Source organism: Protobothrops mucrosquamatus, unplaced genomic scaffold (genome assembly GCF_001527695.2).
Source record: "Protobothrops mucrosquamatus isolate PMUCROS unplaced genomic scaffold, P.Mucros_1.0 scaffold1133, whole genome shotgun sequence".
Classification (NCBI taxonomy): Eukaryota; Metazoa; Chordata; class Lepidosauria; order Squamata; family Viperidae; genus Protobothrops; species Protobothrops mucrosquamatus.
The window spans coordinates 949,846-1,021,934 of NW_015387351.1; the positions used below are offsets into that span (position 1 = coordinate 949,846).

The following is a 72,089-nucleotide window of genomic DNA, read 5'->3' on the forward strand; positions in this document are numbered from 1 at the left end:
ATTCAGCTCACGCTCAGTCTGTTTGTGGGTCTCTGATGCTGCAGAAAGCATGTTATTTAATGGCTGTAATTTATGAGTGTTTCTGCTATATCTGGGCTCCTGTCCAATTTGAGGGGAGCAATGGTACTAGAGAGAGAGGGAACGGGGTTGATTTAATGTCATACAGCAGTGTGATTCAGAAGGTAAACAGACATACCATATTAAAGGAACATCTTTTACAGTCTACTTCAAACCCAAGGGCACTTGCAAGGGTGTTTCTAGAATCCAGAAATTTCTTTCTAGGACATAAAATGTACGCAGGAGAAAACACTTTTATAACTTAGCCAGTACAAAACTGTATTCTAAGATTGACTTGTCTAAGACTATCTGAGGATAGCAAAGTCTGCTCAGTCCATATATTGGGCTGTACAGAGTGCACCAATACCTCTCCTTGAGACTAAAAATGAAGCGACTATACTAATAATTAGCAGACTAACTGATATAGATGATTTATTCATGATTAATATAACTATTAATTAGCATTACTAATAATTTGCAACTACCATATCTGACAATTTTGCATAATGCCTCTCTAAGAATATATGTGGGAGAAGATGCTAGATATTTTTATAACAGTCTGTTCTCCTTTTTCCCCAGGGCACCCCACAGTAGCTTTTCCAAGTTCATTTTTTTATCCTTTACCATAACAGAAAATATTTAGAACTGAGGGAAGGCCAAAACCACACTAAAAACAGGTGTGCAGAATGAACTTAAATTTGAATTTAAATCTTAAATAAACAAAGAAGGAAAGAAGGAAGGAGGACAAAAAAAAAAAGACTGCTCCTAAACAGATATGTTGAGATTATGATGAATTTTTTTTAAGTGCAAGGGCACTTAAAATGTAATGAGAAATCATCTAAGGCAGCAATGCCAGACTAATAGAAGAAATTAGGTAGAGCAAATAGAACTTGTTTGGAAAAGCAGATTGGGTATAATAAATTTGCTTCTTTGCTCAGACTTTGCTCCTTAATAGCAGTAACTGTGAGAGGCATCTTGGAGTCTTAGTGGAGAATCAATTAAATATGAGCCAACAGTGTGCGGCGGCAGCCAAAAAAGCCAATGCAATCCTAAGTTGTATTAACAGAGGAATTCAAATCAAGATCATGTGAGATACTAATACCGCTCTATAAAGCCTTGGTAAGACCACACTTAGAGTACTACATCCAGTTTTGGACTCCACACTATAAAACAGGTGTTGAGACTGTAGAAAGAGTGCAGAGAAGAGCAACAAAGACGATTAGGGGACTGGAGGCTAAAACATATGAAGAACAGTTACAGGAACTGGGCGTGGCTAGTCAAGTGAAGAGAAGGGCCAGGGGAGACCTGATAGCAGTGTTCCAATATTTGAGGGGCTGTCACAGAGAGGAGGGGGTCAACCTATTTTCCAAAGCATCTGAAGGCCAGACTAGGAATAATGGATGGAAACTGATCAAGGAGAGATTCAACCTAGAAATAAAGAGATTTTTTCTGACAGTGAGAACAATCAACTAATGGAACAGTTAGTCTTCAGAAGTTGTGGGAGCTTCATCACTGGAAGCTTTCAGGAAGAGACTGGACTGCCATCGGTCAGAAATGGTGTAGGGCAGTGTTTCTCAACCTTGGCAACTTTACGATGTGTGGACTTCAACTCCCAAAATTCTCCAGCTAGCAACAATAGATGGAGAATTCTGGGAGTTGAAGTCCACACATCGTAAAGTTGCCAAGGTTGAGAAACACTGGTGTAGGGCAGGGGTAGGCAACCTTGGCTCTTTTATGACTCGTGGACTTCAACTCCCAGAATCACTGAGCCAGCCATGCTGGCTCAGGAATTCTGGGAGTTGAAGTCCACGAGTCATAAAAGAGCCAAGGTTGCCTACCCCTGATGTAGGGTCTGCTGCTTGGGCGGGGGGTTGGACTAGATAACCTACAGGGTCCCTTCCAACTCTGTTATTCTATTTTTATTTCTTTCCCTTCAGAAAGAAAGAAAATGTTGCAGTTAGGAAATGCCCAGACTTCAATCGGCTCTTTTGTACCAACGAATTATGAGAAAAGCGGCGTGTTTTTGCCTCGGGTGGGAGCGTAGTTCACAGCATCCGTTCAGAGATCACAGAGAAGCACCACTTCTACTTTTACTTTTAGGTTTAGGGGGTCGCCCCATTCCAGAGACTACTTAACCTGCGCACTCTCGTCGCGTCTCTTCCCCCCTGCCTCCCTCCGTCTGCACTTTCGTATTAAAGAAGGGAGGCGACGAGGAAGAGTGTTCCTCTTCGGCTGCCGTTCTTGGTTGCTCGGGAAACCGGCAGTTACTTCCGTGTATTGTTTCCCTAGCAACGCCGGCGTCTCGTGTTTTCCAGCTTCTTTGATCTTGTGTTTCTGTTCCGAAGCAATTATTTTCCTGAGCTGGGCGAAGGTACAGCTCCGGTAAGATCTTCCAGAACCCACGATCAGCACCTACTAAAGGTTTACGGGGCTGGGGTAGATGCGATAACACAATATGTGTGCATATGTATATGCGTGCATATACTGTATACATAACGTAAGGCATGCATACAGCTGTCTATATATAAGGCAAACGAGGTACTAGCCAATGGATAGAAACTGAGTGATGGGGCCTCGGAATTGCTTTAGCTAGATTTAAACAGTGTTTCTCAACCTTGACAATTTTAAAGCATGTGGACTTCAACTCCCAGAATTCCACAGCCAGCATTGCTGGCTGTGGAATTCTGGGAGTTGAAGTCCACATGCTTTAAAATTGTCAAGGTTGAGAAACACTGAGCTAGAATTACTATATCTGGTTGCAGACATCTGGAGAAACACTAGATGGCAGCAAAGAATTCTCCGAATTCCTGCAGTTTGGAGCTGGTAGCCTGCCTTCCCAAAGTAGTTCTTGCCCAGGCACTGTTTATCCATCTCTTCCTGACCTTCATATTACAACCGTTACAATTTGTATAGGGGTGTTATCAAATGGCCAATGCAGGATGTTCTTTTTGCCTTAATGCTACGCTGTATATCCTTAACCCACCAACAACCTTTTGCTTTAGGCTCTACTTAATATTTGACAGTTCATATGGAAGTATTTTACCCTATACAATTATTCTGGATCTCTCAGGCAGAGGCAGGATCATGGTGAACTTCAGAAAAACATCCACTGCTAGTTTCCTCTTTTGATTTGTGTAAAGTCGGGGTGGGGATGGGGTGGTTCATAAAACTAGAAAGGATTTGGAAATGAATAATAGTGGCCTTGAATATTTTGTGTATAACAATTGGATCCTTAAATTGACTGAGTTTAATAGGAGTTACTTTCAAGTAAACAAGAGTAAGATTGGAGCTGTGCTATGATGATCACTATGATGAGAGATTATATTATAAAATTATCAAAGACTCCTGTTTTTTGAAGCTTATTTGAGACTATGATATTTGAATTCAGAAACATATGAATAGAATCAATTTTGAACTTCTTAGGTTTTACTTCTTCTGAGTAAACAATGGCTGTTGTCTGACATTAAAAACGTTTCTGTAGTTTTAAAAAATATTTTCTGGAAAAAAACAATTAGGGCCATAATTTCAATAAGATCATATTACCTTCTGTAGAAAGTAGCCCTGAATTTAAGACAACCCATTTACAAGGAAGTTTAGACAGAAGAAACCAGTCTGCCTTTATTTCTAAATTCTGAGCCAGTCTAAGATACTCCCTCCCTAATTGTAAAATTACATTAATAAGTCTGTTGAGGATTTGGCCTTCTTTGGGTAAATATAGTAGATGGCGTCTTGTCACTAGCATGTTTAATGCTCTGTAGTGTTCTATAATTTGATTTTGGTTTTGATTTTCTCAGAGGCAAAAATGCTCACTCATCTGCATGGATGTACAGCCAAAAAAGATTCCTTTCAAAGACTCTGTCGCAATGGTACCAAGCAGGTGTGTAGATTTTCTAATTTAGTTAGTATTAGATTTGCCATTTGGTTGAAATCCAGTTTCACTCATATTGTCTAAACTATCCCAGGTTAGCTTCTGGGAAAACATTAAGGGGAGGGTATAGTTCCTTGTGTTAAGTGGTTGAATAAAATTGGTTATCAGCCTTCAGATGAGATAATAAGCTAAGCCATAACTTGGTTTTTCCACTTCTTCAGAAACTGATGGGGATTTCCCAGACATCTATAGATTCCTCTGTGAAAAAACCTAAGAAGAATATTTTCTGGGGTATTGAAGTAGCTGAGACGCTCAACTGGCAAGGATGGTCCCTAGGAAGGGAATTCACTAAACACCTAATATTAAGAAATGTATGTCTGAAACCCCAGAAGCTGAAGTTCAGGTTTGTAGACCATGCAATGGTAAAAGGAGCTTTCATTTGCTTTTCCTACTTTTTACCATTTGTATTCTTTTGGCTGTTCCTCACTTAACCCAAATTATATTTAGGAAAACACTCTTGAAATCGGATATTGATCTCTTGAAACTCAGCAGGTTTTTAAAATGTCATAAACCTAAGTTTCTGTTTTGTGCAAAGCCACATTATGACTTGCTTGGTTTTGGCTTTGCTTCCTTTCTAGACATTTTGGTTTATAGACTATATTCTCTGGTTTTATACAAGGCACATATCCAGGCAACTGCTGATTATTCAACCAATCAGGATTAAACAATGGGTATGATAGCCCAATGTGTAAATCCAGATAATTTGTCATATTGCTTAGTTCAGATCTTATTGTTTAACTCTTGTCCCAGCCTGATCTTATGTAGAATTCCTTGGAAGTAATTCCTTGAGATATCAATGGGATTTTTCCTAAGTATTAAGCCTAGAAGTCTAGAATTATTATCTTACCCCTTCTAAAACAAACCTGGCTATGTTGGGGCTTATCTGCCTGCTTTGCATATAGCATGAGGATAGTCCATTAACTGATTCTTGAGGACAGGGATTCATGATCTCACACTTAACCTAACCCAGCCTACTGCCACAGCAACCTCTGCCCATGTTTTTTTTTCTCCATATCAAAAATAGCATTTTCTGCAAGTAGGGCTATATGGTCTGCCTGTTGTGCTTCGTTTCAATGTAGAACAATGCCTCCACTCCACTTGGCAGCTTGCACAGTAATGGTGACAACCCTTCCCCTCTGGTCATTGTCCTCCATGGCTTTCATGGTGCAGTGGTAGAATACTTGACTTTTTTTTTCTTAACAAGTTCACCAGTTGAATGACGAAATTGACAGGAGTTCTGACAAGAGTGAAATGGACAAGAGTTCTGACAAATTCCTCTTCTAGCTCAAGTGACAGGAAGAAGGTAAAACTGGTGTTCCACCTTCATGAATCACTGGCAGACATGCTGAAAAAAATGTTAAGTATGAGGAGGAATCAGTGAAAGGGGGTTCATAAAATGTGATGCATGGAATTAGTGGCTGTGATGATTGCCATCAGGCAAAAAAACTGGTTGACATTATTGTCAGAGCTGAAGTAGGACAGCAGCTCCTTAAGCCAGCTTCATTTCTAGCTGGTTTCTGCCCAAGAGACAAGCAACTTAAAGCATCCATGCAGAAGAGCCTCTGGGGTAAATTGCTGACAGGGCAGGAGAGTGGTTCAAAGCTAATGGGGCTATGAGGCCAGTGATGGGAAAACACATATTCTCCAAACCCACCCATGCAGGGGAAAGCAGTTAGCATTAGCTTCCCTAGTCCTAGTGGGAAGGGTGCATAGGCAGGGCAACCCACCAGTGAAGACACACCGTTGTCTGGAACACATGGACAGCATCGTTGCTATGTTGGAGGATCAGATTGAAATCCAGGATGGAATTCTTAAGCTGGCTTCATTTCCAGCTGGGCCCAGGACAGGACACTCACAGCTTAAAGCTGCCGTGCAGAATAGCTCTTTCTTTTTCTTTTTCTTTTTTGCTACTATCTTTTGACTGTATTTCTATATTTTTCAGCTCAGTGTCAACTATAGTTTCCATTTTAACAGTTTTGGAAATACTATTGTTACCTTTCTGTCTCTGACATTGAAATAGTTCAGTTTCTTAAAATGTCGTCTGCTTGTTTTTGTATGCTCCATATAATGTTATTTATTAGATACTTTTTTGCTTTGTTTACACAGAATCTCTTCAGCATCACTTCATTTATGCTATTTTGTGCTCCTTTTGTTCCAGACCTCCCACTACACGTTTCTTCATCACCATTTTCCCACAGCCAATTATTCTGACTCCTGGAATGTCCTTAACTTTGCCAATTATTTTCCGCCCTTTGGAAAAGGTAAGTCACGCTTATACTTATTTCAGAGTCATAACTATTTAAAATAACAGCAGCAATTCCTCTTATCTCTTTCCCCAACTTGGCAGACAATGAGATTTGGGGTACTGAAATAAATAGTTCTACATCAGGATTGGAATAACACAATGCTTAATAATACAGTGCTACACATTAATGCTTGCATCAAAACAAATAAACAAACAAAAAAGCAGACCAGGAATAAGCCAGGAAATCAAAGTCAAATCTTGCGACTTTGTTGCCATACTAAACTGAGCCAGAACTGCAGAAAAAAATCCATTGAAAAATATATATTTTGTTCTGGGGTTTACTGCTCTAAAGGAAGCTATGGCTAATTCACCAATTCAATTTACACATTATACTAAGCAAAAAAGAAACAAACCTCATTTTGGTTTTGCACAAACAGCTGGTTTGTTTGTTCATAGATATAAGTAAAGAGTCTTAAAGATATTACTATCTTGTCATATCGATTCCATAGGACAGTGATGGCGAACCTTTTAGAGACCGAGTGCCCAAACTGCAACCCAAAACCCATTTATTTATCGCCGGGTGCCAGGTGGGTGTGGCCCACTGGGTGGGCATGGCTGTGGTGCTCATGGCAGACTGGGTGGGTGTGGCCAAGGTGGGCATGATCACCTCGATGTTGCTCATGGGGAAGGACGCCTGTGGGGGCCGGGCAGAGTTGGGGGAAATCCAGGGGGTCTTGGCAGGTGGGGCAGTGGGCAGGAGGCTCGTCCTGTGGGGTGAGGCAAGGCAAGGCGAGGCAGGGCAGGGGAGCCATTGTTGCAGGGCAAGGCAAGGCAGGGGCCGGGGTGGCTGCTGCCTGACACCATCAGCCCCTGCACACACAGGCCAGCGAGCGCATGGGTGCTGGGATGCATCCAGCCACATGGACCTCGGCGAGTTAGCGGGCAGCTGGTTGAAGAGGGACGGTTGCCATCTCCGGGGCATGGCGCACATGCCCACAGAGAAGGCTCTGAGTGCCGCCTCTGGCACGCGTGCCATAGGTTCGCCACCACTGCCATAGGAAGTCCAAAGTGCTCTCTTCTCATTTTGGGCTAATAGTTGAAAGAGGTATTTAAATGAAAGATATTTTAATACTGAATCTGCTTCTTATTTGTTAGTTTGGTTCATTTTATGTTTCATCATGCTTTTAGTTTTAATATTTCTACACAGCAACATTGTTATATAAGCATTTCAAATCTTATATAAAAAAATCCACGAAGAAATAATTTACGTAGCCATTCATTAGCTACGTTCATCTGTCTGTCCACTGATCAGTTATGCATAACAAGGGGAATGTCCATCCTAACTCCATTTGAAATGGGACACATATTTGAACTGATTATCTTCTTTTCTTCTTATTCAGAGGGAATATGAAGACAGCATCCTCTTTGAAAAGCCAGAAGGAGAATTTTCTGTTGCACTGCTAGCTAAGCTACCACGCCTTGAACTGCTTTTCCCACCTATCATCCAACTTCCTGCCTGTGCTGTCTATCATTTTGTGGAATCCTCCTTTGCTTTGTACAATAATGGGTAGGTGCCGTTTTTTATACCCTTCAAAGTTGCCTACTTTTGGGTTGCCACCAGATCTTTTGAGATACAGAAATGCTATTTCTGCTCTAGATAGTGTAAAATGACCTTCCCCAGCATGGTATCCTTCAGATGTTTTAGAGTAAAATTCTCACCTGACCTGTGAGGAATAGGAACCAATAGGCAAATTAAACTCTTTGCTTGACTATATGAAGTCCATAATACTTCAGTTCCCAGACTTATTAAGGTGGGAGACATGTTCAGAGTTTTGAGAGCGTGTCATAGATAGAGTTGCCATTGGATTATAAAATGGCTATCTTTTACTGTAAGGAAAATTGATAAGATTCTTTCTCAACAAGTAATCTAGCCGGTACCCACAGAATTCTGTATCAGCCCAGTTTATTTTTGTCTTGAACATAAATCACTGGGACCTGATGGATTACATCCCAGAGTTCTGAAGGAGCTGGCAGATGTCATCTCAGAACCACTGTATCATATCTTTAAAAAAATCCTGGAGCACCAGGGAACTACCAGAGAATTGGAAAAGAGCTGATGTGGTTCCCATCTTCAAAAAAAGGGGGGAAAAAACAGATCCAGGAAACTACAGATCAGTCAGCCTAACATCAATACCTGGAAAGATACTGGAAAAGATAATAAAAAAATAGATCTACAAACATCTAGAAACAAATAAAGTTATAACCAGAAGCCAGCATGGGTTTGTTAAAAGAGATCATGCCAAACCAATCCCCTCTTGAAGAGGCACTGTCTCAATCCAGAGATTTTAGGCAACTTCTATCCATTCTCTAAACGTTGGGCCAAGATCTAGGGGTTTGCCTTGATTCATAGTTCTTGCTAGAATAGCAGATGAAGCTGTAGTCAGAAGAATCTTTGCCTACTTACAGCTAGTGCAACAGATGTAGTCATATTTGGAACAGGATGCTCTAAGTGATTGAAACTCATTCCTTCCTCTCCTGGTTGGGTTACTGGTCCATATGAAATGGCCTGACTCCTGATAGGACAGACCCAGTCTAACAAAATCATACCCTTTTTTGTGGGAGCTGCATTCGCTTGGGAATATAATTCATAACACTAATTATGACCTATGAAGCCTTTTATGGTTCAGGTTCACAATTTTTATGGCATTGCATTCTCCAAGTAGAATCTTTCTGTCTTGTATGCTTGATTCAAGAAGATATGCTGGTTGTTCCCTCTCCCCAAATGTCAACATGGGATCAGGTTTTCTCCACAGGTGCTCTGACCTTATTTGAATCCTCTTCCTGAAATTAGAATGGCTCCTTTCTTCTTTCCCTGAAGATCGTTCTCTTTTCTTAGGGTTTTGGAGGATGGGCTGATAGAAATGCTGACAACTGGACAGTCGTTGGTGTTTATAGTTTGACTATTAGTTAAGTAGTAATGTATAGTTAATTATATTTAAGTATTTTAGTGGGACCTTTTTAATGAGATTTTACTACTCTGATTTGTCCAGAATCTTGCAAAGTAGATGGCATGCAGCTATTGTAAAATAAATACATATGTGCATAATACCATATTTTGAGAAACACTGTTTAGTTTTGATAAAGAACCCTTGGTTTATGGACTGTTTTTTGTAGGGATCTACTGACATGCTTTAGCTGGGAGGTGCCCGAACCTTTTTTTTTTATTCCTTCTCGTGGCATGTTGGATCCTGGTGAAGAATGCACAATGAAGGTGACTTTTCAACCGGAGATGGCTTTGGTATATGATGTTTTAGCAACATGCACCTTTGGAGACCATCAGGAGCAGAAGACTCTTAAACTGAAAGCTGTTGGTAAGAACATTTACACTCTAAAATTATCAAACACAAAGTTTGATATGTATCTTCAGCAAACTTTCAGCCTCCTGGGAGCTCCACTCATCTTTCTGACACCTGAGTCAGAAACTAACCTTCAGCTAGATATGCTGAATACCATATTTTTCTGTCTATAAGACGCACTCTTGTATAAGACGCTCTCCACGCCGATCAGCTGTTCGGTGGAGCGCCAAACAGTTGAGCAGGCAAATCTGCAAGTTTGGCCGGCCGAAGATCTTGCCCCCTCCCCCTTCCTGTTAGTGGCAAGCCCACCTGCACCAGGCGGCATGGCAACGCACACAGGCATGCCCTGGGCTGCGGAGGTTACCATTATTTTTCCGTGTATAAGACGCACTTGATTTTTGAAGAGGGTGTTTGCAGGAAAAAATAGCGTCTTATACACAGAAAAATATGGTAGCTTAGTTTGTCCATCATCCCCACCTCATTTCTTGTCAAAATTGTTCCTTTGGTAGATAGCAATTTCTCCCTACATCACTGTAAGGGGGAAGAATGAAATTATATCTTCCATTCTAAATCTATACGCGTCTGGTGTATGTATATGTCCTGTTGCATCTTCACCTACTGTACTAAGGACAAACAATGCATTAGGGGTTACATGTATAATGGGTGGCTGCCAATACATTTATTTGCAATGTTAAAAAAACACCACGAGCTTGGGAAGATGTGTTGTTCTGTCCTATTTTGCAGGTATTTTTAAAAAAACCACCTAATTTCAGCTTGGTTTTTGCAATTCATTCAATTCTTGTTTCCCTTGCAAAGTATCTAATGATAGCTATTAATCATTGTATTGCCTCTGAACTTTTATTCAGGATACATCCAAGTTGTTAAGAAATGTGTTATTTTCCTAATCACCGTGTACAGTTATTACAGCTAAAAACAGTATCATGAAATGGACAAGTCCTTCCCGTGCCTAGTTACTTTCTTGCAAGAAAAATGACAGCTCTCTTATTATTTTTTCATTTTCTTTGAATAGGAAATTTGATGTCTCTCATGTCCAGGTTTTGTAGTCAATTGCCCATCATTTAGAAGGCTTCTGAAAAACTCCTATTGGGAGAGTTTAGGAGGGAAATTATTGTTCCCAGAATCTTTTTCTTACAAACATGTTTCAGGTCAGAGCATGAATAGCTGCACACCAAATGATACAAATGTTCAAAATTGACATAAATTCAGAATGCAGCCATCTCCATCGTTGAATACAGTATTTTGTTTTTCTAGGTAAATATCCCCACCTGCTGGTCAACGTGCCAGAAGACACCAATGAAGATATCAAGCTTATAAAGTTCCGGGATGTGCTTTCCTTTGGCTCAGTTGCTGTTGACAGCACTGTGGAGAAACAAATGGAGATACTGAATGTATCTATGGTATGGAAACATGTTTCTTGAATGTGAAGAAGAGTGCGTTCTATCCAATGCGGCTTGTTCTTCTCACATAGACACGTTGCCTTTCCTTTGACTTTTGAAGCAGATGATTTTATCCGTACAGGACACACCTTTTTGGGGGGAGGGGGGTAGAGGATGTCTTCAAGCACCAAAGAAGGCATGCCAGTGATGCTGTAGCAACATTAGTGAGGAACAGGATAACATGTTTGACTTCTGACTTCTTTGGGAGTTTTTGAAGGATCAGGTTTTTGAAAAAATTAAATAAAATAAGTATAATAAAGTAAGCGGACGTTTGACAGATCCATTTACTTGCAATTTTAGGAGAGAAAAACCCAACTATAGTGCTGAGTGTTGGTGATAAAATCTGGGAGGGCTTCTGGATTCTTCAGAAAATGCGCTGGAAGTCATCCATCCTTGTTGTGAAGGGAGAAATCTGGTTAAAAGACTTTCTCCAACTATCAATTTTTTAAGGTCATCTCTGTTGCTAGGTTGACAATTTACGCGATGGACCATTTTTACAATTTTCTTGGGTGTAAGAAACTGGCCAGGCATTGCTCTAGTCTAGTTCACTGATCTGCTCAGAACTGTGATAGGAAGAGGGTAATGGCGTGTGTGGCCAAATTTCAGAATGCAGCTTTGTTTCACTTATTAGGCCTGCATTTGAGCTAAAGGACCTCTCTAATTCCTTTTCAACTCAGTGATCCTTGACTGTAAGAATGCATTAATAGACTTGAAAGACTGGCTTGCCCTATTAAGCATCTCGAGCCTTAGAGAGGAAATAATAAAACCAAGATGGAAAAGAAGCAGCATCTCAGTGGTTCTTAATGTCTAACCACATCAGCTGCCAACGATGGTGCTTCTTTCGTTCCCTTTTCCAGCTAGGTGTTTAAGGTAGAAAAATTATTCTTTCAAGCTAGAAGAGACAAGATTGTGAGAAAAATCTGTTTCAGGCTTTTTGGCATATGCAGCCAAAGGTAAATCAAACCTCTTTGCTCAGTGAGGGAGAGCTAACTGTCTGTCTCTTGACAGGTCGACGCTCCATTCAGGATTGACAGAACGAAGGAGCCGATGCTTCGTGATCGTGTCTTTTCCTGCGACATCACTCAAGCCATTGTTAAAACTGGTGGCACATCAGTCATCCCTGTTAGGTTTAACCCCCACACTGTGGGTGTGAAAAGTGTGGATTACTTCACCATTGTGCCTTTGGGAAGTAGCACACATTCTGTGTTGAAGGTGACGGGATCATGCAAAGGTACACGCAGTGGGATCCTATTTGCTTCTTTATGCTGTAGTGAAGCACATCAGTAGGGACTGGAGAGAAATGTAGTTCACATTTAAATGTAAATTTAACAAATGTGCACTTCTCGGACCAGTATGCAAACCACAGTATATTTCAGAATCCTATTTTTCCAGATTTTGCAAAGCAGTTCTTTCATCAAAAAACTCAAGCAAGGCACATATTGTGGAAAATGTGTGTAGTTTCATTACCCCAAACCACTTATCAGAAAGTCTTATCGAACATTGAGGACCGGTTGTAAGTCCCTTCCTTCATTACTGTCATAGCTTGAGGGATACTTGTATTATAAAAACAATATCTCTGAATGATTTTGTGCCAAATTACATTGGTAATTTCGCTGATTTTTGTCTTAATAGAAATTCTTTGGGAAATTTTGGAATGTATTTTAATGCCTATGACAATTTTTATGTCAATTTAAATTCCCTGTGGTGTTGGGTTATGAGTCCATGTGTAATTACCCAAAGAAAAACTACTTTTATCCAATTTTGGGTAATTCACCTAGGTGTGGGAAGCGCTGCCTAATGCTATGTATATTAGGAAATATGCAAAAAATACAGGCAGGCACAGAAATGGAATTAAATGTCCTTTTTTAAAAAAAGGAGAAACTGAGCAAAAATGAATTTCACCTATCCCCATGTCTCAGTCTTAATTTTAGTAAATATAGATACAGAAACCTGCCTGATATTGGATTCTAATCATATTATGTACAACATTTTCTAAAGTTGATTGGGAATATATTTGTAGCCAACAGAAACTGATTTGTTTAGATTCCTATCTTATTTTCAAGCCTAAAAATTTGCTGCCCTATGTACGAGGGCAATTCGGAAATAAACCTCTATTTGGTTATCAATGACAGACACCTGCAGATACAGAATTTTTATTATACACATTAGAAAACTACAACATTACATGACTTTTCAACATAATCGCTATTCAAGTTGAGCCGCTTGTCATAACGTCTTACAAGGTTTGAAATTCCTAAGTAGTAATCGCTTGGCGCCAAATCTGGGCTATGGGGGAGGGTGTGATCAAAAACATCCCAACAGAACTGCTTCAAAAGTTCTTGGGTGTGTCTAGCGGTGTGTGGGCGAGCATTATCGTGAACCAGCACCACACCGGAAGTCAGCATGCCCCAACACTTGTTATGGATGGCTCGTCTTGAGTTTTCCGTAACGTTTCACAGTAGACTTCTGAACTGATGGTTGAACCAGGGTCGATGAACTTCACTAGCAGTACTCTTTTGGCATCTTCACATTTGGCGGGATTTTCTATGGCACCCCTTCCAGTGTGATGTTGGTTTGTGATAATGCTCGCCTGCACACCACTAGACACACACAAGAACTTTTGAAGCAGTTCTGTTGGGATGTTTTTGATCACCCCCCATAGTCCAGATTTGGCGCCAGATGGCTACTACTAAGGAATTTCAAATCTTGTAAGACGTTATGACAAGTGCCTCAATTTGAATGGCAGTTATGTTGAAAAGTAATGTAATGTCGTAGTTTTCTAATGTGCATAATAAAAGTTCTGTATCTGTGTCTGTCATTGATAATCAAATGGAGGTTTGTTTCCGAATTGCCCCCATACTATCTTCTGTTATCTCAATACAACTACATCCCTTATTTGTTAGAAATATTTGAAATGATCCTTTTCTACGGAAAAGAAAATTCTGCTCACCAAAGAGGAAGAAGGTGATCCTGTGCATTTCTGTTCCATGTATGCATGAGAATGGAACTGTATATGTTTGGAAGCCTTGAAAAATAGGTGACCAGAGTAATTATTTTATTGAAAACACGCATGACATCCATACTTCAAAGTAAAACACATTATTGGGAGTTTTTTACTATACAAAAAGCCCCTTCCTTGGTGACAACGTCCATAGCAGAATGAAAATTGGATTTGTTTGTTATTCTAGGCCCTGCGGTAACTGTTCAGCATCCTTTTGTTTACTTCAATTGCATTAAACTTGGTGAATACTTAAACCAGCCACTGGACATCATTAACAACTCCGACGTTCCAGCTTACTATCAATTTGACATTGATTGTACACAGAGTGTGTTTTCCATTGACCGCCCTTATGGAGTCTTGAATGGAATGTCAACCATCACACTGAAGATGACTTTCCAGCCTACTCACCCAATTATATGCTACCGGCGTGTGGTTTGCCTTGTGCATCATCAGGTAAGCGAGTTAAGATACGTCTTGCCCTTGTCTCTGAATAGCGCAGCCCAGTCAACTACATGGTGGTCAAGTACCATTTCATTGAGCAGATAGAATAATTTCTTCTGTCCAGGCAATTCTGATTATATTGTATGAGATGTTCCTCCTGCCCATAGCTCCTATTTCATTTCTTGTATAACGTTCTTAAGTTAAATCAAAGCACTGGCTCTGATATGGGCCTAATTTTCAGGCTCTGATAGGTTTAATTCCCCCCCCCCCACTTATCATGAAAAATTCAGAAGTACTGAGCACAATACTGAGATCTTTGTTTATTGCAACAAATATCGGGTTTAGAAGAAAGATGGACCCCGAACAATGAGAAAGCAATGATTCGTATAGCAACTGAGGACTGTAAAGCAGGAAATTCTAGGGATTTGATTTGCTGGCTGGAAGTTAGGCAGGTCCTTGTCCTGGAATCTGGCAGCAGACTTGGGAAAATCCATTGTTAAGGAAATGGAATGAGATCATCAGGCTGATTGAAGATGGAAGGTTGGGATTTTGTTGCTGTGTTGGAACGCCTTTACTGGGCCTTTCTTGGGCTGCACTGTGGGATGGTTAGAGAGGCTTCTCTTTTTTGGTTTATCTGAGCTTTGTCCAGGGGCAAATTTGGGTCTGATAGGATTAGGCAAAGGGAGGAGCTGGGCTTGACCCTGGTTACCTCCAAGACACAGGTAGAAAAAAGGTGCAACCTCCATTTTGTTTGTTAGGTTTATTTTCTCCACAACACTATCTAGTTGTTTTGAGTTTTGTAAGCAGAGAATTGAAATTTTACACATTGTCCTGTACCAAATTGTATGGATGACACGTCTAGGCAAAATACAGAGTGAAGGATAGAACAAAATACCTCTTCGGGTGAAACAGACTGTTTTCTTTCTTGTGCCCTTGATGCTGGTCAGGATCCATTGTTCCTAGACTTGATTGGGACCTGCCACACAGAAACCACAAGCCCCAACCCTCTGAAAGTGAAGGATCTGAGCAGGTACCGGACACATATGGCCAGAGGACTGACCTTTTTCTCACCAGACATCCTGAGCACCATGCTGAAGGAAGGCAAGTTGCTGGTAGATGAAAATGGAGCTCTTACACTCCCACCAGAGGTAAAGTATGTTTTATGAGAAGCAAGCTTATTCAACCCTGCATCTCTTGAAAAGGAAAGCCTAGCATATGAATTGGTTACCGCTGCTTTTGCTGTTGCATCCTCATAATTCCCAGAATATACTATGAATATGGATATCCACTGTAAATTCAATCTGTTAAATTTTATAGGCCAGTGGTGGCGAACCTATGGCATGGGTGCCAGAGGCGGCATTTGGAGTCCTCAGCCTTGCCCCAGCCTTGCCTCCACCTGTGACACCCTCCTCATCAGCAGCCCTCCTGGAGAAGGGTTGCCCCCGAGTGTGGCCCACACGGAGCAGTGCAGTCAAGGACACGGCAGCCAGGCAGCGTAGACAAGACTCTGCCCTCACGCCCCATTGCGCACAGTTGATGCTGCGGGGCGTGGGCAGAGGGCATGGCTGCCATGGTGCTGCTGGGTGATCTGCAGCGGGCCCTGGAGGCGGTGAGTGGCCCTGCGGGCAGGTGGGGGCGGGGCAGAGGGTGGAGCGGGGCGGGGCCAGGATTTGGGCACTCGGTCTCTAAAAGGTTCGCCATCACTGTTATAGGCTTTTATCCCAATGTTGAATAACCCTTTCAATAAGGGTAAAATGAGCAGTTTCTCTTTGGGCTAAATGCAGGTCTTTTGTTTTTAAGATACTGCAGGACAAACCCCCTGAGGAGTACCCCGTCATTGAACCCATGGTTGAATATTTCCATGATGGTGTATGCAGTGACCTCACTATATATCCTCCCCACGTCAGCCTCAGCATCAAGGAGTTTGATTTTGGCTGCTGTGCAAGTCTTCGCGAGATAGAGCCACTTCCTTTCTCCGTGACCAACCATACCAAGGGGAAAGTCACCGTTATATGGACAAGAAAGCCAGACAGTCCTTTCCAGGTGATGCCGGAGAGTTGTGACATCCCGTCTCTAAAGAGTATGGCTTTCCGCATCACTTTCCAGCCTCCTCAGGTCAATACTTTATATGCAGCAGAACTCGAAGGCTTTGCTTTCTACAAGGTGGGTAGAAATACATATGTGGTTAGAAAAAATATTGGGTGAACAAGTGGATTTTAAACCTGAACTTTTTTTGCTAGGTATTATGCCTGAAAAGACTAATAAGCAGAAATTATATTTAATCTTACACATCACCACAGCAGCGAGAATAATTTTTGCACAATCCTGGAAGAATGAAGGATTGCCATCAGAAGAAGAAATAATCAGGAAAATATTGGAATGTGCAGAGATGGACAGATTAACTATGAGGCTGAAAGATAAAGAAGATACAGACTATTATCAAATTTGGGACCTATTTTATTGTTGGCTAGAGGAAAGAATGAAGGATTAGGAATTGAACATGTATTCGCATAGCAAACTCCAGACAACTTGTTGATTGGAAAAATTAACATATGTTTATGAAAAAAACCCCAATAAAATCTTTATAAAAAAAAAAAAAAGAAACCAAGGTCCAAAATGCCAACCTTTAGTATACGCAGCTTCTCATCCCATTACAGTGGATAATTTCTCCTGCTGCATTGGTGTGATTGGCTAGCTGATATGAAATATGCTGGTAATAAGTGGATGCTTGTGCTGATAAAGGTCATCTGCCATCTCCTCACAAAGGAGGGTAGGAAGTAACTGGTTAAAAAATTTAGTAAGCAGGAAATTTGTTGAAGGGCATGTTCTGTCCTCTTCCTGCCTTGGAATTCTGACTTGGAACCTCTTTGTTTAACCTCACTCTAAAGCACAAATTAATAGGCTTCCCTTGCTCTGTATCGTGGTTCCGACTAACGAAACACTTCAAAGAACTTCCAGGCATTGTTTATCCTAAAAAGTCTTTAATCGTGAAACAAAGTGTTGGCACAGCATGGTGGATGCCAAGATCTGAATTCCCCTTCCCTGAGCACATAATATTCCAGCATATTTCCCTCCTCTAACTTGCAGTCATAAATCACGTTCTCCAATTAGTTTGAAGGGCAAAGTTTCCCTTCCATTCTGTAGCCCACGGTTTCTTATCTTAACTAATCCCCACACATTCTTTCTCCTACCCTCCCAGCATCATCTAATTTAACTCTAAAAATACCACACAGCTTATTCAGAGAGTGGCTGCCTCTTAATATTTTGTCAAAGCAAGAACATCCAATGTTAGCAGCGTTGACACTCTGTTTCTTTTCACTGGTAGGTACTGAGACACTACAACAATGTTGAGGAGCCCATCACTATGTGCCCATCCTGGAGTTTGACCATCCGCTTGCGTGGACATACTTTTCAACCTGGGCGACAGCACTTTATCCCACAGTTCACCTCGGACTGTCACAAGGTGAAGAATGTTTGTCATCCCCGGTAAATGTCTGTGAAATACAAGCGGTTTTCTCATGGATAGTCACTTAATTGTTGGCACAGTAGTACTTTACAACCATTATTTACAGTGTCCACAGTGCAATCTTAACAGATCTGGCTCTGTTATTTCCATTTAGAAATGCTGTGTTTGTCTAAAACAGGGATCTTCAAACTTGGCCCTTTTATGACTTGTGGACTTCAACTCCCAGAATTCCTCAGCCAGCCATGCTGGCTGAGGAATTCTGGGAGTTGAAGTCCACAAGTCATAAAAGGGCCAAGACTGAAGACCCCTGGTCTAAAACATGTTGTGAGAATCCAGATGTAAAAAATTAAATTGATTCACTGGATCAAACTGATTTCCATGGTGTTAGAAATGCCAAGTTATTGTTCAACTCTTTGCCTTCTTGGAGTAGTTTAGGTACATGACAACTTATTTTTAGAAGTACTTAAAACTGAAATAAAGCATTGGATACTTGCTTGTTGAGCTTAATGTGAAATGTGTTTGAAAAAAATGAAGCTTGAAGACGATGCGTGGGTAGCTTGATACTGCATATTTATACTCAGACCAGGCGTCAGAAAGATGAATGCATGCCACAACATGGCAACTTAGCATGCTGTGTTCTAAAGGTGAATCTGACTGGAGCCTGACATTAGCTTCCAAATCACTGGCCTCTCCATTAATTAATTAATAACAATTAATCAATCATTAATTGCTATGCAGGTGATGGTTTGCAATTACTGAATGGCTGGGCACGTTTGAGACCTGTTTTTTTGGTGGTTTGCTGGTTGATACATGGGAGTCATCTTGCAAATTGAACTAGATGTTATATAAATTGCATATGGTCATTATGACTTTCCACGTTCCCTTTTAATACAAGTTCCTTTAAAGTACAGAAGCGATGGAGGAAAATCACAGGGGGGCTGTTTCTCCAATCCAAACCTCTCCTTGTCTCCCAGGTCTTTCCTCCAGTATGTCGGAATGTCACCACATATCGCAGCATGTTGGTCCGCAATGTGGGCACGACAGCCATATGTTTTAACATTGGCCGAGAAAAGTGCCCTTCTGTCTTGGTCAAGCCCAGCTGTGGATATATTATTCCAGGAGCCCATCAGATCTTTTTCCTTTCAACTTGCCCCACAGAAACAACTATACAACAGCACACTTTGCTCTTGCATCTCAATTTCTGGTCCTCTTTCACACAGGTAAGCAAGGAAATGCATTTTTTTCTTTCTATTTTTTGCCCTATTTTATTAATGCTATCATGCCCCCTTCATCTTCTTGGCACCCTTTCTCTAGTAGTTTTATTTTAATTTAATTTAATTTTGGTAAGGTCTTTAAAGCTGAAGAAACTCTTGCTATTCCATACCAAGGTAGGAGCTATTAGAGAGCTTAACAAGGACCAATAATTTAGATAACTTTTTCACTTGTGGCAATGTGTTATTTTATCATCCTTTTCCCTGCTTCCTTATCTAAAGAAAAGGGGAAGATAGTCAACGCTTAGGAATGTCTGCAAATATAATTCCCTATTTTCACCAGTTAATTAGAAAAAGGAAGGAAATGGGCTTATCCACCTTGATGACATCCAGATCACAGAGCAGAACTGAATCTGAACATTTAAATGTGGTTTACTTAAGCCAAAATCTAATGATACTTTTTTGGGGGGTGGGGTGGCAGAGGATGGTTGCTATTTACAATCCTTTGACAGTTGTAACTTCTGGACTTCTTGCTTTTAGCTCAGCATATTTATTTATTTATTTATCATATTTATATGACACTAGTCTCTCAGAAATGTGATTCTAGGTGTTGTATAAAAACCCATAAAAACCGTAATCACAAAAACACTCTACAATTATAGAGTTTCCTGCCTGAGCAGGGGGTTGGACTAGATGACCTCCAAGGTCCCTTCCAACTTTATTACTATTATTACTATTATTACTATTATTATTATGAAAAAAGGGCAAGAGAGAACATTAGATGTTACATGCAGTGTAGCCACACATTAAATCCCCATTTCCATGAGACCTCTAAGACTGTTGACATAATCATGTTTTGAAGGACTTCCAGAAAGACATCAAGGATGAAGCCAGTCTCCAGAGGGGAGGGGGTAGGAGAAGGAGGATGGTTTACAGCAGGGGTGTCAAACTTGCAATGTCATGTGATGTGTTGCAGCATATCACAACTTTTTTCCATTGCCGGCAATGGGGTGGGCGCGGTTTTGGCATGACGCATCCGGCCCATGGGCCGGCAGTTTGATACCCCTGGTCTACAGGATGAGCACTATAACAGAAAAGGACCATCTTCTGGGTTCCATTAGATGTAGATCCTTAACAGAGGGGATCTGTAGCTTGCCTCATCTGCCAGACCAGATGGGACAGGCAGAAGTAATTGGAAAAAGGTAGTCCCTCAAATTACCCAGCTCTGTGCCATGAAGAGGCTTAAATAACAAAACCAGAACCTTGAATTGGATCTAGAAGCAAACTGGGAATGAATGCAGGTTGTGGAGCAGAAGTGTAACATGTACCATTCTAGGGGCACATATACTATAGCTGCATTTTATACTAGCTGAAGCTTCCAGGTTCTCTTCAAGGGTAGCTCCATGTAGAGTAATCCATTCTGGAGGTGACCAGGAGTGAGTGATGGTAAACAGAACCTTCTGATCCAGGAATGGGTGCAACTGGTGCACAACATGAAAATGAGCAATGACCCTCCTAGCCTCGACGGCCACCTGCTCTTCAAGCAGGAGTTGCAAATCCAGGAGGACCTCCAAGTTGTACACTGGGTCTGTCTGGGGCAGCGCAACCCCATTCAGTACCAGGGATGGCATAGTTCCAGAACTGGAAAGCCCTAGAACCCTGAGCCACTCAATCTTCCCAAGGTTCAGTTGAACACTGTTGTTCCCCATCCAGATCCCACAGGCTTCAGGCACAGGGACATCAACAGCATTACTTAATTCACCAGCGGCAACTGTACATCATTGGGTATCATCTTGTCCTCCCATTCCCCACCCCAAATCTTCCACATTCTCTTCGTTGGCTTCAATCAATCTCTAGCTTTTTTTCATTGATCACTCCAAATCCATGCATGTGTTTCGGAGATTCCAGTTGTGTATGTTTAATGGCATTTCTAGAACTTCATAGTATTACAATTGATTTGGCTACCTTGCCCTAGGTATTTCCTTCGTGTATAGGTCCAGTCTTTTCATGCTTGCTCATGCCAGCTAGGACCAAAGTGAACCTCCATGGATGGTTTTTAACATTGGCTCATTATGTCTGTTGACCTTTGCTTCATCAGGAGATTTTCCTTCAGAGCAATGCTGAGCCCCTAGCACTACTCTTGGAAGGTGACGGCAATCTATACTTCAAACCCACCTGTGTGGGATCCTACTCTTCACGTACCTTCACCATCAAAAACTGTACCCGATTGCCTATGCTTTTCAGATGGAAAATTCAGAAGTCTGACCAAAAGCTTCTGTCTGTCCAACCTGCTGAAGGGACACTACTACCCAATGAAGCTTTAGTAAGTAGGACAATTAACAGATATTTTTAGCAGCTCTTCCTTGAGCTGAATATAATAATAATAACTACCAACATTGCCTTGCTAAATAATGCATTCACACCGTTACGGTTCTGCACATAAAAGTAGCAAGATACTAGAGCTACTTGCTACTAGAGTAGCAAGAGAGAAAAGGAAGCTGTCTTTGGTTCCTCTATGGCTCTTAACAACTTACTGATCCATTCCAAAAGAGAGGGATCTTTGGGTCCTTCAGCCTCCTATTCTGCATATGATTTCAGGCTCAGACATGGACCTTCACTCCTGCTGAACAGATCAAATATCTCCTGCGGAGCTGGGTGATAGTTTGGAGAGACCAAGAAATGCTGGATGACAAGACTCCCAAGAGTATTCGCTACGTTCTGCGAGTTATTGGGGAGGGATCCTTTGGCACCGTAACAGTGAGTGACAACATCTACTCTGCGAAAAATTAGTATAGCCCCATTAAAGAAGGTGGTTGCCATTTAAAGCATATCCATGTGACACTCAACCATTGCATTGCTATGGAGTGTAGTAAGTGGGTATGCTGCTACATAATGCCATGTAGCCTAAAGGAGGATGCCTGTTGGATATTTCATTGACTTGAATATATGTCCTAATAAAAACATCGACTTATCCTTTTTTCCCCCTTTAGTATCATTAATCCCAAAACTTATTTACATAGAAAATCTACCATGGATATTTTTTCATATCTTTCTCTGTTGTTTGGCTTGTAGGCAGAAGAGAAACAGATAGATGTTGGCCACATCCTGGTCGGTAGCACACAATCGTGTCACCTTGTTTTGTTTAACAATGGGTCCTGCTGCTTAAAATATGTCCTTAGTGTGGAACAAACAATCACTGGACCATGTGATCCTGAGGAAGTTGCCAGTGATCCTTTAGGTATTTAATGGGAATGTGAATCTATGGTGCTTTGTACCATTGGAAGTCTACCTTTAGTAATTACATTGTCTGCTTTCTTACTCCACAGCAATAGATCTTGATCACTACAAAGGGACAGTTTGTGCTCGGGGAAAGATCTTCTTGCAAGCAACTCTAAAACCAGCTCACCGGTTGCGCTACACATGGACAATTTATTGTGCCATTTCCACTCCCAAAGGTAAGATTCTGGGAGAAGCTACACTTTAGCTATTGCTAAGTAGCCTTGCAACAAGCAATATATATGTGTGTGTTGGGAAAGTAGGAAAATCCACAGCAGATTTTTAAAAAAGACTCCCCTTACTCTGATACGTGTTGGGTTTATAGAAAATTTGTGTGTTACGCAATTGAGTAGTAACTTAATAGAGAACTCACCTGAACTGTAAAGTTGGAAAGCTAATAGAACTTGTTAGCCTATCCCATTTCTATTCTGCCACAGTCTAATCAACTCGGGTGAAATTTTGTTTTGGGGAGTTGAGGATTAAGAGCTCTTCTTCAAGTGAAGCATGTCTTAACTACCTTCAAGAATCGGTAAAAGACATCTGAAGGCTATTCCTTATATGGTAGATTGGACAGAGAAGAAAGTGACCATGTCACTTTGCTCTTAAAAGATAAACTGGCTATTGTAGCCCCAAAATACTGCATCCAGTTTTGGTCACCGCGATGTAAAAAAGATGTTGAGACTCTAGAAAGAGTAGAGAGAAGAGCAACAAAGATGATCAGGGGACTGGAGGCCAAAGCATATAAGGAAAGGCTGCTGGAATTGGGTATGTCTAGTTTAATGAAGAGAAGGACGAGGGGGGACATGATAGCAGTGTTCCAATATCTCAGGGGCTGCCACAAAGAAGAGGGAGTCAAGCTATTTTCCAAGGCGCCTGAAGGCAGGACGAGAAGCAACGGGTGGAAACTAATCAAGGAGAGAAGCAACCTAGAACTAAGGAGAAACTTCCTGACAGTTAGAACAATTAACTGAATGCTCCAACACTGGAAGTTTTTAAGAAGAGACTGGACAGCCATTTGTCTGAAATGGTGTAGGGTTTCCTGCCTGAGCAGGGGGTTGGACTAGATGACCTTCAAGGTCAAGGTCCCTTCCAACTTTACTACTACTATTATTATTATTATTATTATTATTATTATTATTATTATTATTATTATTATTATTATTATTATTATTATTATTATTATTATTATTAAAATAGAATGATGGCCAGGAAATCAGAGAAGCCACAAGAAGAACTAATATAAGCCCTACCCCAAAAATAAACCCTAGTTTTGGGGCGAGGCACACACCTAAAAATCAAGCTAGGGCAGGGGTGGGGGATGGATCTGCCCTATGCGCCCTGCACCCACTTACCTTGCAGCCAGGCTTTTCCTTGCTGGCCCACGTCTTCTGCAACCAGGCCTGCATTTCTCAGTCACAGGCCTTTCCAGAAGGCCACTGCAGCCGAGAACCAAGCTATGGATTCAATCCATAGCTTGGTTCTGCAAGACCTCTGCAGCCCTGAGCTATGGATTGAATCCATAGCTCGGTACTCGGCTGCAGAGGCCTTCCGGAAAGGCCTGACTGCAAAATGCAGGCCGGAATGCAGCTGCAGAGTGAAGCTGCTCCTTCAGCTCCAGAAGAAGTGGACCGTCTGGGCGGGGCTGTCGATACCGGAGGTGAGTTAAGACATCCCCCAAAATTAAGACCTGGTGCCTCTTTTGGAGGCAAAAAAAAAAAAGGACCCAGTCTTATTTTTGGGGAAACACGGTATGTATATAACATCTGTATATGTGTGTTATGTGTATTATGTGTGAATGGGTAGATATATACTTTTTTTTGAGAGCAGGCAACAGAATTTCATTTTTAATGTGGGCCAGTGTGCTCATAGTAAAAAATGACAATACAGGTTATCTTATTTTATCTTACCAATAGAGAGAGCACAAACTATTGTGTGCTTATTTCTTCCATTCTTTCATACCACAAAATATCCCCCAAGAAAGGAAAAGAAAGAAGAGTTGCACAGTTTCTCCTCTATTCTGGAAACTGAGGAACTTGTAACATTTTTCACAAGAGAGCTGCAATTAATAGGAGAGGCACCTGAAGAAGTCTGTCAAGTTTTATTTTTTTTTATATGGATTAATCTGTAATGGGAGATAAAAGATTTTATTTATTTATTTACTTTACTTATATCCCGCCTTTATTATTTTTATAAATAACTCAAGGCGGCTAATACATCTACTAATCTGCCCTCCTCCTATTGTCCCTATAACAACAACTCTGTGAGGTGGGTAGGCTGGTCCAAGGTCACACCGCTGACTTTCATGGCTAAGGCGGACTAGAACTCATGGCCTCCGTTTCCAGCCTGCTGCCTCAACCAGTAGATCAAACTGTCTTTCTCATGGGTTTCAACAAGTGCCTCTGCCACTAGTTTGTATTTATTTTATAATATAAGCTCTCATTTCTTCCCCTGCAGACCAGTGCTTTCATTTAGAAGCCCATTCAGGTAATCATTCCACTTTGGATGCCCGTGATTTCTGATGTTTGATGAGTTTTTAGAGACTGTGTGTTGTTCCTGGTGTTTGCTGAAGTGCATATTTAATCCAGCGATTAATTTGTTTTATATATAATATATGGGGACTGAAGAAAAAAAAATGGAACAGGTTCCATTTTTTCCCCATTTGTACCTGGTGGGTGGAAGATGTGAAGGACTTATCAAGGGAAGTAGAGATATTGTTGGCTACTGTCTTAATTGATATCAACGGCAATTGATGTAAACCAGATCTGGACAGAAAGGAGACATAACATCGTAATTCATTACAAGCAATGACTGAAGACCAAATCCCTTCCTTACCATTTCCCGCATCCCAAATGCCATATGTGTCAAAGCAAGAACATCCGATGACAATACGTTTGTACTATTGGTAATAAGGTTGACGTACTGACTGTTTTCCTTGCTTCCCTTGCAAGCGGCAAACCCTTTGGGGGAAAAGCTGCCTGTTTGCTGTGTGGTAGCAACTGGCATCTACCCTTCCATCTGCATCGTTGATGCCTGTGGGACAGGCAGCGCCTCGGGCATCAGCAAGCTGCACCTCTGGAGGCTCTTTTCTTTGGAGAGACTGAACCAATATCTGGAGCGAGAGCCGACACCCCAGGAGCTCACTTTCCGAGTGCCTACCAGACACAGGTAAGAATCCTTTTTTTCTTAATAGTTCTTAGTCTATGGTGATGACGATGACGATGATGATAATCCATTCAGTCATGTCCAAGTCTTGGCGATTCTATGGACCAAGTTAATAATAATAATAATAATAATAATAATAATAATAATAATAGTAATAGAATTGGAAGGGACCTTGGAGGTCATCTAGTCCAACCCCCTGCTCAGGCAGGAAACCCTATACCAGGGGTAGGCAACCTTGTCTCTTTTATGACTCGTGGACTTCAACTCCCAGAATTCCTGAGCCAGCATGGCTCACCTTGGAAACCTCTCTCTTTCCCCTCAGCATGGCTGGCTCAGGAATTCTGGGAGTTGAAGTCCACGAGTCATAAAAGAGCCAAGGTTGCCTACCCCTGCCCTATACCATTTCAGACAAATGGCTGTCCAGTCTCTTCTTAAAAACCTCCAGTGTTGGAGCATTCACCGCTTCTGGAGGCAGGTTGTTCCACTGGTTAATTATTCTAACTGTCAGGAAGTTTCTCCTTAGTTCTAGGTTGCTTCTCTCCTTGGTCAGTTTCCATCCGTTGCTTCTTGTCCTGCCTTCAGGCGCCTTGGAAAATAGCTTGGCTCCCTCTTCTTTGTGGCAGCCCCTGAGATATTTGAACACTGCTATCACATTTTGCAATCTTGCACTACTTCTTTGAGTTTTTCTATCCTCTGGCTGGTGTCAGCTTTGATGGTGCCTTAGTCTTTAGTTCCTCCATACAGAAACATTCTTGATTACATCATAGTCTGCAACCAATACTTTCTTTTCTTCCTTTTCCTTTTCCTTTTTTTTTTTGCTTCAAGCAAGACACAAGAAAATACAATATGTAAGCAAGGCAGATTTTGGGACTATTGAACATAGGAACAATTCCTCCACTGTTCTTCTCACTTTTCATTTCTCTTCAAACATGCAGCACGCAGCGAATACCCCCAGTTTACACACCTGTCATGGTGGATTTCAATTTTGGAGCTGCTCCAGTTGGATGTGAGCCCTCTATGGTTGTGCTGATGATACAGAACAATGGAACGATACCTGTAAACTGGTAAGTAATGCTCAATCACTGACTTAACCAGGAACAGCTTCTGTTTAGAGTTCAGAATTTTTGCACTATCTTCCTCCTGCACTTGAATTTAGGATGAATCAGATAAGCATCTTCATGGTATGGATTTAATTTGGGGGATATTTTTCTCTGCAGTTAAGCACAAAGGGTATCCCTCGTGCCTGGTTTGTTTAACAGGCCAAGTGGTCTGATCTATAAATAATATTGAGGCATAATTCATGAATATGCAGGTAAAGAAAGATTCTATTACAATTGCATCCTCAATGGTGCTTCATTTATATTTCTGGTGCATTTCATAGAATGGCTATGAATGTAAGATTTGACAATGGAACAAGTTATTTGGGAAAATAAAAATTGGCTCTTCATTGTTTAGAGAGGTTTTGCTAGTGAGGATACTGTAGCAATGTCTTTCTTGCATTGAGAAGGAAAATAATTAGATGGCTACCATTTATGATTCTGCAGAGCACTGTACAGAGATGTTATAAAGATCCTTGAGTTCCTGGATCTGGTTAATCATAGTCTGGGTACTGGATAATCTTAATCTGGATATTAGAATGGGCCATTGATACACATCAACTGAAGGGAGAATGATCAGAGCCTGCTTAGCAGTGAGGAAATTTGTCAGCTGAGCAGTCTTCTGGCATTTAATGTTATTCTGTCTTCTAATCTAAAGATTGGATCTGTGCATTTTCTTCCTCCTTTTCTCGGCATTAACTGCTTTTGCAGGGATTTTCTTTTTCCTTCTGACCAGAAGATTGACATGGAATATTGGGCAGAAAGTACTGAGTTTGATCCCAGTGAGTTGCATCAGATGCGAATCCAGGATAATCAGCTTTTCACCATCGCTCCCAAGTCAGGAAAGCTTCCTCCAGGGCAAGAGCAAATTATACACCTGTCTTACAGGTATTCATGTACTGTGGTTCCTTACTCATGTGGGAGCTGAGCTCACCCAAATGTCAATTTCAGCTCCTATGCTAGATAGGGCACACCAACTTAACCTGCAGTTTGGGACCCTCTTATGATCACCTGAAGTATGAAATCCCAACAAAATTCTCTCAACGCTGTTCCCAAAGCAGAGGACTGCATGATTTTACCTTCTCCAGGACTCAGGTTTTGAATTCTTGAATTTATTCAGAACCTAAGGCAGCTGTAGGTTAACTTTACATGGTTCTTTCTTATCCAATGCTATCCTTGTGCCCAGGAGGCTTTTTATGCAACAGGGCAGTTCTGCAACAGGGAAAGAATTGCTCCTGATCTTTTATTTATGATATAGGATTCATCAATTAAGAGTTTGGAATGGTTTCATTTATGCATTTTTTTAATGCTTATATCTGTTTTTCCTTCAACAGACATGAGTTCATTGGCACTGACCGACTTCCAGTCCTACTAAAAATATCCCATGGTCGAGAAATTCTGGTATGATATTAAGTGCAGAGGTTCATAAACTCTCCAGGAGGAAGTGATACTATTCTTCCCTAAGGCCTCACTAAATCTTTGGCTGCTATAGCTATAGCAGGCAGTGCACTGGTGAAATGTCCTTATCTTGGACACAGAGCGTTCTTTTTATGATTCACATACTCACCATAACATATTTGAGACCTCTGGTTTTTCATCTATAAGCATCATTATAGTTACTACTCCAGGCACTGTGGGGGTTGAATAGTTCTGATAGCAGAATTTTCTTTTTAGCAGTTAATTGTTTTGAAAAAGGGTTGTCTTAAGATTTGATTCACCTTCTCTCTGTTTTAGTGACAGTCAAGAGAACGTGATTTTATCTGTGATTTGTGGATGGAGACAAAGGAGAACTAATCCCAATTTGGTATCTTTCTTGAGAAAAATAGAAATCACAGTGCTGATTTTTATTTGATATTAATTCAATTTTATACTGCTAGTGATTTCATCATCTCCTTGATCTCCAAGGTTGTACTTAAGTTGCCTTTTCCACTTTGGCCCTCCCTAATTTTTCAGTTAAAATCCAATTCCCTTATTCCCCAGTGATGCCTCCCTCCTTTCTTACTGACCTTCTATTAGATGCCCATTACACATTCAAGATTTCTAGGTATTCTTGAATGCACTCCTTTTTGTTTGTATGTTTTTCCTCTTCCAGGAATTCAGAATTTCAAAAAAGGTGAAAATCCAGATTTGTGTCCAAACCAACCCTTGGTGTGAGATTTAATGAGGAAAAACCTTGAGAATGCTGAAGGGCTTTAACTTTTAACTTTAGCTTTAATGTTTTTAAGAATGAGAGTGGGGGAAGGCACTATTTATGGTTGGTATGAATGCAGCCTGTATGGTATGGTGCAAATAACAGCCCATTATTTCACCTCTTTTCTTTTTATTCTGTGTCTGCAGCTGAATTTCATTGGTGTGACCCTGAAGCTGGGATGCCACTACATTCACTTCACTTCAGCTAAACATATGTTCACACCCATTGCTATTGGCACATATAATTCTCCTAAACAAGTGAGTCATCAAAAGCCCATCTTGTTTCTTCGACTGCTTTTGATTTGCTGGCGCTGTCTCCACTATCTTTGCAGCGAGGTAGGACTTATCCAATCATTCTGCAATGAATGGACCCGGATAATTTCAAGTGGAGTTTGGGGTTTTCCCCTGGGAATCTGGTAGACAGTTCCAGCAAGGTCTTAATTCCTGCCTGGAATGGGTGCGTGATGAGAGCCTTGGACCAAATTGTGCCTCTGCAGCCTCTCTTTGATCCCATGGTCCTCCTTGATAGTTCAAAGAAGTCCAAGAAATTAAGCAGCATCTGGCTCAGGAATTCTGGGAGTTGAAGTCCACGAGTCATAAAAGAGCCAAGGTTGCCTACCCCTGATCTATACCATGCTAGTACACTAGTTCCCAATGGGTTTCTGAGTGCAATTTAAAATCCTTCAAGGCCTATGCCCTGGCTATCAGACATGACCTCTCTCCCATTATTTCTGCCTGCCCAGACAGGGCTGGTATGCTTCATGTCCCATTCATTAAGTAATGTCATATAATGGGACCTAGGAACTATGCCTTATCTATTGTGGCACTTGCCCTTGGAATATTATTTCTCTGGAGGTTTGTACCACCCTGATGGTGCAAATTTTTAGGCAGTTTTTAAAAATGTGGTCATTTCCCCAAGTTCTGGGATAGATAAGTGATACCGTTTGCCATGTATTGTTTGGTTGTATTTTATGTTTCCTTTGCTCTGTGATGTTCTTTGTTTATTTGGCTTGCTTTTGTATGTTCCGGCCCTGGATAGATAGATAGATAGATAGATAGATATGCATATATATATAAATCCAAAGCAATAGTATTGACAAATAGCTTGGGAATCCTGCTAGGGAATATTTTTCATTCATTCATGTTACATCCATGTAAGAATATATTTTAAATTTTGCTTCATAATATCACTAATAAATATTAAATATTCATATGTGCCAAATTAATTTTCCCCTAACAATGGTTATATAATAGAGAGGCAAGAGGCTGAAGTTATACAAAACGAAGATATTTGTGCATCTTGTCAGAAAATATGTAATAATCTTTGCCAATAGACCAAATGGAATTGGTGTCTCTCTCCTGCAGATTTATGAATTGTATAATGGAGGTTCTACCAGTGCAGTCTATGAAATTCAGATGGATGCCCTCCGGCAGGTAGAGAGAGAGAATCACCATCATGCAGTTTTTACCTGCCTGAATCCAAGAGGAGAGATTGGCCCCGGATTAACAGCCCACACTGAATGGATTTTTTGCCCACTGGAAGCCAAAATGTACTCGGTAAAGCTTTCATCTTTAAGAAAAAGCACTTTCCTTTAGGAATTTATATTTCTTGCCATTCTTGATGCCATCTAGCTAGCTCACTGAAATGCATTAGGCCTTCATGAATCATGCAAAATCCAATTCAAATTGCTGATCTAATTTGAAAAATCAGTCCAGTTCTGAGTTTATGAGTGAAAGTGGGTTGATCTAGATTTCCAAATTGATTAGAAAAAAAAACTTCTGCACACACATCTAAATCATCTGAACTGCCAAATCCAATTTTAGTCAGCTTTAGAACTTACAGTACATTCTGGTGACTATTATTCAGTTAAGTTCTGATATTTAGTTCACTTCAGCAAAACTGCTTTGTGTCCAATGTTTTAGCTATTACAGCTATTTTATTAATTTATAAAATTTGTAGGCCACCCATCTTACCTCAGGATGAAGTCTGATCTATTACTGATTCCATTTTCCTAATCTCAATTCTTCATCTTGATTTGAACAATATTTTGCTTTTTTTTTACCCCCAAACACCCCAAGATCTGCTACACACATCTGTTCCCCAAAGTAAATTGATAGAAAGGTTAATTTCAATCCCTCTTTTATTATGGCCATTGTTCTTTTAGCTGCAGTTTTCTTTTCTTTTTTTCTTTGCACAGGTGGACGTACCTATCCATATCCTTGATGGAGATTCTGCTTTAATTACCTTTCAAGGAGTAGGCTTTGATCCACAAGTTATGGGAGAAACAGCACAATTTGACAAAGTTGTGTCTGCTGCAACAACACCAGTCTCTGCCAAATTAACAGTACCTGGTCTGGTAAATCTGGGAGTTTACTTGTTCCAGTATCACACAAGAGAGTGTTTAACAGAGATTTCAGATTGCCAGTAGGAGTAAGTGAGCCACTGGCGCTGGGAAAGCCATTCTTATATGATGCTGTTTTATCTCAAGTAATGTCTTTTTTTTTCTTTTTAAAATAAAAGAAATAATGGTTCTTATTTATCTGATGAGCATCTGGCAAGGCACCGAAAGGATATGCTTTTCATGCTGTATCCACTGGTAAAGCTGTACATTGTGCAGGCTGTTATGTGTTCCGAGAAGGTCCAGTATGATCTCTTTAACGAAAAGCCAGGCATGCTATGACACGCAGTCCAATTGAATGAAAGATGAAGGCATTGCTGTTGGTATTATTCTGTTGCCATCTGTAGGATGCCAGAAAATGTACCAGCAGGTATTTCTCTCACACATTGGATAACGTGACCTTGGTGACTCTTGGGCCTGATTGACTTTATTCCTTGGTATCATATTGGCTGCTCCCAACAGCAGGGAAAAACAAATTTGCCATCATTTCAATATTTGTCGATCTGTTACGCAGAATTATTGTTGCGTCCACATATAAGCAGAAAGGAGTGCTAGATTTGTAAAACTGAGAATGGTGACCTCTTCAATCAGATCCTTTTGTTACAAGCTAAGGATGTTACATTGGCAATAAAGGTATTTTTTTTTTTTCAAAAGGCAACTGGATTTTTTTTCTCCTTGAGAAAGAAGAAGAAGAAAACATTTCGCTTCTGATCGAAGAAACTTCATCAGTTATGGCTCAACGGTGGGGGTGAGGGGATGGAAAGATAGGTTCTGACAGGATGATGGGGGGAGGGGTGGAATGATTATATTTCTTTGCAGTCATCCGGTCGAAATACAGGTAGCTCTTGCCTTACAACAGCTCATTCAGTGAACATTCAAGATTACAACGGATCTGAAAAAAGTGACTTATGACCATTTTTCACATTTAACGACCGTTGCAGCATCCCCTTGGTCACATGATCAGAATTTGGATGCTTGGCAACTGGTTCGCAATTATGACTGTTGCAGCGTCCAAGGGTCATGTGATCAGCTTTTGTGACCTTCTGACAAGCAAAGTCAATGGGGAAGCCAGATTCACTTAACAACCATGTTGCTAACTTAACAACTGCAATGATTCCCTTAACAGTTGTGGCAAGAAAGGCCATAAAATAAATGGAGTAAAACTCACTTAGCAAATGTTTCACTTAGCAACATAATTTTGGGCTCGATAGTGGTTGTAAGTTGAGGACTACCTGTACAATCTTTCCATCCCTCCCCCCCCCCGCATCCTATCAGAGCCTTCTCTTTCCATCCCCCCACCATTGAGCCACAACTGATGAAGCTTCTTGGATGAGAAGCAAAATGTCTTCTTCTTCCTCAACCCCCCCCCCCCCAAAAAAAAAAAACAGTCCAGTTGCCTTTTGAAAAAGCACCTTTGAGACAACTGGATGACTGAGAATCTCCATAGACTTAAAGTTCCTGAGGTTGCTAAGATATCCTATGGGAGATTTCAAACATAAATATTACATGATTCAAATGAAAAAAAAAACATCAAGTTTGCTTTGCCTGCAAGGAATCCATGTTATGCCATGATGTTTGTGAATTGGATTAAATGGTTCTCATTGCAGAGCCAGTATCTCTGTGCTGTCGAGTCAGTCACAGAAGTACTGCTTATTATGGTTGATATTGGAAGCTTTGACAAATGGAAAGATTTTCCAGTGGTAATCTGGGTGCATTTGAATCTGGCAGTGTACTAAAAAGCCATTATGAATGAAACAGAAAGTTTGGATATATTATACATTCTTTTGAAAGTTGGAGATTCTTCTGCTCTTTCCAAAAATATCACGGATAGACCAATAATAGAGTAGCAAGTTCAGAAAACAGCAGAAGGTGCATGTACTGCCCCCATAATATTCTTCCATCATACACACACACACACACACACACACACACACACACACACACACACGTATATATATACACATGCATGTATGTGAACATACTTATCACACTAATCCTTTTTGGGTTAAGCAACATTATACAAAGCACAAAAAAGAACACCAAATAGCAGGCCAAATGAATTAAGGCATGAGATAAAAAAAAGAAAAGGAAATACAGTTAAATATGGTTTACACCAACCATTCCTTCTCCTTATTTTTCTGTTCTTCGTAACCATCCTTGCTTCCACAACATACATACATTGCTTTCTACATTGCCTTTTGTTCTTTACATTTTTCAGCTTTTGAGAATCTCCATGCGACTCTATTCTTTGACTTTTATGTATAATTTGCAGTCATTTACTCTGTTTTCCCTGCAATCATTTTGGTCTTTGGAACACTAATTTTGAGATACTTATACTTTTGTTGCATTGTGTAATCTATTTGACTCAAACATTTCTTTTTGCTCTTTTCCAAGCAATTTTCACATCCTTTTTCTATTCATTCTGTTGGAAGAGTTATCTATGTTCTAATGCATTTTCAAAGACTCATGTTTTCTCATCTTGCAGTCATTCTACTTTCTCTCTTTGTTTTTCTTCCATGTTCACTTTTCCCAAACCCATTCTTAAATAAAGGTTTGTTCCACATTTAGAACATTTCCATAGCCTTGTATTCTTCACTAATTTTCTTTCATCACAAATATTCAAATCAATCATGCTTTTTGATTCAGTCCTTTCTTTCCAAATATACTGTACCTATGGGTAGACTTATACGTTAAATGACATATTTGAAATAATCATTTATTTTTGTAATGGAAATATACCCCCAGACACAATTCTCATTATTCTTCAGTGTCTGAAGACCTAATGAATTTTTCTGTACTCTCTTGACTAATTTCTACCCATCCATTTATGTCATCTACAACAGGGGTCCCCAACCTACAGCAGGGGTCCCCAACCCCTGGGCCGCACAAACAAGTGAAGCCCCATCCATGGGATACAGGCAGCATGCGAAACCATGGCCCCTCCGGTCCACGGAAAAACCGTTCTCCACAGAACTGGTCCCTGCTGCCCAAAAGATTGGGTGCTGCTGGTCTACAGAATAATATTTTTCCCTGGATTCCATTCATTTCATTGTAGCAGGGTTTTAAGTATGAAATGCCCCATAAATGTCTGCAATTAGCTACAGGCTCTACATACCACTGTAGATCACTTAGTTTCCTTCCACTAGTTAGGCCAAGAAAACAAAGGGATCCTTACTTATTAGGCTAGCAATTCATTCTGTTTATTTTCTTTGCAGGCAGTATATTTATCTCAGCCTCGGATATGTCTTGGCAATATTCCTGTTTACAGCAAATGTAGTCGCCTTTTTTTCCTCAACAATGCTTCTGAGGATGAGGCCATCATTTTTACCTGGCACGTGGGGATCTCTCCTGCCATGGTGGTGAGTTTCATCTACATGATTGTTTTTTGGCTTCCTTGTCTTTCTCCTAGTGATTCTGTTCCTTTCAAGCTTCCTCCACTTTGATCTGGCAATGTTACAACACTTGATCAATTGGCTTCAATTTTATCAACTCAAACTTCTGAACCGGGTTACACCACAAATGGAAAAATCTCCAAAAGTTAATATAAACACTTGCTAAAGAGAACAGCATGGCTCAAATGCAGTGTTGTATTTTATGACTCCAAAACAATCTTTCTTTATCAATATTCTGCTACTGTGGTGATATTCAACTATTCCAACTCTTTTTTTAATGTAAGTAGGAAAGAGTCTATTTGCAGAGTGACAAACAAAGATATCTAGTAATTGCATGCTTTATGTACTCATTCATTTATTTCATTGTTTTATATGGCCACACAATTTACAAGAGTGACCCTGAGCAAGTTACAGTTTAAAGAAATACAAAACCTAGAATTAAAAAAAATATAATAAAATATTATAATATAATAGACTTAAGGGCATAAAAACAAAATAATGGAATAACAATAATAATTATAATAACAGAAGCAACTGAGGCCAACCTAACACATATCTCATTCAAGGTCCTTGAATTCTATGTGGGCTGATGCCACAATCTTTAGGGCCTTATGGAAGGACAGAAGGATGAGGACTGTCTGAAGCTTCATATATTATGATATAATAATCCATTGTTTTATTTCAAGGCACTGAAGATCATACCTCAAAATGGAATTGTGCAGGCCGGAGAGAGCACTCATTGTGTTCTTACACTGCATGCTGGTGAAAATCCATGTTTCTACAATGTGGATTTGATTTGTGAGGTGAGACTTAGTGAATACCTCAGATCAAAGTTTCCTTTAACACCAAAAGCCAGGGGCTTTTGGTTGCTTATATGCAATATAAGAGATCTTGGTGCCAAACAGAAAGGCTATAGTTCTAAAGAGTATGAGACTGCACTGAAGTCTGTCACTGATTAGTTCATTAAAATTAATAACAAATGTGGGATTTATATAATAAGAGTAATTAAGGCTGAATGGCTTTTGTCAAGGGAACATCTGCATAGAAGCCTCAAGAAGATAGAAATAATGTACACTTAAACACAAATTATATTTTTCCATGATGCATAGGTCAATTAGAATGCTCTTGAACATGCATGATTTCATTTTTGTCCTCTTTCCTGTAATCCAAACATGTTGGCTTAACTGTTCTGCATATAATTATCTTGTTTTCTCTTTGGTGAGATAGTTGTTTCCAGTAATTTCTATAAAGAAACTCTATAAAGTCATAACATTAAACTAAAGTGCTGCCAGAAATTAAGTCTCAGAAGGCACGTAAGGGGTGACATATCTCACCAGTACAGAAGAAGAAAAGTAGCAAAAATCCCAGTTGAATAATGTTAATCTTAGGTATTTTCCCTGTAGATTTTTACTCAAAACTCATTAGATCAATATGAGAAAGAGCTGCAGGAATGGGAAACGGAAAAAGCTCGCCAAGCTGTGGAGTTTACCATCACTGAGAAAGACCTGGATATAAAGAAGGCCCTAAAGGAACCTTTCAAGGTAAAAACTAGCTTGCTTTGAAGGGACATCTATTGTATATCTGAATTAGAATGTGTTTCTCAAGGTTTTTGTTACCACTTGATTCTGTGTTTAGTGAACCTATGTAAGAAGATGGCTAAAAAAATACCTGGCAATGTTTTCAGTTTGCAGGATAGTCTGATATAAGACTTAGCCACATCATTTAGATGCCAGAATCATTCTGCTCCTCAGAATTAGCAACTACTTATTCAGACATTACAATATAGAGATTTGCAAGTGATTGTAGATGCAATTTGCTGACAGTGAGAGCAATTAACCAATGGAACAATTTGCCTCCGGGAATTGTGGGTGCTGCATCACTGGAGGTTTTCAAGAAAAGATTGGACATTCATTTATCTGGGATGGCATAAGGACTCCTGCCTTAGACAGGGGGTTGGACTAGAAGACCTCCAAGGTATCTTCCAGTCCTGTGATTCTATATTCTATGATTCATATTTTCCTGAATATATTTTCTAAATACACCGGGGAAACATAAATCAAAATTAGTGTTCAGATTTTATCTACATATTTTTCTTAAGGTCAGCCAAGTCCTTTGAGTTGCTAAACTGGAAAATCTAAGTGGCATCTTCCTCTTACTAATTTATATGAGTTATCTAGAAAACTCCCTGTGGAAGACTTATTGGTTCTCATTCAGTTCAGTTCAGTATGTATAATTGTATGTATTATTATTTAAGTTCCATCCGTATTGTTTTATTGTTATTTGTATTGGAAGTTCTAAGTGCAATTATAAATAAATATCATAAATAACACTTGTTTTATTTATTGAATGTGTATGCCATTAACTTCATATAAATGCTTCATGTCGACTTACAAGAAAATTAAAACATCGATGGTACGATATATAAGTGGTAAAATGTACACAATACATTTAAAATATCAGTAATAGAGCATGCACAATAAATGTGAAACACTTACATTACAAATTTAAAGTGTCCACGGTCAGAACCAATCCCATGACATAAATAATATAATTAAATTAAAATGATTGCAATGTTAAATAAGTACATTTATTTACTGAAATGCAAAGTTTTGGATTTCTATTAGCACATCTTTTTGCAAGGATTTGGGAATTAACAGCCAGCCATAGGGAATGGTAGAGGGAAGACAAGAACCTTACAAAAAAAAACAAACACCCCTCCTAATACTGTATAATATGTCAACGCTTTACTAAACCCCAGGAATTTTTACAGTCAATCCACGGCTTGATGTTGAGGGAAAACCCAGCAGGGACAGAAGCGTATGCTTGACTTTTTCTCTGAAGGCAATTTTGTGCTTAGAATCCATCACTGATTTTTCTCCACTCTCATCTAGACACCCACAAGGAGAAAAGTAGCTTGGAGACTGCCCATTTTGAGCAGAAAAGGGACTGGCAGAGATAAGATTAAGGTTTCTTTATTCAGGGTTGCATCTTTCTTTTTTTTTTAAAAAAAGACTACATCCTACAAGTTTGTGTGTATGGATTAACTTGCTTCGTCCAGGTATATATCACATCTGTTCAATTTCTGTAACTTTTTGCTATTATTATCTTCTTTTTCTTTAGGGAGCTCCAAATGTGCCAGGATTATCAAAGCTTTCTAAAGAACTTACAAAGATCAGAAAATATAAGGTAATTATGTTAAACGCCTTAATGTAGATATAGTGAGATCCCTTGTTGTCAGCCTCCGTTCCACAAACTGAGCAGGAAATGTAAATCTTCCAGGCATATTTCTTTATTGTTTCATATCTATATCCACACCTATAAACAGCATCTTCCCAAATTATACTCCGGGAACTATACTCTCTTCCCTCCCTGATACAGCTGACAAAGTGAGAAAGAGCCTGTGGCCTAGAGGTCAACACAGCTGCCTAACGTGCAAGTAGCCCAGGTTTGAATCTCAGAAGGGTATGTCTGGCTGATGAGAGCTAATCAGCTCGAAATAGCTATCCCAGTCCCCCTTAATTCTTTGTTAGCAACCCAAAAATTTAGGAAACACTCCGGGAAACCTATACTCTGGGAACTATTAGGGAGAGGCTGGCTTCTCCCTCTTTCTCTCACACAAATAAAGGTAAGTTTCCCTGTCCAGTCATGTCCGACTCTAGGGCACAGTGCTCATCTCTGTTTCTAGGCCGAAAGAGCCAGCATTGTCCAAAAACATTTGTGGCCAGCATGACTATAGCAATAGCAAAAGCACTTAAACTTTTATACCGCTCCATAGTGCTTTACAACCCTCTCTAAGTGGTTTACAGAGTCAGCATATTGCCCCCAATGATCTGGGTCCCCATTTTACCAACCTCAGAAGGATGAAAGGCTGAGTCAACCTTGAACCGGTTAGAATCGAACTCCTGGCAGTGAGCAGTGAGTTAGCTTGCAATACTGCATTCTAACCACTGTGCCACCATGGCTCCTAATGCCAAAGGCGCCTTCCCACCAAAATAGTACCTATTAATCTACTTGCATTTGCACGCTTTCAAACTGCTAAGTGGGGAGGAGATAGAGCAGGAACAGGAGCTCAACCCATTGCACAGTGCCCAGTGCTTAGTTCTCGAACCTGGTCTATCAGCTTTCCAGCTGACAAGCTCAGTGTCTTTAACCCCTGAACCATCATGAGCCCTTTCAAACTATCTGAAAAGAATTGTCGCTTACTCCTCTGGAGTGCACTGCCTTCCTCCTGGGAATCCATCTCCTGACTACATCCCACCTCACTTGTGAAGAAATTGATAGAATAAATAGCAAATAAGGCGTTTATTTCAGAGCTAGCAGAGTTCATTGAGAATTTGGCCTCTGTGTTACAGAATCCAATAATTGTGTCACAAAAATAAGTGCATGCAATGTATTTCCATAGTGTTTGCCACTGCTGCTAGAACAGGTAGAGATGAATAAGAATCTAATACAATAGGGGTCCCCAAGCCCCAGGTCGCGGTCTGTTTGAAATTGGGCTTCATGAGTGATGGGCAAGCACGCACATGTGTAAAGCTCCATTTGTACAAGCAGTGGGCCCTTGCGCTTGCACTCAAAGCTTCACTTGTGTGAACAGAGGGCATTCGTGCACGAGCCTTCATTTGTGCAAATGGAGTTTTGTGTGTAAGCACTCTGCTCACGCGAGTGGAACTTTGCACTCGAGCACAAGCACCTCCAATCACACGCAAAGCTCCATTCGGGTGAGTGGAGGATGTGTGCACCCGCTCCTTGCATCAATGGAGCTGTGCATGCGCATGTGTGCCAGCCACTCACAGCACACACACACCCGCACCAAGCTGGGCCACCAAGGTGGAAAGGTTGGGGACTGCTGTAATACAGTATGGTTTTATCCAAGTCAAGCCCATCCTCCTTCTGCCTTTATAATACTGTCTAAGACTGATTTAGCTGTCAAGCTTTTTCTTTATCTAGTTTTCAGCAATGCTGCCTGCCTTAAAATATATTATAGCTCCAGTGGAATATGTACAAAATTCGGAGCTCATTTCATACATTAAAAGGGTGGATGGATAGTTTTAAATGTGTATGGAGTCACACAATTTATAAGACTTACTGAAGCTATCGGAATGCAAAAACATCCATTCTGGGAAAAATCACTCATAAGGGATGAGAGTGAAAATGTTTATAACTGTCTAGAGGGTGACAGTATAGGTATAATGGATATAATTAATCATGAAAGGCATAATATCATAAGGTTAAAAGTTCATACCATGAAAGGATTAGGAGTATAAATCCTGCCATTCCCCAATATCCAGTCAGAGCTGAAGAAGCTCCTTGGATGAGAAGCGAAACATCTTCAAAGAAAAACAAGAAAGTTCAGTTGGCTCATGAAAAAGCACCTTTGGAACGAAGGATGAGACATATATAGATGCTTATATGCAAATGCTAAGAATAGGAGGAGTGTTTTATGTTAGGTGGAAAACATAGCATAAATTATGGAAATGTGATATAACCAGTGGGATGCAGTTATCTTTGGGACATGATCTCCGAAAAAAAGAAAGGGAAGGACATAATGGGAGCAGATCTGCTTTGTATGCAGACCAAATTAGTTCTCCCAAGAAAGCAGAACTCTTGAAATGGCATCATTTCAAAAGGTACTTTTATTGGGAGGTGTTGACAGCAGGAATAGAAGGCAGGATCTGAGGGTTTCCCGCACGAATCAAGTAATTAAAAGTGTCCATAGTAACCCCACTGGATGTCCATCTGGATGGTTCAAATAGGCCAATCCGCAGGTGTGAAAACGCTGTGGGAACAGAGTGATAAGGCGCTGCTTCCAAGGCTGTTAGGTGTCTGCACCGTTTCTTCTGTGCTCGGAGATAAGGCAGATGGCCGGAGGTACATTCCATTCTCATCCCATTAGAGACACATCAAAGGGGATAGAGCAAGAGACAGAGCAAAGCAAATGCACATCGGCACCTCAAGCTTCCTCCCCCCCCCCAGGAGAATGGCTGAACCCGAAAAGGATGAGAATTCCCATGCACATAGAACATAGAGTTCTGACATGCCACCCCTCTTAAAAAAATGAGAGATCCACCTGGAGAGAAAGAAAATAATAACGAGACAATTACAAATAGATTAGTTGGGTTTATCAGGGTATTGGGAGTGGAACTTTTTTTTAACAACCTAGGGGCTCTAACCTGTCATTTATGAACCCACTCATTTTGAGAAGAGGGAAGATTCTTCCAAGCTATTAGGTATTGAGTTGACCCATGGTGTTTCCTGGAATCCAGGATTTCTCTGATCTCAAAATGCTGTTCTCCCTCTACCATGATTGGTGGGGGGTGGGGGAACTGCAGCTGGCCTTAGGGATGAGTTCAGTTCACGTTTTAACAAACTACAATGAAATGAACTTGTCTTAATGTTTTTGGGAGTTCTAATTCTACGGTTACTGGGTTGATGATTCTTTTTATGGGGTATGGTCCTACGTATTTTGGTCCTAATTTCTTTGATGGCTGCAAAGACTTTAAGTACTTTTTGGATAAGTATACTTTCTCTCCCACCTTAAACGATTTAGGTTCAACCCGCTTCTTATCTGTCTGAGCTTTATATGCTTCCCTAGCCTCGTCTAATGCTTTCCTCACTATTGGCCATATATTTTGAAGTTGTGTTATCCACTCCTTTAGGGAGGAAATGGTGGGTTCGTTGACTGGCAATTTAGGCACTGGGTTGAAGCTTTGTCCAGTTGCAACCTGGAATGGGGTGTAGTCTTTGCTGGAGTGAACAGCGTTGTAAGCCACTTCTGCGAAAGGAAGATCAGACCAATTGTCTTGTTGATAATTAATAAAGCATCTCAAATATTGTTCCAATACTGAGTTTGAATGTTCTGTCCCACCATTCGTTTGCGGATAATGATTAGATGACAGGCCCTGGGTGGTCTCCAGGAGGTCCAAAAATGCTCTCCAGAACTCTGAAGTGAATGGTACCCCCCAGTCTGAAATTATGCATTGCGGAGCCCCATGTAATCAGTACATATGTTGTACAAACATCTTCGCTAGAGTCTTGGCCATGGGAATCTTGGTGCACGGGATGTAATGCACCTGTTTGGAGAACAGGTCAGTCGTCACCCAAATGACCGTGTTCCCTGCGCTCTCTGGTAACTCCACAATAAAATCCATGGAAATCTCCCACCAAGGTGCTGATGGGCTTACTACTGCCTGCAATAGCCCTGGCGTTCTACCCTGTCTTTGTTTTGCCACTGCACAGATGGGACAGCTAGCAACATAGCTTTCAATGTCCCTTATGGATGGCCACCAAAACTATCTCTTTACTAGATGGAGCGTTTTTACGAACCCGAAGTCGTGACATAGTTGCATAAATTTCAGTCTCTGGGCTTTGGGTACACATAATTTTCCACCCACCCAAGGCAGTCCATCATCCATCGAAGAGAGGTTCTTATGACCCAGGAACCATTCATCTGTTTCCAAAGCCTGTCTGAACTCTACTCCTGCTTCGCTATCTAGGGGCTTTGGTTTCTTAACTTGAAAGCGTGTGGTTACTGGAGTTGCTAATTGTTTAGATGGCATGAGGGGGCCCACCACTTCTGTTTTGGTGCTGTTATACTGTGGCGACCTTGACAAAGCATCTGCTAAGAATTTGTTTTCCCCAGGCAGGTATTTGATAGTAAAGTTAAACCAGTGGAAGGGTTGAGACCACCTCGCTTGTTTTGGTGACAGTTTTCTGGGTGGTTTTAAGGCTTCAAGTTTCTTGTGGTCAGTCCATACCTGGAAGGGGATTTTATTCCCTTCTAGGAAATGGCTCCATGTGAAGAGGGCCCAACGTACGGCATAGACTTCCTTCTCCCACACTGCCCACCTCTGTTCCGTCTCTGTGAGTTTTCTGGATGTGTATGCACAGGGCTGCAGTTGGCCCTTTTGGTGTTCTTGGAGCAGTACTGCGCCTACTGCTACATCGCTAGTATCTGCTTGTATGACAAAAGGCTTCTCTGTGTCTGGGTGTTTCAGGACTGGCTCAGCTGCGAAAAGTCTTTTCCATTTTTCGAATGTAGCTTGACATTCATAGTCCATTTGAATGGTTGGCTCAGTTTTGGTTTGCCCTCCCCTCTCGTTTTTACTAAATTTGTAATGTGAAGTGCGATTTGGGCAAAAGAAGGGATGAATTGGCGATAGAAATTAGCGAACCCCAGGAAACTTTGCAATTGTTTCCTCGTGCATGGCGGTGCCCACTCCAGCACTGCCCTGACCTTTTCCAGATGCATTTCTATCCCATTATGAGATATGCTGTATCCTAAATAGTCAATTTTTTCTTTATGGAATTCACACTTTGATAGCTTGGTGTAAAGTCGAGTGGTCCGCAATTTATTCAGTACCACCCTGACCAGTTTTACGTGCTCCTCCCTTGTTTCAGTAAAAATTAAGATGTCATCCAGGTACACGAGAACCCCTTTGTAGAGGTGCTCCTGGAGGACTTCATTAATTAGCTGCATGAAGACTGCTGGCACTCCCTGCAGTCCAAATGGGAGCACCCTAAATTGGAAGCAGCCCATGGGGCAGTTAAATGCCATCTTCCATTCATCTCCTCCTTTAATCCTAACCCGGTAAAATGCTTCCCTTAGGTCTAATTTTGAGAATATTTTCCCCTTCGCTAGGCGGGCCAAAACATCTTTCATTAGCAGCAGGGGGTAGATATTGTTTTTGCTCACTGCATTCAAAGACCTGTAATCCATGCCGAGGCGAAGAGACCCGTCTTTCTTGTCCTGGAACAAAACTGGAGCCGCCGTTTTTGGTCTCGCTGGCTGTATGAAGCCTCATGATAAATTTTTCTCTATAAACCTCTCCTAGTTCCTGGGAGGGGGGGGTCATCGAGTACATTTTTGGCTTGGGTAATTTGGCCCCCAGTAGGATTTCACTGGTACAGTCAGTGGGCCGATGGGGGGGGCAGCTCATCGGATCGCTCTTCACTGAACGCCTCAGTTAAATCCCGGTATTCCTCGGGTACCATTTCCAATCCCTGATCTTTCGCCGTTGCTATTACCTCCAGGGTTCCTTTCCCCTTTGTCCTTCAGTCTCCACCCCGGGCGACATGCTTTTGCTTTGGGAACCTCAACTCTCCAGTTCTCCAATCCACCCTTGGATTCCACTTTCTCAACTATGCCATCTCCAAGATTAAGGGCCACTCCATGCTTGGGGGGTCACTATAAAAGTTAAAATCTCGCTGTGATCCCCCATTGTGAGTTGAATTAGCTGGGTGGCAAGGGTGGCTGGGATCTCCCCTGCGATAGACCCATCTAATTGGCCAAATGAAATTGGCTCCTCACAAGGATTCCTAGGTTCCCCACCAAAGTTAGGCTTATGAGGCCTAACTTCAGGGTTACCTTTCTTGGCATCCCTGGACTCAGTAGCTCTATGGTTCTGGTGAGGGGCGTGATGGATCCACTTACCAGGGGCTCATCTTCAGAGTCGCTGTCAGGGGATTCAGGTGGTTTTCCAATTGTAACCAGAGTTCCTTCCCCCAGGGCTCCAGGGGATGGGACCTCAGTGACCTCAGCGCTCTTCATGGTGGTCTCTTTGGGTCTCTGTGGAGTCTTCCTAGGGTTCTCTCCTCTGGCTTAGGTGGGTTTTGCATGGGAGTCTTTGAACGGCATTCAGCAGCTCGGTGCCCTCCTTACCGCACCTGAAGCAAGCTGTTGAGCGTGGTGTAGCAGAGGTCAGTTTTATCACCTCCCGTTTTCCCCTGAGGGGGAGTGTCTCCAGGTTCGCCCCAGGCATTGCTGCCTTCGGGCTTGGTCGATCTCAGCTTCTTTGGCCAGGATACACCAGTTATGGAGTCGGTCTGGGTCTCCTCTGGGGATGCAGGCACAGTACAGGTCATTGTTCAGCCCATCTTTGAAATGGCCCACTAGGACATCCTCTGTCCAGTTGAGTTGGCTTGCCAGGTATCTAAATTCCTCTGTATACTCGGCTACCGGGAGAGGACCTGCCTCACTGTTTTGATGCGCTCTGTAGCCTTCCGGTCAGCTAAAGGGTCTTCGAACCTCCTCCTCAGAGCAACTATGAAATGATTGAAGTTTCGAAGTTCAGGGGCGTCGGCGTTGTGCAGGGTCACCATCCACTGAACTGCTGCTCCCTCCAGGGCCATGGTTACGATTCTCACCTGTCCGTTGTCACTGTCTTGGCCGTATTCCTCCATGTAGCTCAGGACATGGGCTAGGAAAATCAAATAATTAAAAGTGTCCATAGTAACCCTACCCAAACTGTCCATCTGGACGGTTCAAACAAGCCAATCCGCAGGTGTGAAAATGCTGTGGGAACAGAGTAATAAGCCGCCGCTTCCAAGGCTGTTAGATGTCTGTGCCATTTCTTCCATGCTCGGAGATAAGGCAGATGGCCAGAGGTACATTCCATTCTCACCCTGTTAGAGACACATCAAAGAGGATAGAGCAAGAGACAGCAAAGGAAATACATATCAGCCCTCAAGCTTCCCCCTCCCCCCCAGGAGAATGGCTGAACCTGAAAAGAATGAGAAATCCCATGCACACAGAACATAGATTTCTGACAGCCACAAAATGGAGCAGAAACATCTACTGATGTCCATATCAATCCTCCAAAGCAGGTTAGTACTCAGCACATACTATTGTCCCACACAAGAGGCTAAAGCTGACCTATGGATAGAAACTGGATTGGAGAAAAAGAAACAATAAACATAGTTTCCCTTCACGTAAGCATAGTTTGGGAAAATGAATACTCTGGAAAAAGTCTAAGAGACCAAATTTCTAGGTATTCTGAATAGTTGTACACTCAAAATCTATTCAAAAAGCCAACAAGAGTAGTGTTTTGCATATTATACTTACCTTACACTTTTTTGATCAACATTTTCCAAATGTTCCTTTTGGTTTTCATACACTGCATCACTTATCTTAATGCTAAGCCCAATCCAGAATTTAAGAGATGTATTGAACCAATTGACAATCAAAAAACTATTATCTTCAGGAGTATCTAAGTGAATATTTGGCTGAAATGTCCAACTCAGGCAAGTGTGACTTCAGAAGATCAAGGTTTTGTTTTTTTTTAAAGTGGATTAGTGAAAAGAAGATTGAAAGCAAGAGTCAAAGCCAGTCTCTAAATGTTTGGCAATTTTTCAAAACGACAGTAACAGAATCTCAGCTATAATGTCCAGAAAGGGTATCATTAAATCCCAAGAGAATACCAAAGTGCCTAACAACATGATCAGAGATGCAGTTGAAGGCAAAAACCTTTCTCCAAAAAATGGGCATCTTTCCCATATGAAAACAAAAAGGAATATTTGGAAAATGTTGACCAAAAACGTAATAAATATGAAATATGAAAACACTTTGTAAAGCACAAAAAAAGAACATTAAAAGCAAAAAAAAATATCTTCAAAGATATTTGGAGGGCGCAGTGTTTCTCAACCTTGACAATTTTAAGGCATGTGGACTTCAACTCCCAGCATTCCACAGCCAGCATTGCTGGCTGTGGAATTCTGGGAGTTGAAGTCCACATGCCTTAAAATTGTCAAGGTTGAGAAACACTGATAAGGCATTGGAGAACAAGAGCATTAAAGGAGTGCTCAAGCTGGATAGGAAGATAGCAGAGAATTTAAATGAATTGTCTGCCTTGGTCTTCATTGCTATGAAAGTATGGCAGATGCCTGACTTTTTTTGACTTTTTAAGCAGGAAGATTGAACCAAATGAAACAAACGAGATTAAATTATAATCCAAATTGACAATTAAAACTAACTAAATAAAGATAAATTTGGAGAAGATTCTGCCACGAACTATCCAGGTTTCTTTGGGTATCAATTTTGTTGAACCCCAGGTTTTCTGTGCTGTAGGCTCTGCAGAACTTGATTTGTATCCCACTTTGTCCTCAAAGATTGGAAAAGAATTGGGGTGGGAATAAGGAGGGAGTGTGTGTGTGTGAGAGAAAAAAGCTGCAGTTCCTGGGCAGTTCAAAGGAAAGGCTACAAATAGGAAATATATATGAAATGAAATAAAATGAATTCCCACCTACACATTCCTTTTGTTATCTTCTCACATTTAATTATTTGGCAAGAGGCTTGTATGTTACAAGTTAAATTGGTTGGATAGCCTCTTTTGCTAAACATTTTATTTTAATTTCTTCTCAACAGACTCTTCCTCCTATTAAGAACATCTGTGAGCCAAATGCCCCTGCCAGCCGAAGCCAGAGGAGCCACATAAGGGACAACAAGGCCAGCAGGTTTTGGCCCAAGCCCGAACTCCCCAAGCCCTTTCTCATGCACCTAGGCTTCACAGCCAGGTCCCACTCAATTGATGATTTCTTGTACAACTTCTCTAGTGATTTGCCCCAGCACTTCCTTTACCGGTAAGACACATTATTTTACTTGCCTTCTCCAGTCGTGACCTCTCCACTTAGATATGTTATGTGATGCTCTTTATAATTTATTTATTTACGGCTGGATGTATGCCTTATATACTAAGCCCAGTGGGGGGTTTTTTTGTAAAAAAAAAAAAAAGGTGCCAGAACTCACACATACTGTATTATATAGCCCACCTTACTTACCCTACAAGGTTCCATCCAAAAAAGGTGCCGGAACTCCGTTCTGGGTGTTCTATGACAAAAAAAGCCCTGACTAAGCCACAGTTTATTTTGGAATTGTTGAATATACCGTAGGGGCTAGACTTCCGTGTTTGACCAAGCTGTGAGTTTACAAGACACAATTGTGAGTTCATCAGATGTACTGATCTGTTTTAGCATGTTTTATGATACGTAAAACCACTTAGCTTTTAGCCCTGACGATGTTACGTAGTTTGGTAATGAAATGCCTGCAGGAACACAACCAAGCTCAGAGAGCGTCAAGGACCCTGTGGAAATCCATTTAGTACTTGCTTTAGTTTTGCTTGAATCGTATTATTATGAATAAAAACTGTTCTACGTATTGCTTGTCTTAACGTGGAAATATTGGAATTGGGAAAAAACAATCCGATTACCTTCCAACTCACCCCTGTGGTATGAGAATATTGAATAAACTGAGCTGGAAGACAAATCCTGACTCCTTGTTTCCAGGCATCTCATGGTTGTAGAAAGACTTAGATAATTTAGAAGAGGCGTTTTAATGTTTCCTTTATAGCCAACTGAAGAAGAAAACAGCAAGAAAAGATTCTGTACATAGGACATCACTATTCTCAATTGCGAGCAAAACTGGAAAAGCATCTATAAAGGATGTCTCCCGGATGGATCTAGAAAACTGCACAGAACAAGAAGCCCAGCTGTTGACGGACATGCTCTCTATGGTGATCAAGTAGGTGGCTTGTCTGTCAAAAGTCCTGAAATATTTAGATGGTATTACTGCGTAGCTTATATATTTTATAAATATATAGACTGCAGAGTTAAGATCAGTGCTTTTTTTCTAAAAAAACAAAAAAAGGTGCCGGAACTCACACACGTCATACAACCCGCCTTGCCTACCCTACAAGGTTCCATCCAAAAAAGGTGCCAGAACTCTGTTCTGGGCGTTCTATGAGAAAAAAAGCCCTGGTTAAGATATATTTATCATATGTATGATCTGCTGTTTAACCAGGATACTGAAAATAATGTAGTTTATTCCTGTCTTCTTTCAGAATAACTTCATAAGAAAGGTTAAATTAAATCAATTATGAGAAATGCAAGGCCTGATAGGAGATTGGATTCCTTATCCAGCTCCAGTGTACCTCACTGATATGAATCGCCCAGCTTCAACTCCATCCTCCGTCAATTAAAATTTACTGGGGACTTTGCGCCAGTCGTTATCACTTAGTTCAACCATTGTCTGGCTGAGCTGTATCCCTGGCAGAGTAGTGATGACTCCCGGTAATTTTGCCTTCTTTTATCCCTGACACATAAATGAATAATCTTAAGCATGTATTAGCTTTTATGTTACCAGGATTTCAGGTGCCATGGGCAGTGGTACAACGAATCTTAATGATTCTCAATCTGAATTGCAATAGATATCCTCTTTGATATTCCAGGGGTTTGTTGGAGGAGACACAGTTCCAACAAGCAGTGGCCAGAAGCCTCACAGAGCCCATACCCTACTTCTACCAATTCTGGAGTGAAAAGTCAGCAAAACAGAAGAAGAGTCCAACTGGCACCTCTCCAGAAACTCCTTCCCCAGAGGTCAGTGCTAAAGATAGGACAGATGACGAAGATTTGGGAAGAGAAACAGTACCTTCCAGAGTCACTTCACGTGTGACAGAGAACCTAAGTGTCATTATTCGCAAGGAACAGTCCCGGGAAGAGAAAGAATTCATTATCAGGTGAGACAATTTGAACATCTCTAAACTAAAAGGTGAGGCAAAATAGCCGCGTTCTAAGCTAATATTCCTGTAATGCAAAAGAATATCAGATGCATTTATTGATTCTATTTATGAGGCTGTCCCAGCTCAAAACTTTCCTACAGAAAAATATTAACCAGGGAAGCTAATGATCAAGAGGCCATATTTGTCCTGAGATTCTAGAACAGGGATGTCAAACTCAATTTCACTGAGGGCCGCATCAGCATTGCGGTTGCCCTTGGGGGGCTGGGTGGGCATAGCCATAGTGGGTGCAGCCTACTGGGTGGGTGTGGATGGAGTGGGTGTGGCCTACTGGGTGGGCGTGGCCAGTTCTACATCATTCGCGTCAAGGGTACCTGTGGGGGCCTGGGCAGGAGTGGGACAGATCTGAGGGTCTCTGGCAGAAGGGGGTGGGACCTGGGCCAGGGCCAAGGCAGTGGGGACCATTCCCTCACTGTTCCCAGGATGGCTTCGCGGGCCACATGTAACCACTTCATGGGCCGCATCCGGCCCCCGGGCCTTGTGTTTGACATGTCTGTTCTAGAACAATGTATCGATATGTGCTAGTTGAATCACAAAAAAGATGAACTTAATACTCTACATAGTTTACTGGGAAGCCTCCTCTTACTTACAGATGAAGAAAAAGGTCTGGCAAACCCGGTGGCGGTGTCTTTTCAAAGCTTAGGTCCACATAATGGCTGTAGGCATGGAGCTTCAGTGTCTTAACAATTCTCTTTTTCTGCCCATGCCTCCTGGAGGTCTGTTTCATGAAGCATAGTCAAAATCAGGCATCTTAAATTCCAGCAAAAGGGTTTTAGAATAAGAATCTAAGGGACCAGAGGCAGATATGCAATCAGAACCAAAAAGATATTCAAATTCCCAGACAAACGGTACAGAAGGACTAGGAGGAACCATATAGTCAAAGTCACGGGTTAGGATTCAAAATATCAGTACTGGGCTGGAGAACCCAAAAGCAGAAATATGGCTAAATTCAGTCAAAATTGCAATCTGGTTACAATATAGAGCCCAGGTGTCAAACTCGCCACGTCACGTGACGTGTCACGACGTATCGCAACTCTTTTTGCATTGCCGGCAATGGGGTGGGCGCGGCTTCAGTATGATGAAACCGGCCCATGGGCCGGCAGTTTGACACCCCTGATATAGAGTATGAGAAGCTTCCTATACATATGTTTAATGTTCTGGCATAGATACTGAAGTTTGAATGAAAGCTTAAGTCTGCCAGGCTTGTTATGAAAGTCCTCAATTTGTGACCACTCACTTAGTAACTGTTCGAACTTAAAATGGACCTCCCTCGAAGTATTTACAACCCAGTTCCAAAGTTACAAAAGCTGCCACAAAAAAGACCGTAAAATTGGGTCTGTTGTGCGTATGACCTGATTTACAACCATCACAATTTACAAGTCATAAGTCGAGGACTACCTGTAATATTAGAGTCGTGGGGGCGCAGTGATTAGAATGCAGTATTGCAGGCTAATTCTGATGACTGCCGACTGCCAGCGTCAAGTCTCACCGGCTCAAGGTTGACTCAGCCTTTCGTCCTTCTGAGGTCGGTAAAATGAGGACCCAGATTGTTGGGGGCAATATGCTGACCCCGTAAACCACTTAGAAAGGGCTGTGAAGCACTGTAAAGCGGTATATAAAGTCTAGGCTAGGGGCTATTGCTATTGCCTCCTTACAATGTTAATCCTGGCTGAAGTTTTCCAAATCTTTCAATATAGAATATTGCCAAATTATAAACATTCTCTGGTCTTATGCATTGCCAATGCATAAGATTTGGGAAGAGAATTAGTAGACAATATTTCTCATTAGTAGACACTATTTTTTCCCCAGATCAATTTAGTTTCTCATTATATATAGTATTTTCTACGTAGCTGACTTTAAATATACCAAGATCAGGGTGTTTTTTTTTTCACCACAAAAATGTTATCTTGGGTTGATGCGTACTTGACTGGGCATGAGTTTCCGCTGTTGACCATGGCATTATAAAAGGTGCTGTGGGTACAGTCCCTGACAGCAACATAGGAAACACCAGCATCAGTGAGCATGAAGATCTGAAATGTGCTTTCTGTGAAGGATGCCGGCATTTGCAAATCTGGCTGAAACGGTGCTGGATAACACCATCCAGAACATTCTGGTGGAGGCCAGTCGTGGGGAAGTAATGCTGACAGCACGGCCGAGAATCATTGCACACTCTCCTGTTTTCTCCCAAAAGTGAGTAGATCAGCAGAAGGGAAAAGGGGATAAGGGTTTGTAGCATGAAAGGGCTGGTTCAAAATTAATATGTAATCGAGTACACCTCGAGGGAGGTGTAGCTGATGCCTGTTTGAGAGTTTAGGAGTGGCCGAAATGTGTTTCTGCACAGGTTCTCTTTCGTAGTCCCTGGGTTTCTTCTTTGGCTGCCTCCTGCTATTTATTGGGCTGTATAAGGTCCGGAAAAATCCCAAGGAAAAGGAGTGTGCAGAGGAAAGGCGACAACAGGGAGTCCTCAACTTACAACAGTTTGTTTAGCAACCGTTCTAAGTTATAATGGCACTGAAAAAAGTGACTTATGTCCATTTTTCACACTTATGACCGTTGCAGCATCCCCATGGACACGTGATCAAAATTCAGATGCTTAGCAACTGACTCGGATTTATGACGGTTGCTGTGTCCCGGGATCAGATGATCCTCTTTGGCGACCTTCTGAACAAGCGAAGTCAATGGGAAGCCATATTCACTTAACAACCATGTTCCTAGCTTAACAATTGCCGTGATTCACTTAACAACCGTGGCAAGAAAGGTCGTAAAATGGGGCAAAACTCTTTTAACAACTGTCTTGCTTAACAACAGAAATTTTGGGTTCAAAGGTTGTTGTAAATTGAGGACTACCTGTAATTGGGAAGAAATCGTAAATGAGGACCATGGATCCAGTGGGCAGAGACGTGAAAACTAAAGAACAGTAAGGATTCCCTAAACCAGTGATGGCGAACCTTTTAGAGACCGAGTGCCCAAACTGCAACCCAAAACCCACTTGTTTATTGCCAAGTGCCAGGTGGGCATGGCCCACTGGGTGGGTGTGGCTATGATGGTCATGGCAGACTGGGTGGGTGTGGCCAAGGTGGGCGTGGTCACCTCGATGTTGCTCGTGGAGAGGGATACCTGTGGGGGCTGGACAGGGTTGGGGGAGATCCAAGGGGTCTCTGCCAGGTGGGGCGGTGGGCAGGAGGCTCGTCCTGTGGGGTGAGGCAAGGCAAGGCGAGGCAGGGCAGGGGAGCCATTGTCACAGGGAAAGGCGAGGCAGGGGCCAGGGCGGCTGCTGCCTGACACCATCGGCCCCCGCACACAGAGGCCAGCGAGCGCATGGGGGCCGACAGTGTCCGTCAGCAGCCACAGCCTGCCGGCCCCTCAACCGGCGCACTCTGGGGCTCCGCAGCCTGCTGCCAGCAGTTCAGAGAAGCATAGATGCAGTAGGTCGTGCCCGGGAAAAGGAGAGCATGCGAGGCCAGGAGAGATGGGACAGGGGGGAGGGAAACCAGCCATGCTGGGATGCATCCGGCCATGTGGGACCTTGGCGAGTTAGTGGGCAGCTGGCTGAAGAGGGACGGTTGCCATCTCCGGGGCATGGTGCGTGTGCCCACAGAGAGGGCTCTGAGTGCCGCCTCTGGCACACATGCCATAGGTTCGCCACCACTGCCCTACGCTAAGGGAAAATCTCGAGCAACAATTCTGTGAAGGAAAAGCATTCCTCTGCCAGAATGGGTTTTCTTGCAAAAATTGCAGTTGAAAAACAAAAGGTAGCGTATGGGAAATCATTACATCCAGGGTTGTTAATCCCCAAAGGTGGCATTTCCTTTCTAGAAAAGGACTTGCCAAACCTTGTTCTTTAACAAGCAGGGACTTAATAAAAGTCATTTAAACAATGGTTGCAAAGTTGTGAAAGTTCAAAAGAATTTTTGTCTTTCAGAGGTGTCAGTCCCATAGCTTCGATGCACAGATCACCTATGATGCAGGGGGCCAATACTTCCAGTGAAATCAAGAACTGTGAAGCGCAGCGGCACATTGTCTTGGCCCCCTAGGAGCTCACGGAAGACTTTGGGATCACTGTGGATATTACTGGTGGGAAGACGGCCCTTTGTGATTAATATCCCTGCTGGAAGATGCCCCTGCAGAATTGGGTCCAAGGAGAAATGACATTTGTAACAGAATCTGATCTGATTTTGTTCTGTGCAAAACTGGAATAGCAGAGGGTCTTATCCTGGATTTAACATTCAAAATAAAAATTTCATTTTATATCACAGGAGAAGTGATTCTAATTGTGTCATACGAAAGAGATTGAGCTTTTTACCTTTCATATAAACGGATATGATTCTTATTCATTTTTGTGTGGTGTTTAGTTTTCACTCCAGCAGGGGGCAGCTTAGGCTTCTCACCTCGTTTGTCAATAGCAGGTTTCACTAGATGTTAAATGCAGAGGATACTTTCCTTGGTTACTGTGATCTCTCGGTGACAATGAAGTTTAACAACTGCACATGAATACAAAGCTATAGCAACTATAAGAAATAATATTGACTAGGAAGGAAATTGGCTTCATGGCGCTGGTTAACAAACAGAAACCGTCCTTTATTCCTTTTGCAGTTTTAATATGGTGCTTCACAATTTCATTTCAACTCTCTCCATGGAGTTTGCTTTGCCTTATAATCAAATGTTTCGGAGTGTAGTGCATCATTAAGAAAAAGGGCGGTTTCTTTCAAATCATGTTGAAATACTGATAAAGCCATGGACACATCTACATAACGTACTTGCTAATACGGAATAGATGATATGGATGGAAAGTTCTTGGCTCAAAGGATCTAGTAGGATTCTTTTCAGGATCATTTTTTTAAAAAAGATCAGAGAACATTCTGTGTGATTCAGTCATCAATCTGTCCTGTGCTGGACATCGCTTCATGCTTCGAGGCATGGAGTAGACACACCTTTGGAGCACATGATTGGTGGCAAAGAGCCATCTCAGCTCAAATGGAATCAAATGGAATTGCATGAGCACTGGAAACAATGGCAGCATTCAACCTTTTCAGAGAATTTGCCTTCCACTGTAAACACTTCTGTACTCTCCATACTACTAGCACTTTCTCATGTAATTTACTTTAGCAGTAGAGTTTGACTATCACGGGAGAATGACTGAACTGTCCCAGCCCATAATCCTATTTAAAAAAATAAATAAATTAGACCGAAGCTAATCTATTTCAGTGAAACCACATTGGCTTTAATATAAATACTTTTGAATGTGTAGGGTGTCTACATAGGAGTCTCGTTATTCACATGCAAATCAAACACTCTCAATCTTTTTTACATACTGCTGCATTTTGGCAACATAAACAGCAAGATTTTCAGGTATAAATAGAAAACAATTTCTCATTTGGAGAATTTATCTAGTTTGCTACTGTGGTTAAGGTAGGCTAGAACCCAAGGAGACCGAGAAGTCTAGTCCCACCTTAGGCGCACACAGCCAACTGGTGACCTTGGGCCAGTTATTTGCTCTCAGCCCTAGGAAGCAGGCAATGGCACTTACGGAAACAACCTTGCCAAGACAATTTGGTGGATGGGTTCCATTTTAGTATATTCAGAGTGGCAACTTTGAAAAAATCCTTCTAAAACAGAAACTAAAAAGAGGGAAATATACCTGCTATTAAAATACAGCCTAAAATGATTAAATCCTGAGAATTCCTGAAAAGGCCGCTGGTATTATTACACCAACCCCCCCTTATTTCATTTGCTTACTGCTTCACTTTTCATTTAGTACAGAATAAGGTGATTTAACCTATCTGGGATAAAGAGAATTTAGTCTAAAAAAGAAGCCCAGGATCAAGTCCTCTCACACTTTCACCTTGCTACAATAAGCCACCTGATCATTTGTGACCATTCAAAATAATATAAGCATGAAACTTACATGTTTGGATACTTTTTTTGGGGGGTGGGGTCACATTGTTGATTATATTATATCATTGTCAACTCTTAGTTACTACACAGAATTTCTCCATGACCATCTGTTCCTAATTTGGTCTTTCACATCTTCCAATAATGCACTCATTGCCACTGGATGATAATTCTATGAATGCAATTAAGCTGCATTGCCATGGATGGGGGAAAGGCATATGTAATCTTCAGACATTTTAAGCCCCCTCCTCATCCCGAATCTGTTTTCTACTGCTGGTTCTCAACATGGACGGGAGATTTCATTGGCACTCAAGTAGCAAGCTTTGCTTCCCATCTTTACCCCTTCTAGGATTAAAGCTGTTCAGTTTTTCTGCCACCATTATCATTGCCTCAGATTTAGCCTTCAGGCTTAGCTCTGTGACCATTTCAGATTGCTATTCCCTAAATTTAATGAATGTTTGGCAATTTAACTATCTCCTAATAGCATAATGACTATGAAGAAAACAAATGCCATTTGCAATCACAATTTAAATCTTTGCTTTAGACTCAACTTTTCTCTATGAAAGTCATCTGGAACAAACCTCTGTTTGTTGTGAAACAGAAACTCTTTTGGAGGACTTTCCATTTAGTCCCCCTCTGTACTATGCCTTTAACAGTAGCCAGTGCTTTTTTTCTAAAAAAAAAAAAAAAAAAAGGTGCCGGAACTCACACATGTAATAATAATAATAGTAGTAAAGTTGGAAGGGACCTTGAAGGTCATCTAGTCCAACCCCCTGCTCAGGCAGGAAACTGTCATACAACATGCCTTGCCTACCCTACAAGGTTTCATCCAAAAAAGATGCCGGAACTCCATTCTGGGCGTTATATGAGAAAAAAAGCCCTGACATTAGCTAAATAATACATTTCATTACACAAAAAGCATTATCTTTCTTGTTGGGTTCATATATCTTAAGCCAGATAGTACTCTAATTTTGGGCATATTGTGTTGTGTGAACCCAACTGTTTCCCTCGGAAAGCTTCTAAAGTGAACGTCTGTAAGTCAAAAGGTTGTTGAGGTTGAATTGCCAAAGTTGCTTGTATTTGCATTGAGTCAGCTGGCAACTATACACACCATGACCTAATTGTAGCAGGCAATCCTGTAACAATCTATTTTTCTTTCCAGAATGTGCACTTCTTAGCCCTCCCTGTTATCTTCCTCTATGTACAGTATAGCTTTTGCTTTTCATCCCCTACTAATTGCAGGGCAGCCCCTGGTTTCCCAGGCTACTTTAATGTCTCCTTAATGCTGTCCTCAGTGGCTAGGATTGTCAACTGCCGCTTCCCCGATGGGATCCTATAGCTTTAACCACATGCAGTAACAAGGAATTAAATAATTGAATGTTTTCTATCACAATCATACTGTCTTATATCTGCTGAACTTTTGCATGTTGTAATTTAGGTAAGAGCCAGAAGCCCTTCCAGAGCAAAGGTGGCTATCATATGGCTATAGATCTGCCCATATTCAGAATCCTGGTAGATAAAGGTATCTGTTTCTCAAATAAAATACTATAAATACAGAGGTAGTTCCTTTCTTTTTTATTGCCCTATCCAGTGACTGGAGTAAATTACATTGGCAGTTCTTCAATATTAACTAATTGTGACAACACTCAAGATATAAAAGTACAGGATATTTGTGTGTGTGTGTGTGTGTGTGTGTGTGTGTGTATAGATACAGGTACTGAAAGAGGAAACAGTTCAACATTATGGATAAAAAGCTAAGTAAATATATAAAATTTAACTGTTTAATTTTTCAAAGTTTATTGGTATACTGTACTGCAAAATCTTCTCATATAATTTACAAGTAGGTATAATTAATACAGAGTGGAAGGATGAGATTTTACACATAGTAATTATATATATTTAAATTAAAAGATAAAGGATATCATAGTTAAAGTCTAAGACCCGGGAGCCTCATTATTACAAAATAAATTCTGTTATAGAAGTTAGTTTAAAATTGGCATTCTAATACCATGACCAGGATAATATCAATAACCAAGTAATGATTAGGTTATGTGGTTTCCAGTCGCTCCCAAAGAAAATGTGTTCAAACCTCAGCATATATATTATATGGACTGTTCTTTATCAAATCCGTGTTTAAAGCTTAATCCATGCTGCAAAAAGAAATAATAGTCAAATAACATTTAGCAACTAAGATGCTGAGAAGAATTCTGTTGGAAAAGGATTTCCTTGGTTTTCTAATTTTTGTAACGTTTTCCATCTATTGTCGGCTTCCTCTTGTATAAACCACCTTGTCTTTTAATAATTTACAGCATAGAAAATGCTTTTCTCATACCTACTTTTCATAGAAGGAGCCTCTTTTCCGACATTGTTGTTTCTTTTTTAAGAGGATGTGAGCAGATATCCAGGTTTATTGTCAACTCACCACCCCCTAGGAACTTTGTGAGTGTAGGATATGGGTGTCCTTTCTCTAAGTTCTTTGCCGGTGGAAAAACCGGTTTTGCTCAGACTAGGACTTCAGGAGTAAGCAACCTTGGCTCTAAATACTGAGCACCTGAAGTTGAGGGTCTTTAGGACTTGGTCGGTACGACCGAGTCCTTAAGACCCTCAACTTCAGGTGCTCAATATTTTCTCGGTTCCAACGGATGGGCAACCGTTGACAATCAGGTGAGTAACGTAGTCAATATGAAAATAGTCAAATAAGAACGTATAAACAGTACCCATGTAGAACTTATAGTGACACAATAAGAGAGCAATGTTCTCTCTTTTCCCATAATTTTAATACAGATTTCTTAAGGACCCTCTCCTCTGTATGGCACTCACATAGTTGTTTTAGGAACCATTTTCCAAATTCCTAATGTAAAAGAGTTGATAACAGACCAAAGGTTTCCACTTAAATTACAATTGAATTTCCCATACAAGGATGCATACACCCCACTTATTGTGAGGACAAGAGTAATTCAATTTCTAAAGTCTGACAACAAGACAATCAGGTTATTTTATTTATCAATTAAATAATTATGATGAAATATGTGGAGATTTGATCTAAATTATAACAGAAGTGATGCCACTGTCATTCTTGATGCAAGTGACAGATTTAAGATGATTTTAACAACACTAGGCAACATAATCTAAAGTGTTCTATTTAAACAATCTCATTGTCACATAATGTAATATGTCTGAAAATACAATATTTTGAGTCAAAAACTTGCTTTTAAGAAGATTTAGGGAGGGAACACACACAACATTAGTGTTTGTCTAAGTCAGGGATCCCCAAATTCCTCAGCTCATTGACCCTTTTGTGAAGTTTTAGATTGTTCATCAATCCCCAAACATTTATTATATGAAAATAAATTAATAAATTCTACTTTTAATCATACTATGAATAATGAAAGCAGCAAGGATACCTTGGATAATCCCTTTGACCCTTGTGGGTTGATACTGATCATTTTTTCGGGAGCCTTGATCTAGGATATTCTCTTATTTAACAAATGTGCCTTTAGATCAGGGGTGTCAAACTCGCAACATCACGTGATGTGTTGCGACGTATCGTGACTTTTTTTTCCATTGCTGGCAATGGGGTGGGTGCGGTTTTGGCATGATGCATCCAACCCGTGGGCCGGCAGTTTGACATCCCTGCTTTAGATGATTCTAGTAAATAGAATAAACAAAATTTATTTATTTATTTATTTATAAATATATATGTGCCGCCCATCTTGCTTCAACATTTCATATTGCCAGATACAGTACAGTATGGATTTTATTATACCTTACTATACTTATTAAGTAAATAAGGATTAGAGCTATAGTAGATATAGTAGCCAAGTTAGAGCAGATGGCGATTTGCTTTGGCTGATATTAAAATCCCAGCAGCTTTGGTTAATATTTGGTTGGAGGCCACCGCCTATTTAGTCTACAGCAGGGGTGTCAAACTGCCGACCCACGGGGCCGGATGCATCATAGCGAAACCGCGCCCACCCCATTGCCGGCAATGGCAAAAAAGTCACGATACGCCGTGACACGTCACGTGACGTTGCGAGTTTGACACCCCTGGTCTAGAGCAATTATAGATTGAAAAATCTTTTTTTGGGTGGGGGGACTTTTGTACCATGGTAAGATAATTCTTCCTTTTCAAAGGAAAAAAAAAACCAGGGAAGCCAGATCTGATGTCCTTAATTAATTTTAGGCATCTCATATTGTTCTGAGCATGGTTGGTTTACTTATGATTTGTTAAATAAGTCACAATGGTTAAAATCAAACAGGATTTTAAATCAAGATGAAACAAACCACAAAATGGCTTAGGGTTATGTGTGAAGTCAACTTAAGACAACTGTAGTCCAGAAATGGCTTTCCCTAATTTACTACCTCCTTATCATTCAACCTCTAAACCTATTTCCTTTTTTCTCAATTAGCTAAACTTAAAGCAAAATCATCCGGAAGGGGCAACCAATCATTATAGCTCAAGTTCACATAACTGGACCTTGAAGAATATGTTTAAGATTTTGGCTAAATCAATTACTCAGTTTGTTACCTAATGTACAGTATATGGAGTTTCCCTTGTCAAAGTACAGGCCCAAACGTTCATTTACAAGGAGACCTCCAACTAGCACAGCTCTCGGGAAGAGACCCTCTGCCTTACATCCAAGTACAAGAGAAGAACCCACTCTTGCTGCTTGCCACCTGACAGCCATATAGGGAGAGGGGCTCTTTACACCAGGTGTGATCCTGAGGCCTGTTAAACATTTAACACCTGCTGAATCCCTCCATTGTCAGGCTGGGGGGAAAAAATGAGCAAAGGAACAAAAGCACACAGGGGGATTACCTGGTGGAAATCTGCTGTGTGCAGGTTTAGATGAAGCTCTTTTCCCTCCAGCAACAGGAATATTGATGTCCACTTTAAGATGCTTTTCTAAGGCTTCCTTGCTCTGGAAAATGTATGTGCTGTTGTCTAAGATCATATTGTTAGCTTGTTAACGTAACTGTTAACTGTTATAAATATGTCCCTATCTTCTTATTCACAATGATAAAATAAGATAAGATAATCTTTATTGTCATTTTTTTACTGTGGGCACAACGGCACACATCAAAAATGAAATTTAGTTGCCCACTCTCAAAGTGAAACACATACATGACACACACCTAAACATGCTATATACAGCATATGTATAGACCCACACCCCTACATATACATATCAAATGAATATTAAATACTGTCCATCTTGAATATATAACGGAAGGAGGAAGCTTGAGAGTTCACAAGGTTAATGCTGTATGGAATGAAACTATGGCTGAATCTGGATGTTCTGCTACGGATGCCACGAAGTCCCCTCCTCCTAGAAGGTAACAAGGAAAACAGATCATGAAGAGTATGTGTAGTCTCCCAGATAATCTTACAGACCCTGCTCAAGCAATGCTTATATGCTATATCCTGGATGGGAGGGAGGGAACTGCCAATGATCTTTTCGGCCATCCTCACCAATCTCTTCACCGCCTTCCTGTCTGAAGCAGTGATGCTTCCAAACCAGACTGTGATGCTTCCAAACCAGACTGTGATGCTATATGACAGGATGCTCTCGATCGTCCCCCTGTAGAAAGTGGTCAGGACAGGAGAAGGAAGATGTGCTTTTCTCATGCGATGCAGAAAATGCAGGCGCTGCTGTGCCCGCTTCACCAGTGTCTCACTGTTGAGTGACCAAGCCAGTCTACTTCTAAAGTTAGATTACAAGTATATTAACCCAGATCACCAATTTCGTAGGTCGATCTTTCACTCTTTGGCACTCAAGTTCAGGGTGGAATCGGTACTTTCGGACGACCTACTAGAACCCGGTCAGTAAGAGAGAGTCGGGTTGGGTAGAGTGTCCCAACAACAGTACCTCTTTAATCCTCTCCCTTCCACAGAACCTATACTTCGCTGCCTTGAGTTATTTGGAAAAATAACATAGGTGGGATTGAAATAAATAAATAATGAGTAAAAGGTAAAACACTAGGAGTTGTCATTATATTATCGTAATGTTTCGTATTGCAAGCGTGGATCCTTTTGTATTTTTGACATGTATTTTGAAAAATTAAACAATGTCTTTTTTCAAAAAGAACAAACGAGAGCACCTGAGATCCAGGCAAAGCTGTCATCATTATTGCCCACGGAATTTCGCATATGAAATATTGTTCTCTCAACTGTAAAGTTTTTCAGTTAGAGAATATTAGGGCTAAGCATCACCTTGGAAATAATTTGGAAAAGATGCGTCGAAGCAGCTGCCATAAGATGCTAGAAAACCTATGGATGCTTTACACAGCTATGGCCAGGTGCTAGGTTTGTGTCTCTCACACTCCGAAGCATATTTTTTGAACTTATTCTAAAGTGTTGACAGTCCTGTAAAATGAAGTCAACTGTAATGTCCACTGAAAGGGTTTGAGGACCATCACATATCTCAAGCAATAGCAACATAGAGGACCTGTGGACACCAAGGGACATTCATCTCCTCATTGATCCTTGGGACCTCTCAAACACACACACACACACACACACACACACACGAACATGAGAGATCCCCAGATATGAGATATTCCCAAATGTGAGTACTCCTGCTTGAAGATCAGAGGATTAGAAGCGAGCTTCTGTGACGTGTAGTTGAAAAAAATAGAAATAATTAGCCTTGAGACTTAAAGATATCTGAAAGGATTTCTCACAGAGAGCCAAAACTTCTTCTCCATCATTCGGTATACAAGATACAAAATAATTATTTTGGGTTATAAAAAGTTTCTTATTGGTTGTTACAAAAAAAATATCCTACAGTAGATGTGAGAGCAGTTTGACCATGGAGCCAGTTGGTGAGTTCTCCATCTCAATTTATTAAAATACTTTGTATTAATGTAAGCACCGAGCAAGAGGTTGGACCTGAGGTTTTCTTCCAATTTTAATATTATATGAAATGCTGTGAGATTTGAGGAAAGAATATCAATATTTTGTGATGAATCTCTCCATGTTTCTTTTCCTATTTTGTAGCTCAATTAAAAATCGGGTATACTGTATTATATAATGTTATTATTATTTTGGTGCTCTCCGATCAGTGTTGATTCCTAGTGACTGCCTGGACTTGGCAAGAATTGAGAAATGCCCTCTTTCTAGCCTGAGACAAACTGGCTCCAAGTTGCCAAGCTGGTTTTGTGCCTAAAGTGGGACTAAAATGTGCAGCTTTCTAGTTTCTAATCTGATCGTAACCCCTACTCCAATTTGGCTTTATACAATTAGATGATTCACCTAAATCTCATCAAGCATGATTTGAGGAACTACAGTTTATTGAATAAGCCAGAGTTAACTAGGTTCATAAGGTAGTTACAAACATGGTTTAAAGCCACAATACCTGGGTTCACATGACATAGTAAACTGCACTGTGTTTTATTGAGAAAAGGGAGAATCAAAACAGAGACAGCAGTTCATTTTTTGATGATCCTTTTCTCCTGGAAAGGCCATTGATTGTGAGAGTTCTCTGTATTCAGATCTTTGTGTGATGCTCTAAAGCAGGGGTGTCAAACTCGCAATGTCATGTGACGTATCACGATGTATCACGACTTTTTTTCCATTGCTGGCAATGGGGTGGGCATCGTTTCAGCATGACGCACTCGGCCTGTGGGCCGGCAATTTGACACCCCTGCTCTAATGACAGAAATCGGTATTTTTCAGTTTCTGATTATGATGTTTTTGTTTTTTTTTAAAGTTTGCTTTGGTAAATTACATTCTTCATTAATTCAGTCTGGGATTTTTTTATTTGCTGCATAAAATGAGAATCCAGTAATATTACACTCACACACTGGATCCACACATTATCTGAACACAAAACTCTGTTTGATTCTGTGTTAGTATTATATATAATCCATCTATTAAGACTCAGTGAACAAATCATTGTTCAATTAAACCACATCTTATTACATGTGGACAATAGTTTTACCTAATTATTTTTGTCCAGAAACTAGAAGTAGCCCGTAATATTTCTATCAGCAGATTTAGTATGGTTCTTAATGCCTGGCTTTAATAATAGGCATTTCATTTTTATTGCTATTTTGATGTCCACATAGGTGTTTTTTTTTATAGAGTGAATGGCACCACAATGATGCCAAAGAAGAAAGAGAATCTAAGGAAGATTAGTTGGTAAAAACAGAAGCCAAAGTTAGCTAGTCTAAAAGCTCCTTCCTCCCAATTCCTCCTGGCCATTATTTAATTTACCCCAACTTTATCAATTCATATTCTCAGCGAAAGCAAAGGAAGATGTCATCTGTAGCACATTCTTACAGATGTACCCCTGGAGTTTGTCCCATCTTGGTATTCACTGAGGGAATCCCAGAGGAAAAACACATTCCTCTCAGCCTCAGGGTTCTGCCTGTACAATGGGCAGATTGTACAGCGGCTGACTGAGGCGAATGGTGAAATGCATTCAGGAGGCTAAGAAAACAATTAGCATGAAGAATGGCCCTTGTTTTCTACTGGGTAGACCAGCGTGACAACTTTCCATATGTCTCGCAAAGTTTTCCTAGTGCATTTATTTGCGCTGGGTTGTTAGCTTGCTGAGTCCCAGCCAGCCTGTGACACTCGCTAATCTCTCCAGCCCATCCCTAGGGTGCTGAGCCAAAGCACCAGAGCGCTGTTCCTCCTTCAGCAGGATTTGAATACCTCAGCCTCTCCCCGCACGAAGGAGCAGACCGCCCGCCTTCCTGCCCCACAAAACCTGCAGTCCTGCTCTTCTCCCAGGTGTGCAAGGCCAAGGGAACTAGGCTCTCTTCCCTCTTGATCACTCTCCCGAACCTCAGCCTACTCCCTCCCAGCACCTGCCAGTCCTCCTCTGCCCTCCCCTCAAACCAGGATGTGGACGTTTTCCCCTTCCCTCCCTCCCTCCTTCCCTCTGCCCTGCCTCTGCCTGCCCCTGGCCATCCCCTCCTTCCCCATTCCCAACAGCACCCCACAGCTGCCCTGGCCTCTGCTCCCTCGCCACTCTGCCAGCCCTGGGGCAGCAAAGAGAGAGAGGCAGGTGGGTGGAAAGTGACAGCTGGTGTTGTTCCAGGGGAAGGTTTAATGAGCATCTCTTCCCTTCCCTCCCCCTCTGCTCTTTGTGGAGCGAGTTGCCGGGGCTGCTGGCTCTAATCAACCCCATTAGCAAAGGCTCTGGTGTTACTCTGGGGGGCTCCCAATGCCCCCTCCCCCTGCATGCCCGGCTTGCCTTCCTGCCCTGCTGTGTCAATATTTGCCCTGAGTAAATGCAGAGCCCATGACAGGTGTGCAGGGGAGACGGCACTCTCGGTGACAACACAGCCCTCCGGCTTGTCGTCTGTGCAGCCCCCAACACCCCAGCCCCCCCCCCCGCTGCCTGCCAAGCCAGAGCTATTTTTATCGGGCCTATAAAAGGCACTGCCAGGCCAGCATCACCCTCATTTTCCACTTGCTTGGCTGGGAAGGTGAGTCGCTCACCTGGAGCTGCCGACGTGTCACCGGAGCCAGGTGAGATGTTCCCAGACTGAGGCTTAAGGGGGGAAGGGTGCTGGGAGGAGCTCGGCACTGGAGGCCCCAATGGGCACTGTGCACCCCAAGTGATGGGGGGCTCCTTTCCGCTATGAAGAAAGTTTGGGGAGGGGGAGGCGGAGAAGAAGACGTCTTCTCAGAACAAGAGCTGCAGGGGTTGATTGTCTTAGCACTGTACTGCTCGGCTTCCAGTGGCTTTTCAAGAGAGAATCTAAGTCAATAAAACTTCTGCCAGCATGGTGGGAATAATTACATTTGCCAAAATCCTCCCATCCGGCATTGGTATTACTATTATTCAACCTACAACAACTTAGAAATTAATTATTTGGGTGAAATTGAAACTTAAGTTTCAATCACCTGTTCTACTTCTAAGAGTAAAACTAAAGCTGCTGGATCCCGCTCTAAGTGTTTCTTGCCTGCCAGTTCGGGCTGTTGCACCTCCGTTTCTTTTATTAGTTCATTTTAAGTGTTCCTTTCTTCTCTTTTTTTCATTAATCGCACCATTTATTCTATTTCCCCTCTTCCCCGCTTCATCTATGTATGCTTTGTCCTTCACAGATGCCACCTTGCAAGAGAGCCATGAGACTGCAGGGGGCATATGCAGTGGCTGATGGGCCTGGCAGAGCAGGACCCCTTCCTCATCCTGGGCGCTAGCTGGGCTTGCCTGGCGTCGAGCCCCACGCACAAGACCTGACGTGAACGTTTTGTTCGTTCGGCTCGCGTTAGGCAGGTCCAGCCTGTCTGCAAACAGATGCGCCTCTGACATGGCATACATGTGTGATGAAAATGCGGCATGTACATAGCATTCATGTCTATGTGCATGATTCAGAAGGCGAAGCGTATATAAAATCGTACACTTATCTCCAGCAACTTAATGCCTCAAGAAATCTACATTTGGCATTGAACCCTACTCAGGAATCTAGAATAAAATGGTCTGATAAAATTGCTTGCCTGTCCAATGCAAGTCCATCTGCAGTGGGATGTTTCGAGATTTGATGTCCCTTTTTTCACGGCAGCCGGGCTTAGAGAAAGACTTTCTGGAGGCTACAAGCCCCTTAAGGAACTCCTTTCAAAAGCCAGCACAACTTTACAGTGGATGTTTGAGTGCTGCCAATTTTGTTCTCCATCTGCAACATCTACTAACTTACCTTAACCCTTCCAAATTCTGTCCCTGTCACCAATTTCTCAGTTCCCACCAAGCCCAAGGGCTTCGGGGTTCATTTCAAAGAAGGAAAGTGAATGCATTTTGATCTCAAATCCCATCAAATCCTTCCAGGCAGTCTTATCTTTAGTTATGAGCCTTTGGAGTTTAGCTTTCACACTGTCAGAAATTCAGAGTCTTTCTCCCCACTTTATTGCTTATTCTTTTTAGACAGAAAGGATGACCTTCCCTATGGGGCTGCGACAAGAGAGAGAGACAGTTCTTTCTTTTCCTCTAAATGGTTTGCCCCGCTACAAGATGCCACCGAGAGACAGGCTGTGTTTGAGAGGTTCAAAAAAGGGTCACCAGTCCCTTCTGCTCAGACACAAAATTAGATTAGGAATCAAGGGATGTGGATGGAAGTCTAGTGGGAATGGAATTTCTAGTCACAGGCTGCTATAAAATGGCTGGAGATGTGAGCCTGAGACACACACACACACCCGCCCCTCAACCCCATTGGCCCAGCCTTCTAGGAAGTTTCTAGAGTGCTTCAGGTAGGGCAAAAGGGTCCAGGGATCTTCTCTTTCACACAAGGTCTCTGTTCTCTCCCTCAGAGAGAAACCAGAGGGGTCATTTGCATCTGGAAGGATTAGTGCAGCCAGCTCCAGTTTTGAATAAAAACTACCTGACTGTGAGCTATTTTGGGAATAGCCAGGGATAGACTTACTAACATGGGCAAGAAAATGCACATCCAAGGAGGGTGACAATTCAATGTCAGTGAAAATTCTTTACACAGAGTAATGTTTGCTATTGTTATAGTTAGGAAGAAAAGATAGTGACTTCCTTCAGCACAACTAGGTAAAGATTTTAGGGTTGAGATATATTACACGGGTCTTATTGAACTAAGCTATCTGATTAACAGACTAATTCTTTATGTATATCTCCTTGGTACCGTTGTTTCAGATGCACATTCATATGATCTCGGTTTTAAAATGCCTTTTATATACCTCCTTGACATTTCAATAAATGACATGCACAGAGCTCTCTTGAACTCTAGCGAGTATATCCATAATTCCATGCAATATTTCTATTGTAGTCAGTTCTTTCTTGTCACAAAGAAATTGACAATTTCTCTTAGATCTTACAGACTTCCATATCAAGTTCTAGTTGTAATCCACCTACAAATAAATTAGAGACCTGGAGCAAATGGTGTACATTAGGAATCTATCAGATGGCATAATATTTAGTGCATGATCACATATACATTATTGTGCATACAAAAGCTCCCTTAATCCCAATCCCTGAATTTTCAGAAGACAAATAGTTTCAGATGCACTACTCATACATAGCAAGTGAGGGCCCAACTTCAATATGAATTTCTTATTTTTATCAGAGCTCATTAGTAGCCCTGTTCTTGGCAGGATTGTTCTACTTTTAAACCAATGACAAACAGATATACAAAAATATGATGATCTTTCAAGCATGGGTAGGGAAAAATAACTATACAAAACAAATAATGAATGCCATCCCTCTTCCTGAAACCTTGGCCCAAGTCTCATAAAAACAGCAGAAAGCTTCCTAAATCGTTCTTCAGATGCAATTAAAGGGGGCTTCTGCACAACACCTAATAAATGTTCTTAGTTTTCAAGCAGACCTTGTAGCTGTGGTTCGAAGAGTGTGATGGGCAGATATTAGCAGGTGATGATGCTGATCTCCATGTTGTAAAGATTTTTATCTGCTGATTTCTTGCCTCAAGTGGATGTTACAGGCATCAATGTGATCAAGACATTTCTTATCTTCCTGGTGATCAGCCTCTGCCTTCTGTGGTCTTTCCCTAAAGATTCAGAGATTCAATATAGGTTATTCAAGCGGGAGCACTTGGTGCCTTGGTGTCCGTACAAAATCAAGTTGATCAGCTATTAAACTTGGTTCACTTGTCAGAATCCAAATCCAAAGGTTCAGAATATAGAGTTGCCACATTGTGGTCTGGAGATGGCATTTCATTGCATAAATGCCTTTGTTCCTTCACATATTATTTCTTTGATTATTGGGTTGTGGTTAGCAGAAACTAATTTTCTCTCTCAAAAAACAAAAAAAAAAATAAAACAGTTCTCTCTCTCCCTTTCCCTGTGTGTGTGTGTGTGTGTGTGTGTGAGAGAGAGAGAGAGAGAGAGAGAAATAGTGAAGAAAATTATTGTTAGAGCAATGGCCAATTTATTCAAAAATAATTGCAGTTTCGCTCAACATAGTGTATTTCACCCATGTAGGACTCCAAAATTCTCCAGAAAATGCTGGTTTATATGTTTGCGATGCTCCCTGGATCTAAAACATAATCTAAAGATTATAGCCATAAATGTAGATGATCTTTAGGAACTTTTACTCCACTCATTAAAAAGACAAGCTGCTTCTGTGAAAGGATAGCAAATCTTAATTTATTGTAAGACCATGTGATGAACTCTGCCTATTTAACCCAGCCTTCTGTCTCCCACTATGGCCCTCCCCAGGAAGGAAACAAACAGGTAGAAGAATCCTTGTCTTGCTATGGTGGTTCTCCAGCAATTTGCCCTGGTTCCAAAAGTAACACAGAATAACTACTGATCACTCACACTGTCTTTATAGATGCATCAGGGTCCCCCCCTCTGTTAAAGATGCTGAAAATAGTAGTCATCACCAAAGGGTCTTAGATCATCTACCCTGGTTTAGCCAGTCACTGTACAAATAATTGTTTGGTGTTTCCTACATCTCCCCTTGTTCAGCTTCTTTGGACAAAACCCCAGTAAGTGGATATTTCATGAAACAAAAAGAAATATATTCAATAGCCCATAATATTTGTATGTTTGCTAAATTAGAAAGCTCTTCAAAATAGTCACTTTGAACCAGAGTGATAAATAGCCAAGCGATAACATATCTACCATCATCTCCCCATCAACTCAATTCTTCCAAGCGAATCTGTCATTAGTGAAGGACAAAGCCAAAAGAGAGAGAACTGAGAGACAGAAACCACAATTATTATCTCGGACTTTTTCCACACAACATACTACAGCAAGGCTTCAATATAAAATATAAAAAAGGCCCTGTTTTTCATAGGTTCCTCTAATCTTGTAAGAGTTCCTATGTGTGTAAAAATTAACATTTAGGGGGAGGGGAAACCGTTAATGTATATTCTCTCATCATTACAGGATTTTGATAGGAAAGAACACCAAGGCATTTCACTTTTCAATACAACTCTTACAGGTATCAAATAAGGCCAAACCAGATATTTTGTCAGATGAGAAGACCCTCAAGATTATTTTCTCTCCCTCCCCCCCCCCCGCCTCGATTTTACATGCACGGCTGAGTGGAGCATGCGGGTAGCTGACTCTTTCTTCAATGTTGGTCAAGAATCCCATCCTCCATCAAGTCTGAAGACAAGCTAGCTTTAGAGGCACCCATCTGGCATGCAGAGATTGTCCTCTGACAGATAGACAACTGCTGCCACCCGATCCCACCTTACTATCTGTTGCATCTGCCCTCTCTCTGACGATAAAGGCTGGCCTAAGACAAGGAGTTCTTTTAAAATCTGAACTTTGCACCTCTCTCCCAAAGAGCTGGGCTTTGTTTTTACATTTTTGAACTGGCATCTTTGGTCAGGTTTTTAAATCCTTCCACTCAGGGGGAAAACAACTAATAGTGAAAATAAGTTTCCAGTTGGTAGGCTGAGTCACCAGGATGTGGTAATCCTGCAGCGATTTCTAGACTGTTTGACATCTTATTAGGCAAGCAAATACAAAGCAGGAATGCAAATGTAGGCAAAATAGGATTTCACAGGGTGGCATGATGCAAAAGAAAACGAAGCTCCTGTGTCTTGACAGAAGAAGGGAGGGGAAAAGGCTTGGTAGATGTGCCTTATCAAGCAGAAATGATGATTAGCTTTCTCCTCATGCTCCTACCCATCCCAGTCTCTGATTTGTTACCCTTTGGGAGCAGGTAGAAAATAGCTCTCTTGTCATGTCCCACAACCAGTAAAATTTGGAATAACTTGGATTCACAAGAGCACTAAATAGACCGACCATATACAGTAAATACCAAACCATGATAAAAAAATACATATTTTAAGTAGTTACATTGAATGACATTTCCGTGTTGTCTACAGCAGCCAATAATTCAAAATCTCATCTTAATGCAGAGGATAACTGGGGAGGGGGGCTTTTGTTATGATATTGGAGCAATATAGCCATTAAAGACATAGAACTGCTACCAAATACATTTTATACTGTTATCTTAGAAGCATGCATTTTCCTACAATCCACAAAGCACACTTTCATGTTAATACAACACTTTGGGGGTGGGGTGGCGGCTGTATTTTGAGTGTTGCATAAAGAAGAACAGTCTACCTACACTTTCTGAATGTGTGCCTATTGATTATTGATTTAAAAGTTGGAATTTCTGTCCAGTCATTGTAGAAGGACCTCCATGTCAGTTTATGGCATTCAAAATCAGTCTGGTGGCACTAACAAATTTTATTAAAAGTTATAGTTTTATAAGATCAAATGTGAAGTGCACATGTCCATAGGCCAGTGGTGGTGAACCTATGGCACGGGTGCTAGAGGAGGCACTCGGAGTCCTCTCTGTGAGCACACGTGCCATTGCCCCAGCCTTGCCTCCCCCCGTGACCCCCTCCTCAGCAGCAGTCCTGGAGGAGACTCTCCCTGGAGGAGAGTCAGGGGACTCGCACCGGGTGCGCCTCGTCGCGTCGGTTCCTGTACCGTCGGTCCGTCACATCTGTTCTTAGACGGGAGTACGGGGTAACGCGTGTCAACTACAACGTCCCGCACCCGTCTCCCGTACCGGTGGTACCGTGGCGACCCGACGGACCCGTTAGACGCCGCCCGGGACCTCCGCCACTCACCGGGACGCCCGTCGCGGGATAGGGGCGGGGCAGGGGCAGGGGAGGGGGTGGAACAGGGGCGGGGCCAGTTTTTGGGCACTTGGTCTCTAAAAGGTTCGGCATCACTGCCATAGGCAGACTCAGCTAACTCCGTTTCTGTTGTCTGATTTGACAAAGCGAGCGATTCCCCTCAATCTTTTAACATGCAATAAGGAAGCAAAGCAAATTAACCAGGCATAAAAAATATCTAAGCATTGTTCCCAGGGCTTGCACTGAACATCCTACTGCCTGAGGTGAAGAACAAGGGGGCATTACCTCCAATGAATGCACAAAGCTGGCCAGACCAGCAGGAGCACCTTACTTGAATGTTGGCAAAGAGCCAGTATTTTTTTACCACATGGCAGACAGCTGGCAAACCAGGAAAATGATACGTATAAACACATACGGCCTCTTGGCATTGCCTCCAAACATAGCCACTATGTTCTCTTCAATGGTAAGGCCGGTCCTACGTATCTTTCATAAGGCAATAGAAATATTTCACTTCTTATCACCTCTACTATCAGCTAACTGAAGAATAATTTCAGCTGGCGTTGAGAAAACTTACTAGTGAAATATTGGAGTGTGAGGAAGTAATAGCTATGGCTTCAAGTTGCTATTTCCTTTGAAAGCCACCTGGGGTAGGTGTATTATTCCAACTTTTAGCATAGGCCTGCATTTTAGGGATCCAGAACGTTCTTGCAGTTGTAAATCTTCTACCTTGTTAGACCAAGAAGTAGTATTTGTAAAAAAAAAAAAAACCTGAGCAGCTTTCCACAAATGATTGATCATTACTATATGCCTAACAGGTCACGTTAACCCCACTTGGCTAGTACCTGGCACTACTTTTCTAAGGCTCCTTCAGACAATGTTCTGGCTGCGAGACGGGGAGTGGTTTTAGTCCTGGACCATGTTGGGGTCACCCAAACTAAATACTATTCAGTGAGCAGATTTTGACAATGGCACGAGTGACTCATATGAACAGATTTTTGTTGGGGGCATAAAAGGGAGAAAAGTTTTAAAAAGAGCAACGTTTTGTCTTAGGACAGTGTTTCTCAACCTTGACAATTTTAAGGCATGTGGACTTCAACTCCCAGAATTCCACAGCCAGCATTGCTGGCTGTGGAATTCTGGGAGTTGAAGTCCACATGCCTTAAAATTGTCACGGTTGAGAAACACTGTCTTAGGAAAAAGTGGTGAATGAAAATGGAATTGTGTTAGCGTATGTGGGTTCCTCTCTTTTTCCCACCCTTTCAATCTGAGAAACCTTCATAACATTCACAAATTAGTTCTCAAACCATGTTTAGGATGCCGTGTTTATTTATTGCTTAATTTATATAGCCACCCATCTCACTGCCATAACTCTGTCCTGAACCAATCCAGGAGACCACTAGAAAGTAGCAAAGAGGTGATGTTTTCTGAATCTATTTGCTGCTATTGAGGGCTCACTCAGTTTCCTGCAGCCCATCTATGGCCAACCTACGGGTCTCTTAAAAAGAAAAAGAACAAAGAACAAAGCCACAGGGTCATCATAGAAAAAGCTAGGCTAGACCTCGTCTTCACTGAATTTCAAATAGAAAATGGGGGGAAAAAGAGAAAGGCCCATGAATTCAAAAGAACGGAAA

At 41.4% G+C, this 72,089-nt stretch overlaps 1 protein-coding gene across 1 annotated transcript; it reads left to right on the forward strand.

The window, feature by feature from the left end:
• The first annotated feature begins 3,914 nt into the window (after positions 1-3,914).
• CFAP65 (cilia and flagella associated protein 65) lies at positions 3,915-53,308 on the forward strand. The gene is made up of 32 exons (XM_015820482.2): positions 3,915-3,934; positions 4,147-4,328; positions 6,144-6,246; positions 7,631-7,797; positions 9,405-9,601; positions 10,859-11,004; positions 12,052-12,274; positions 14,232-14,497; positions 15,433-15,633; positions 16,286-16,648; positions 17,811-17,948; positions 18,926-19,171; positions 21,261-21,485; positions 21,761-21,919; positions 22,235-22,400; positions 22,489-22,617; positions 25,387-25,603; positions 26,536-26,664; positions 27,409-27,585; positions 28,032-28,098; positions 29,035-29,145; positions 30,253-30,444; positions 31,086-31,244; positions 34,502-34,645; positions 35,365-35,481; positions 36,082-36,219; positions 37,799-37,864; positions 46,818-47,032; positions 47,799-47,969; positions 48,676-48,963; positions 51,076-51,213; positions 52,946-53,308. Exons 2-32 carry the CDS (start codon positions 4,153-4,155, stop codon positions 53,055-53,057), a joined length of 5,346 nt encoding a protein of 1,781 aa, XP_015675968.2. The 5' UTR covers positions 3,915-3,934; positions 4,147-4,152; the 3' UTR covers positions 53,058-53,308.
• Positions 53,309-72,089: the final 18,781 nt, after the last annotated feature.

What these genes read in the sequence shown, in the direction of transcription:
- CFAP65 (XM_015820482.2), top strand. Translation starts at nt 4,153, where the DNA reads ATGGGGATTTCCCAGACATCTATAGATTCCTCTGTGAAAAAACCTAAG. An exon ending in TCACCTCGGACTGTCACAAG is followed by an intron (nt 17,949 to 18,925) that starts GTGAAGAATGTT and finishes CTTGTCTCCCAG; the next exon opens with GTCTTTCCTCCAGTATGTCG. An exon ending in CCCATGGTCGAGAAATTCTG is followed by an intron (nt 28,099 to 29,034) that starts GTATGATATTAA and finishes CTGTGTCTGCAG; the next exon opens with CTGAATTTCATTGGTGTGAC.